The sequence below is a fragment of the Artibeus jamaicensis genome, unplaced genomic scaffold (assembly GCF_021234435.1).
Source record: "Artibeus jamaicensis isolate MK-2021 breed Jamaican fruit bat unplaced genomic scaffold, CSHL_Jam_final scaffold_847, whole genome shotgun sequence".
NCBI lineage: Eukaryota > Metazoa > Chordata > Mammalia > Chiroptera > Phyllostomidae > Artibeus > Artibeus jamaicensis.
This window is the reverse complement of record NW_026522057.1, coordinates 3055044-3115991: the sequence shown is the minus strand read 5'-3', so window position 1 is coordinate 3115991 and position 60948 is coordinate 3055044. Positions and strand designations below refer to the sequence as shown.

At 50.8% G+C, this 60948-nt stretch overlaps 1 long non-coding RNA gene across 2 annotated transcripts; it reads left to right on the top strand.

The window, feature by feature from the left end:
* The first annotated feature begins 378 nt into the window (after nucleotides 1–378).
* On the top strand, nucleotides 379–50811 carry LOC119052475 (uncharacterized). 2 transcript variants are annotated; one of them, XR_008390733.1, is made up of 6 exons: nucleotides 379–623; nucleotides 38594–38671; nucleotides 39382–39580; nucleotides 43696–43953; nucleotides 48027–48223; nucleotides 50323–50811. It is a non-coding gene; the product is annotated as an uncharacterized LOC119052475 (long non-coding RNA). The 2 variants fall into 2 exon arrangements; XR_005083115.2 differs by lacking the exon at nucleotides 43696–43953.
* The last annotated feature ends 10137 nt before the right edge of the window (nucleotides 50812–60948 follow it).

The following is a 60948-nucleotide window of genomic DNA, read 5'->3' as shown; positions in this document are numbered from 1 at the left end:
ACTAGACGTAAAAAAGCCCCGGTATCATAGTTACTAGGGAAACGCAAATTCAAGCCATGAGACGTTACTGCCACAGCTCCATCAGGATGCACAAAATGACGACGAGTTGACCACACCAGGCATTTGGTGAAGATGGTGAGCAGCTGGAACGCTCAGGCTGCCGGTGGGAGGTTTGAATGTATCACCACTTCGGAAGAACAGTCCGGCAGTTTGGTAAAAAGTGAAATGTGACCTGTGTTGTGACCCAGGCATTTCTCTCCTAATTATTTACCCAAGAGAAATGAAAGCATTACAAAAGCTTGTACATGAATATTCATAGCAACTCTATTTGTAATAGCCAAGAATTGGAAATGGTCCAGGTCCTAGGGCCAAGGAAAAAGTACAGGGGCTTGGCCTGAGGATTGCTTAGATGGAGGTTGGAACCAGAGCCATGTGGAGTGTGGAGCTGGGGGATCAGAGGCTCCTAGGTACATATTAGACAATGAGAATGGTCAGCCTGGGCAGAGAGTCCCCTGCACTTCAGTGTCTTCATCTGCAAAAGGCCCAAAGTGCAGTGGGTAAGACCACGGTATCTGGAGCCATGCCTGGTTACTCCCAGCTCTGCCACTGTCAGTGTGACTGAGGTAAGTGAATTTGCCCCTCTGGGCCTCAGTTTCCTCATCTGTCAGATGGACCTGGTAAGGACAGTCCCCACCGCACCAGCTGTTGGGAGGATTCAGGGGCCCAGCAGCCCAGGTGCAGAGGTTTCTTGCAGGCGTGTCACCTAGTCCATCTTTGCTACCATCACCGTCTTCACCCACCTCAGAGGATTCTTGGGAGGCTTCCACAGGCCGCTGGTCAGACTGTCTGGCACAGGCGTTACTGGGTCACGACTGGGCAGAGTGGCAGGTGCTCTGGTAGAGGCAGCAGGAGGAGCAGGGAGACTCACAGGAAAGAGACAAGAGTTCTGCCTGGCTGAGTGGAGGGAGAGTGTGGAGGGCTTCCTGAGGGAAGTGGCTTCTTCTGGGCCTGGAAGGACGTGTGGAAGTTCTCTTGGTAGGGAAGGAGAAGGTAGAGAGATGAACTTGAGTGAAAGAGCCGGAGCGTGTCTGGGGACTGTGGAGCAGTTTCATGAGGCTGCATGTTTGGGGTGAAGGGCGAGGTGCGAGGCTGCACTGGGGCCCTGGTTCCAGATGGCAGAGGGGTCAGAGTGCTTTGCCTGGGGGTTAAACTGGCTCCAGTAGGTAGGTAGTTTCTATGCCTGTCTGCATGGCAGAATCACCCGAGGGACTTTAGAAAACACAGATTCTGTGGCCCCACCAAGCAATATTCTGAGTAGTAGGTCTTAGGTGAGACCCAGGGAATTATGATGTCCACCTAGGTATGGGAACCCCTGTCATGGGGAGAAGGTGTCTCTAAGCAGGGATGGGCCACCCCATTGAAATACCACCCCAGATCTCCAAGATCTGAGCAGGAGCTTGAGAAAGTGGGTAGACATGTGAGAGTCTTCTGATATTGACCCCCAGCCCTCCACGCCTTTTCAGGGGAGTTCCACACTCGAAATGCTACATTTACTGCCCAGAAGTTTCTTGTAACTATCTATATTTACATTACAACTTGCCAATTGAAGATGTAAGTAAAAGCTCATAGCAACTCTATTTGTTCCAACCCAACATTAGACAACCCACATGTTCATGGGTGAGGACATATTCATACAATGGAGTATGACTCAGCAATGAAAAAGAATGAGCTATTGATACATGCAGAATGATTTTAAAAAAGCTGAATGAAAGAAGTACAACCCCCCAAAAAGAGTACATAATGTGTATGATTCCATTTCTATGACATTCTAGGAAATGCAAACTAATCTACAGCGCCCCAAAGCAGAGTAATGGTTACCTGGGACAGGTGTTGGTGCAGAGGTAATAAGGAGAGGTTGGTTACCAAAGGGAATAAGCAACTTTTGGGAGTGAGAGATATGTTTCTTATCTTTCAGTGGTGCTGGTTTCTGGTGTGCACACACATGTCAAAACTCTTCAAATTGTGAGGTTTAATCATGTGCTCTTTATTGTATGTCAGTCATACCTCAATTAAGCTGTTGGAAAAATCTGATGCCAGCTCTGCCTCATCACAGCCAGCCGGGTCCTCCCCTGCATCCTCTTCCTCGTGGCCAGGGCATGGTGGGTGGTCCCCACGCACCAGGTACCGTCTGCTACATACTACATGGAATTCTTCATTCCATCCTCACAATAGCTGAGAGGCGGTGCTATTATTATGAACTCTGTTTTACATATGAGGAAACTGGAGTTCGGAGACCTTGAGTCACTTCACCAAGAAAACGTCACCTGAGTCCCAGCCCCAGTGTTTACTCCAACCGACGGCAGGCTGTTCTGATTTGTTCTCATGATTATACAAGCATTGTGATATTTGGGGGAAACAAATTTCAAATTGCTTTTAATTAATCCCTGTACAACCCAAATACCACATCTAATGATTTTGTATTTTCCATGTTTTTTAATCCTTATGAAGACAGTATGTTTACCACCATAATTCAATAATGTACCTAGAAATTTGTTTTTCTCCCCCACAACCTTGCATCTTTATATGTAATCTTACTGTCTGAGTCATAAGGAAAACTGTAAAGAAAGGCTTTTATATGATTTTCATATGTTCAAAGTCCTCAAAAGTGGCGTGGGGGCAGGGCACACAGTGTTATGTTTTTTCCTTTTTAACCTGATCTAAGGAAAAAAACAAAACCAAACCACAACTCAGCTTCTTCACTGTTTACTGAAAGCTGGCACCTTCCTGGAACTCTCCACTGGACCTTGAAATTCCTGTGGCAGTTCTCATTTCTTACCACCAAGCACCCGTTCTGTGTCTCTAGGAAGTACCTCACTCTCTAACATGAACAGTAGGTTCTGAAGGAAGGAAAAGAGAGAGAGAGAGAATGAAAAGAAGGAAGAAAGAAAAGGTTCTAGAAGGTTTGAAGACAATCCGTATATATCCATGGCCATTGTCTAGGCTTGTCTCTGAATCAAATTAGAGCAGTGTAAAGCAAGGAGACTTTTTCTGGCATTCCTGAGAAAGAGAAGTGGCTGTGTTTTCCATGGCTACTTCGAGGGAGACTCCTTTTTACGTAACAGTCCAGGGATTAGTAGGGAGGCTTTTAGCAGAATGGCCGAGGGTCGTGGGAAGCCTTCCACTGACACCGTCCAGATGGGAGCAGAGAGAGGGCAAGACCCCACCCCCATTCTTGATGATATCATTTGAGTCACCTGAAGCCAATTAACAGCTTCCTTTTATTTAAACCAGTTTTCATTTAGCCCTGACTGGTGTGGCTGAGTTGCTTGGGCTTGGTCCCGAAGAGTGAAAGGTGGCTGGTTCAATCCTTGGTCAGGGCACATGCCTGGGTCTTGGGTTAGATCTCTGGTCGGAGTTGTGGGTTTGGGTTTGGCCCTCAGGTCAGGACTCCTGCCAGAAGCAACCAATCCATGTTCTTCTCTCACACTGATGTTTCTCTCCCTCTCGTTCTCCCTCCCTCCCCCTCTCTCTAAAAATAAATAAAATCTTAAAAAGAAACCCGTTTTCATCTATGTATTTATTTGACCAATATATACTGACAACTTGCTATTTGCTAGACAGTTTTAGGAAACATATGAGTTGGGTTTTCTATTTAATCTTTGCCTAATCCTTAGTCACGAACTTGACTTGTGATGGTTTTTTTCTGTGAAGAGTTTTTAGTGGCAAGAAACAAAGTACAGAGGGCCATTATAAGAACAATAAGATGCACTTAATATGTGTGGAGCACTAAGGGAAATGCCAGGACTATTGCAAAGACCCTGCCTACAGCGGTGGGCCCCAGGAGGTCTAGATGGAAAATATCACTACAGATGAGGAATGAAGTCCATCCCTAATCAGCAGAACTTCACATCAGGTTCTAATGTCAAAAATACCAAGTAACAAAGGCATCCTTAAGTGATGTATTCCCCAGACAAAGTCTGTGACTTCTTTATAGATCTCTAATGAGCAATCTCTGATGGACAAATACTATTGGGTTGGCCAAAAAGTCTGTCATTTTTTCCCCTAAAATAAAATACATTTTAAAATTTTCTCCAATAACTTTATTGATTTGGATATTTTGAGTATGTCAGCTATCTTCAGCTATTGGTTTCCAGTGGAGAGAGCCCAAGGGTGCTGCCGAACATCTTCCCATGCATAAGACGGTCCCACGGCAGAGAATTACTTGGCCAAAATAGCAACAGTACCAGGAAACTTTGTGAACCACCTTTGACGCATTTGAGTAGTCACAGCACCTTCTCCATACACTGCACAAATATTTGTTTTGTATTTCAGTTGTTTTTACCTTTTTTGAAATAATAAAGCATTAAAAACATTAAAAAATGTTGCTTATTTCATTCCATCTTCAATATTGAAATGGCTGCACAAAAGCTCACCAATTTTGATAAGTTTTTTAAATGCACACTGATGTGACAGCTGTCACAATACAATCTAACAAAAGTGTTTTGAATGAAGTTAAAGACAACTAAGCACTACTAGAGCCATTGCAGGGAAAAAACCAAATGAACTTTTTGGCCAATCCAATGTATCACCTACATATTTACTGGACAAAAAGCAGTAAACTCTTTCAAGTGTATGGTATTAAACTCCTTTCAAATAAAAAACCACTGATACTTTAAGTGCTAAATGCGCTCTCTCCTGCCTGGCTCAACTTCTCTGGCTGTCGCTTGTCTCTACTTCGGTGTGATGAGGCCCCTCCGCCTCTGCTGACCACGAGGCCAGTCTTGGGGTGGTCTTAGGTCTTAAAAGAAGCCTGAATTTTGGTTGTTGTTAAATAGGCCTCACTTAGGTACAGTTTACACGCAACAGCATGCACCAGTTTGGGGTGTAAAATGTGACGAGTTTTGCAAATGTGTACAGATGGGTGACCTCCACCAGGCTGAAACACGGAGCATTTCTGTCACCCCCGAAGGTTTCCAAGTCCCTTTGAAGCAAATCCTCCCCCCACCCTCTCAGCCTCCAGCCCCCAACTACCGATCTGCCGCCTGTCACTATGATTTTTAATTTTCCGACATTTTTGGTAAACGAAAGAACACGTAGAGTGTGGGGCTTCCTCCACCCGGCACGCTGATCTTGATGTTCACCCGTGTTTAGTGTGTGACAGCAGTTTGTTTCTTTGTACTGCCGAGGAAGTGCCAGTATGTAGTGGTACCACAGAGTGCTAACCCGCCAGCCAGTGAGTCGGCATTTGGGTCACGTTCAGTCTGGGGCTGTTGTGAGTAAAGTTGCTGTGAACATTCCTTACAAGTCCCTGGGTGAGCACCTCTCCTCGCAGATACATCCTGGGTGCATATCTAGGTGGGACTTCGGAGCTGTCAAGCAGTTCTCTGTTTACCTTTACAAGAAACTGCCAACCTGTTCTGCAATTGTTCTGTGCTGTTTTCCATCCTGGCCAGCAGTGGGGTAAAGTTCCAGCTGTCCCACTTCCTTGCCGATGTCCATACGGTCAGTTTGAAAAGTTGTAGTCATTCTAATGGCCGTGTACTGGCCTTTCATTATGATTTAAGTCTGCGTTTCTCTAAGGACTAATGATATTGAGTATCCTCCTGCGTGCTTATTAGTCAGTCAGTCATGTGTCTTCTCTGGTGACGTGTCTGTTCAAATCTTTTGCCTTCTTACTAAAGGAATTGGTTGTCTTCTTACTTGAAGTTGTAAGAGTTCTTTAAATATTCTGGATAGAAGTCCTTTATGTGATAAATGTTTTGCAAATGCTTTCATCTAGCTGGGCCTTGCATTTTGTTTTTTTTATGGCATGTTTCAAAGAGCAAAATTTGTTCATTTGGATAAAATTTAATTTATCAAAATTTTTTCTTTTATGGTTTCTAACTTTTGTGTCTTTTTTTAAAAAAGATTGTACTTATTTATTCTTAGAGAGGAACGGAGGGAGAAAAACATCAATGTATGGTTGCCTTTTGTGCACCCCCAAATGGGGACCCAGCCTGCAACAGAAGCATGTGCCCCAATTGGTAATTGAACCAGTGACCTCTTGATTCCCAAGCCAGCACTCACTCAACTAGGCCACACCAGCCAGGGCTAACTTTTGTATCTTATCTCCCATCCCAGTACTAGCCAGGCCCAACCCTGCTTAGCTTCTGAGATCAGATGAGACTGGGCGCGTTCAGGGTGGTATGGCGGTAGTCTAACTTTTGTGTCTTACCTAAGAAATCCTTGCTTAGCCCAGGGTCTCTCAATTTCAGTACTATTGTTGCTTTGGGCCAGGTAATTCTTTGCTGTGGGAAGCTGTGCTGTGCATTGTAGAATGTTTAGCAGCATCCTGCAGTGCGCTTTTAATAAACCAATTCTTACTAATTCTAAGTCTGTGAACTTCCCCGTTCAACAGTAGGAACCCTTAGGACCAGCAGTAGCAGGAGCTCATGGACTTTTACTCGTAGAGCTCATGATTGACATAACTTGACAATATTCTGAGTTTGCTTCACTTTGTTCTGCTGACTATGTCAATTTCTCTGTTCAGTCACTTGAACAGGCTCAGATCGCTGGACTCCTTCATACTTTGACCTCTTTGCCTCCATTTTTCTGTCATGTTTTCCCATGTTTCCCTGTTCAAGTTCCTAAGTGTGACCATCTGGTCTGGCCCATTTCATCTTTTCCCTCCAGGGAGCCCTGACTGTGTGGTCAGGTTCCCCCTGATGCCAGTTTGTTCTGTCCACCAAGAACAAGGTCCCATGGTCCAAACGGACCTCCTTGGGCTGTGGGGACTGGGGACAGAGCAGTCTCCCTTGGAAAGAGTATGACAAGGCGGGCACCTCGTCATGCATCCCTCCTGTGATGGACGCCTCTCACGCACACCTCCAGCCCCAGGCCCTACCTTCCTAACACTGCTCCTTATCCAGCCCGAGAGAGAGACCCAAACCTCATTTTTAGGCTTGGCACTGAGTATCTTCCTCTTCTCTTCCAAGCCCTCTCACCCCTTTCTCTGGTCATTTACAGTCAGAACTAAAGGCCTAGAAAAATCATGCACTCCAATCCAGGCGTTGGGCAGGTGAAGAAAACTGTGGCCTGGAGAGTTCAAGTTCATGTAGAGGCAAAATATAAATATGGGTCTCCTGATTTTCCCAAGTTAGTGTTTTCCCCTACTAAGTAGTACTTGGTCCCAGCAGGCATGGCCACCTTCCCTGGGTATCTGATGGGGCCAAGAAACTTACGCTGCAGTCCAGTGGAGGCAGCGAGGCCAAGGAGCAGGTGGCAACTATGGCCCAGCTTAGGCTGTGGTGGCAGGTGTCCCATCCCACCCAGAGTCAGGCTTCGGGGCTTAGGGGTGACAGCCTGGGGGGTCTAAGTCCAGGTTTGGCTAGGAGAGGAGAGGTACAGAGGCAGGGGACTGGCCGAGTTGGAGAAAACTAATCAAGAAACCTAGATGAGTTTCCTGTGGTGGATGTAACAAATCACATCAAACTGGGGAGCTTCACACAACAGGAAATGGTGTTGTCTTGTGGTTTTGGAGGTTGGAATTCTGAAAGCAAGATGTTGGCAGGGCTCCGCTCCCTCCCTAGACTCTGGGGAAGGACCTGTTCCTGGCCTCTTCCTTCTGCTCGTGGCTGCAGGCGTTCCTTGGCTTGTGGCCACGCCCCTCCAACCTCTGTCTCCATCTTCACATCTCCTTCTCCTCTGGGTGCTTGTCTTCTCCTCTGTCTGTCTGTCCCTCTGCCTCTCTCCTGTAAGAACATGTGTGGTGGCAGTTAAGGCCCACCTGGACAATTCAGGACGTGCTCCTCTTCTCAAGATCCTTAATTAACTTAACCATATTTTTTTTTCCATGTAAGGCAACACTCACAGGTTCCAGGGATTTGATATGGATATCTTCTGGGCCATCGCTTTTGGTTTTACCACGGATCTCACCACCCCACACCACTACCCCTCTGTTCAATGGCCTCTGAACTGTGGAGGAAGGGGCTGTAAGCCAGAGTTCCTTCCTTATTCCTCTTGGGAGTAGAGAGGAAACTGGGGGTTGTCAAGAGACAGGACAACTATGGCCCTCCTACTTATTTAGGTACTACGTTAGTTTGGGCTGCCTTAACAAAATAAAGCAGACTGGGGGCTTCACCAACAGAAGTGTCTTTTCTTACCTTTCTGGAGGCTAGAACTCTGAGACTGAATCCTCAGGGTCCTCAGGACTTTGTCTACTTTTAGCTTTAAATCCTACCCAGCCTTTCCCAGGGATAATCAGCCACCCCCAAGGCAGCAGAAGACAGCAGACCAGACCTGACTGATGAGTACGAGGTACAACCCTTACAGGCTAAAGATAACATGTCAATCTGAATTATGTTTCAGCAAATGAATCCTAAAGTGGAATGACCCCCTGGCTACTTTTGTATGAGACCAGTCAGAGGGACACCAGAACAGACCTCTGAACTGTCCTCAAGACTAAAAGAAATGATTTATTATCCTTCTTTTACCTATGACACGACCCAGAACCCCCTAATCCACAGTTTTAGGATTTTTGCCCTAGCTAATCTGTCATTTACATGCCCAGGGAGTTTGGGCTTTTGAGCATTAGCTTCCTGTTCTCCTGGATGGCACCATTCATAATAAAATAGCCAACATTTCTCCACTGTAATTCTCAGTGTTAAGTGTTCAACTCTGCTAATGCCCGGTGGGGTGGATGAATGCCTTCTGTTCAATAACAAGATCAGGGTGCCCATGTAGTTGATTTCCGGTGACAGCTGCTTTCCTGATTTACACATAGCTGCGTTCCTGCTCTGTCTCCCTATGGCCTTTCCTCTGTGTGGATGGGGGGTGGGGAGGGAGGAGGCACCCTCCTGAGCTCTCTGACATCTTTTCTAATGACACTAATCCAATCCAGACCAGCACCCCACCCTCCTGGCCTCATTTAACTTTAATTACTTTCTTTGTGGTCCTGTCTCCAAATACAGTCACACTAGGGGTTAGGGCTCCAAAATATAAATTTAGGGCGGAGGGGGGGGATCTAAACACTCAGTTCATAACAGACTCTTCTGTTTATGTTCTTATTGAATTATTTCTATATCCTCAGGTAAGGATTAGTATTCCTACATTACAGGTGAGAAAACAAGCTCGTAGAAGAAGTAACTGCCCTAGTGATTCACATCAGAGTCAGGATTTAGAGAAAGGTTAGTCTGGCTCCGAAGTCCAAGCTGAGTGCATTGCCCTGGGCTCCACCGGGAGCTCCCCAGCTAAGACTCAGAGCTCTCGCCTGCGCACACTGCCCTCACTGCCGCTGCTCTCCACCAGAAGCACACACTCAGAATGCTCAGCCTCCTGACAGCAGCATCCCATCTTCAGCCCTCGGGAACCCCAGATACATGCCCTGGCCCCGTGGCTCAGCTGGTTAGAGCATCGTCCTAATACTCCAACGTTGCAGCTTCCATCCCTGGTCAGGTCACACACAGGAGTTAACTAGAGAATCGAATGATTAATGGGTGGAGTAACAATCGATGTTGATCTCTCTCTCACAAAAACACAACAAACAAACAAAAGACAACAAGAAAAAAGAACCCAGATACACTCATGGTTGTCATGGCCCGGGTGTCTTGAGTAAGGAAGTGACTGGAGGAGGATGATGGGGGTCTCGTGTTGGGCTTCCCTGTGTCTACTTGGACTTGAGCCATGCACGTGAGGAGGGTGGTCTGATGAGAATGACCTGGGAAGGGGCCATGGAGGAAGCCGTTCTCTGCAGGGAGCTAGGAGGTACTAGTTGAGGTCCAAGCAGGATGACCTCCATGCGTGATCTCTCTCTGGCAGTCTGTTCCACATTCTCAGTTTCCTCATCTGTCAAGGGTGAGGGTTCAGTTCATCTGTAGAATATACTGAAGTCCTGAACTTCTATGATTTAAATTACTGTCATATCCACAAAAGCCCTCACACTTAGGGGCTAAACAAGTATTGATACTTTTCCTCACACCTTCTAAGTTCTGGCTGAACTAATAACTGAATTAATGGAGACGGATTAGCAGGGGAAAATCAAAGTTTAATACATGCGCATGTGGAATTCACATAGACATGATAAATCCATGAAAATTCTAAAGACAGTAAGGGAACATTGGGCATATAAGACATTCTTGGACAAAGGAGAAATGGAGGGGAACAGGGTGTTAGATTTCAGAAAGGAGACTGGGCGTTTACAAGTAGTTGAAGGAGGGCAGAACACCGGTGGCAGGAAAATCCTTGCTAGGCGACTCAGAAACTGGGTGACACAGCAGGTGTCTCGCTAACAGGCACCTGCCTGAAGCCCTCTTGTTTATGATAGATACTTAATCCAAATTAGGCCAAGGCAGCATCCTGAGATCGTCTTCCTGAAGCAGGTTTCTCTGTCTGCTTCTCTTGGGCGGAAAAGGAGGGTGGCTCAAAGTTTCTAAGTCCTCGATTTCTTAATCAACAGCTTAAAATCAATACCCCCCAAAGCAGCCTCAGGGTGGCAGAGTTCTGGTGCCTTCACCTCTCTGCTCAACAAAATGCATTTGCTCATCACTTAGCCATTCAGTGAACGTTTCCTTCCACTGCCCTGTGCTTGACCACGTGTTGGGCAATGGAGAGGCCGGACTGCAAGTGCTGCGGCAAAGGTGGACTTAAAGGGAAGCGTGGACGAGAGTGTGACAGGTGAAGAAAGCTCCCTGGGCTCAGAGAGGGTGGGAGGGGTAGTGATCCCACATTCAGTAAAGCAAATAAGGCATTTTTATCTCCACTTCACACAAGGCAACTTGGGCTGAAAGAGACATGACCACCTAAGGCCACACAACCAGGAAGTGGCCTTCATTCCAGGGCCTTGTCTTTGGCACAGTTTGCCTCCCATTGTAGCAGACACTGGGGTGAAGGGTGGAAGGAACCTGAGCCAGACACAGAAGATGCCAGTGAAGAGTTCTCAGCCTGGTGCAGAAGTGGACGCATCAGTACTCCACTCAGAAGAATGTTCAGTGCGCACAGCCTGGCCCCCTGGTGGATGTCCGCCCTTGGACTAGGGGCTGAATCGAAGGGTTTCCTGGCCCATGGGGAGCTGGAACCTGCTAGGGGGATGAGGATACACACTAGGGTCAGAGCAGTGACAGTTCCCAAGAAGGCCCAGCCTCGGCCTGCAGAGGGTTTACAACCCTCATGAATTCATGGACTTGGACATTTATCCATCCATCCACCCATCCACTCATGTTCTTTCATTCAGTCACCACACAGTACAGAGAGCCATCTGTGTACCCAGCCTTGTGTCTGTTTGGGGAGCCTTCCCTCCCACTCTGAACACCAGTCCTGAGCCCTCCACTCATGGGCGCAGGCCTGTGTCTGCATTTGTGTCTTCACATGACTGTTGCTCAGTGGCCTGGATAGCCCCAGACCAGGGGCCTGGTCTCACTCCTCCCTAGCTGACCTACAGGAGACTGTACTGGGGCATTTGGCGGCTCTGACCTTCTCTTTGCTGCACCCAGCACTCCATCTCTGGGAGTAAGCCAGGTTGCAAGGGCAGTAGGTTTGTGTGAACACAAGGACCCCACGCCCTAGATCCATTGATCAGCTCCAACTCAAAGGGCAGAACTGGAGGGGCCCAGATCACAGGGATCAGCACTATTCCCCACTGCACTGATGAGAAAACTGCCCCCACCCCCAACAACTTAGCTCCTGGCTCTTTCCTGGCCTGCACACCTATCCTGGGTGGTCCTCTGGCCTCTCATTTCAATGCTTTGATGGGGAGATGGGAGGTCTCTCTGTAATGGGCCAGCTGGTGGGTGTTACAGGAGCCAGGCAACCCCTCCCAGTCCAGAGGACATTCCCTTCCAAAGTGCTTTTGATCTCCAGTGAGCATGGCCCAATTATCCTCCCAGTTCTGCCCCAGGATTGCCCTGCATGGGGGACAAAGGGGTGTGCTCGGGGTAGGGGGAGTGAAGAGCTTGGATAATACAAAAGGACCATTCTAGGATTCCATTTCCAGCCCTTCTTGACAGTTGGGATCTCTGGAATGGTTCCTGGGGGTACAGACTGGCCAGTGCAAGTAGAAGACTAGGGTGGACATGGGTCTGGGACTACACACATGTGCACTCATATGCATGGGTTCCCGTGTTTGTGGGATTGTGAGCGCCATGCGGGCGCATCCTGTGGTCAGGGTACAATTAATGGTGCCGCTGGAATGCTCCAGAAGGCTTTGGTCTCCCCCTATGTCAATCAGCACCACCACTCTGCCTTCCTTTGATGTGGACTGAACAATCTTGCGTGAAGAGCCACTTGGAGACCAGTCTGTTCAAGTGGACTCCTCCTAGATAAGACATCCTAGATAAGACATTCCCCAGCGGAGACATGATGTGTATCCGGGAACGTTCTTGCAGATGGAATTTTGATTAGAGGCCTGAGGCAGAGTGTTCATCCTCACTGGGGGGGGGGGGGGGGGGGCGGGGGGGTGAGGTCAGGCACGCCTGAGTACCCCGGGGCCTCTGCCCTGGCCTCTCCTGCAAAATACAGGTCTGTGCATTTCACAGCTCGGTCGCCCCCACCCCCAGCCGTGGGCTCCTCCCGGCGCGACCCTGGGCTAGCCCCTTTCTTTGTCTTGCCACAGACATCCGTCTACCCAACCGGGCTCTGGCAGCCCTCTAGGGCTGTGGGGGCCCTTGAGAGGGAAAGCTTGGACAGAGGAGAGGTTCTGGCCCAGGCAGGGTGTGCCCTAGAGCCCCCGGCCCTCCCCGCTGCCCCCTTACAGTCTGCTGGGGCCCCATAGCCGGCGGGCTGCAGGGCCGAGCGGCGCCTGGCAGGCGACACTGGCCCTTTGTTACCTGCCCGGCGCCTTGCCGACGAGCGCTACGTGCAGCCGGGGCGGGTGGGGCCCGGGGCGCTCGGCTCACCCCTCTGCTTCCCCCTCCTGCACGCCCTGCCCTCCTCCTCCGCCAAGCCTGGGACCTCCCGCGGCACCCTTGTGAAACCCACTCCGGCGCCCCTCTCCGCCCCTCTGGAGACCTTGCCCTCCTACCACCCGTGTGCATGCTGGCCCACCGGTACCGAAGCCAGACTGCCCTTTCCAGTCCTGACTCAGGCCACCTGTCCTTTCCCACCCCCATCACTTGACAAACTTTTACCCCCAGGCCCAGCTCAGAGGCTGCTTCTGGGAAGCTCCCTTCGACTCCCAGTGTTAGTCACTCTTCTCTGGGTGACTTCTGTGTCTGATCACTACCGTCAAGGCTTGTCACCCCTCAAGATCCAGGGCAGGGCCCAGCCCCCTGGGCAGCCAGGCTCACCCTCCAGCAGATATCTTCAGTGGGGGAGTGAATGAGTCAAGTTGGAGACAGGCAGGAAAGAAAACCCGGCTTCCCTGAGCCCAACACGGCCGGTGCACCGCCTGGGCTGCTGTCCGAGCTCATCAGTTCCTGCCACGCAGCCTACAGGCTTCTTTCTGGGGGCCAGGAGACCCTTCATTTGCTTGACCCACTCAGCCAGAACCTCTGGCCTCCCAGCCCTTGCTCAAGCTGTTCCTTCTGACCGATCCACTCTCCAGTCAAGTGCAAACCAGACCCTTCCGAGGCCCATCCCTCCTGGAGAAGGGATCCTTAGAGCTCGGTGGTGAGCTGGGCACCTGACTTATGTGCTTCACACATACTGCTGCGTTTGCCCCTCATCGCAATCCTGCACGATAGTGAGGTGACAGCCTGCAAGTGCTCGACCTTAAAACTCGCTCTTTCTCCCACCTGACATGGTGGTCTTCCTTTCTCAGGCCTCCCCCAGGGCCAACTGTTGCTCTGAACTGCTTCCCATCTTGCCACACCCTCCCCCTTTCAGGCCGCAGCGGGGCAGGGCTGGGATTCTTGCACCGGGGCAGGTCAGTCCGGGGCCCCTGTGGCTTTGCACCTGCTGGAGGAATTTTAGGGGAGATTGTGCAGGGTGTGGTGAGAGCCTGCGATGGGGCCGAAGGAATGTGGGGCTGCAGCACGGAAACCTAGCAAAAGGGGGAGTGTGCTGGGAGAGCCTGTTTCCCAAGCTCTGGGAAGCAGGGACTAGTTTGAATGACAATGGTCCCCTGGGGAGCAGAGCAAGGCTTGTGAGGATGGGAATGTGGGAGGAGGAGGGTCACAAGGGCGGGAAGGAAGCTGCCCCTGGGTTCCCATCTGCAGCGGGCCTTTCAAGTCCTGCTAAACCCGTAACAATGAGAGGAACTGACCTATGGACACTATGGGCAAAGAATGATTAACGTAATTCACTGAGGAAATATAAAAACTTTACGAAAATGTTAGAAATTCCACAGTACAAACGAAAAGGCGATGCCCGCTTTTGTTACCTATAGAATTGGTCAAGATGAAAATAACGAGGCCGCCAGATGTTGGCAAGGAAGACGCGCCTTTTTCTCTGCAGAGATACATTGCACGCGTTTCTGCAGGACCACTTGACAGTGTGTGTGAGCACTTCAGAAAGAGCGATACTGTGATGTAGCAATTCTACTTCCAGGATATGCCTTAAAGTCAAAGCTTATTTATCCCAGCCTGATTTACAAGGGAGGAAAATTGGAAATTCCCTAATGTTCGATGATAGGGAATCGGTAAATAGATTACACCACATTCATAGGTGGAAAGCTGTGCAGAAATGAGATGCTAGGTACTTGGCGGCTGTTAAAGATATGAAGAAACACTCAAGAAATGCTGGGCAGTGAAAGGGGGAAGTGAAAATAGCAAGGCTCCAATTCCAGACGATGTCTGTATAGATAGGCACCATCTCTCCCATTCACAGGGATGGCCTGGTGCTCTTACCCTGTCTCTCATTCAAGCATCACAGCTGCCGTGCAAGGGAGATTCTAGGAACTGAACTGGGGAGAGAGAACCCGTGAGGAAACTCGCCCAGATGTGAAGTGTGAAATGAGAGGGCAGGGGCTGCTCCCCTGACCCTGCTGCCCGAGATTGCCCTTTCAAAGAGGGTATGTGCTTTCAGCTTGCTTCTCTATACGTTCTGACCTTTTCCAAATTTTCTTCAATAAAAGAATATAGTAATACAAACATTAGCAATTTTAAAATCACAAAAGTCAGGTGTTATGTAACAAACATATCTTCAACATCTCTTCTTCTGAGGTCGGAGGTAGTGTTTCCTTTGTATTCACCTACTGGGGCTGCTCTAACAAAGCGCCAGAAACTGGGTGGCTTAAAAAAAGCCCAGAAGTTTATTTTCTTACAGTTCTAGAAGCTGAAAGTCTGAAGTCGAGCTCCTGGCAGGATCTTTCCCTTCTGCGTGTGTGAGGGGAGGATCTGTTCCAGCTCTTTCTCTCACCTTCTGTAGCCTCTGATGTTCCTTGCCCAGTTTCTCCCTACAGGTCTTCACATCACCTTCAAGCCCTAACCCTGAGCCCTTGGAGATGAGTGTGTCAGGGAGGTGGGGGGGGGGGGAAGCCCTCACAGGGGTGAGAGTCCATGTTGGGCTCTCCGATATGGTGGGCCCCTCTGGATTAGCCTCACTGCGTGACCTTAGGACAGGTATTTTGATTCTTTGGGTTTCATTTTCCTCCTTTGCAGACTGGGGATGGAATTCTTTACCTTCCAGGGTTGTGAATGAGGTGAGAGGTGAAAAGTGTCCCTGCTCAGCCCAATGAGGGGCAGATGGGGTGGGGCGGCTGGGAGAACACTGGTTTGGGGATAGTCATTAGTGGCTTGATTCTAGTCCTGTCCATCACTAGCTGCACCCGGTCCCTGTGAACCTCAGTTTCCTTGTTTGTGAGCTGTTGTGTTTACTCTCCCCGGGACTTGGGAGTCTCAGAGCAGGACAGGAAGGAGACTGGTAGAGATAATATTGGAAAAGCCAGCGCAGGCAGGGATGCTGTGGAAGACCCAGGGCAACTGGAAGTGTCAGCTTGTGTCCAATTTAGGTGTCATCTCCTCTAGGAAGTTCTCCTTGAACTCTAAGGCCTGGACGAGACCCCACCTCCACTCCATGCCAGGCTCCCGCAGCCTCCTCTGCTACCCTCTGTCATGGTTTTTTTTTTTTTTTTTAAGATTTTATTTATTTATCTTTAGAGGGGAAGGGAAGGAGAGAGGGAGAGAAACATCAATGTATGGTTGCCTTTCGTGCGTCCCCTGCTGGGAACTGGCCTGCAGGGAACCTGTCTGCAACCCTGGCATGTGCCCTGACTGGGAATCGAACCGCGATTGTCTGGTTCGCAGGCCCGTTGTCATGGTATTTTTAACTCCTTCTCTAGGACTAAATAAAGCCCCTTGAAGGAAGAGACAAACACCTCTGTGTGGATGAAAAGTAGTAAAACTCAGTGCTGGCAGTGTTGCAGGGACACACGCACACGTACTTACAGTCATGTGAATCAAGACAACCTTTCTAAGAACTATTTGGCAATGCCTGTTAAAGCCACACGACTAAGTATAAGCTTTAGCTAAGTAAAACCAGTTTGGACAGTATATTTCAAGTACATAATGGAAAGGGGGAAAAAAGTTACTTGTATGCAGATGTTTTGAGCTGCCCAGGCTGGTGTGGCTCAGTGGATTGAGTGCCAGCCTGCAGGCCAAAAGGTTGCTGGTTTGATTCCTGGTCAGGGCACATGCCTGGGTTGAGAGCCAGGTCCCAGTCTCTGGTTGGAGGCGTGTGAGAGGCAGCCCATCGATCAATGTTTCTCTCTCACATTGATGTTTCTCTCCCTCTCATCCTCCCTCCCCCCTTCTCTAAAAATCAATCAATAATTTTTTAAAAGATGTTTTGAGCCAATTATCATGTCATGGAAAAGAGTGGAAATAACAGAACACTGAGTTAGGAAACTACACTGTGGCAGAGTGGTCCACACTGGGGCAGTTCAGCACAGTCCAGCAAACGCTGAGTGCAGAGTGGGTGCCAGCTCTTAAATTCTACCCTAGGGCCTGGGGATCTCTGCTCCGTCTGACAAGCAGGTAAACAATTGCCACCAACTAAGAGAAGGATGACAAGAGAAGGGAGGGAAGTGCATGTGGAAGGGTTAACTCCACGGGAAGGAAGGTATTGTAGGAGACCTTTTTGTAGGAGAAGATACCTGAGCTGGTTTTAAGCAGACAATGGTGGAAAGGAGAAGGACTTTCCAGGTAGTAGGGACAGCCCAGACAAATTGTAGGCAAGGCCTGGGTGGGTAGGGGATGAATTTGGGGTTACTGAGGCTGAAGACTCTGGAAGGGGCCTGAAAGCCAGTTGGAACTCTACCTCACAGAGGTGGGCAGCCAGCAGAAATCTTTGAATTGGTGAGCAAGAACATCATCTTTGTGATTTAGGAACATCATGGACTAGCTGAGAGGCAGGGAGATCCAGTGAGAGCATCTCTCAAGGTTCAGGTAAGACAGGGTAATGAGGTCTTGGGACGAAGAGGAGGAGCAGGCTCCTGAGGGATTTAGGAGGTGGGAGACACAGTCCTTGGTGACTGACAGGATGATTGGGACAGGCACAGGCAGGTTTGTGGCTGATGGTGCCAATCACCCGGTAGGCAACGTAGGAGGACAAACCAGTTAAGGGGGAAATAAGGTGAATCCATTGGTTTTTAATCTGTAAAGGGCTGGAGGAGGAAGAGGCCCTCTGGGAAGGGTCTTAAGAAAGATCCAAGAGGTGGAACACCAGGTTCATCTCACAGAAGCCCAGGCAGGAGAGTGCATAAAGGGGAATGTGAGCGCCAGCAACCCCAAGGCTTTTTGGGTCTCAGTTCCTTTCTCCACCCAAGGGCTTCATAATTCCACCTGCCCTCCAGCAGCACTGGGAGCTTCGCATGAGAAACTGGAGAAAATGCTTCTTAAATTGCCAGAGATCATCTCCGGCTTAGCCCGTAAGTCTCAGGCCTTTCCTGAGGTTGGTTGGTTCTGTTCTCTCTTGTCTTTGGTGGCTCCTTGGCTCACACTTTCCTTCTCCGATCTTTTCTCTTTCTGTTCTGACTTGTTTTATGGCTGCTAACAGTCTGTAGTCCAGCTCCTGTGCACTGAGTCACCCATTCAGCCCTGATTTACTGAGGGTGGCTGTCCGGGCCCGTTCCTCGCTCCACTGCATCTCTCCTCTCTTTCTTGTATCTTCAAGCTCTTCCTTCTTCTCTATTGTCTTCCCCTCCCTCCAACCTCTAAAAGGCTCAAATAAATGTCTAGCATAGTTTAAACAGGAACAAAATTTCCCCTTTTACCCTTCTCGCTCCCTCTCCATCTGCCTTCCTTCTTAACCAAGTCTCTCAAATAATTATTTACATTTCTCATCTGCCCTCTGTTTCTTAATTGTTTGCAATCTGGCTTTCACTCCTACCTGTCCGATGAAGCTCTCTGTAATGACCATTGCAGGGGGCTGAATGCTGACCTCCACAATGCTATGTCTAAGTCTCAACCCTTGGAATCTGTGAACCTGAACTTATTTAGAAAAGGGGTCTTTGCAGATATAATTAAGTTAAGGATCTCAAGATTAGGTCATCCTAGATTGAGGGTGGGCCCCAGACACAATGGCAAGGTGTCTTTATAAGAGAAAGTCAGAAAGAGATTTGAGTCTGAGACTGAGGAGGAGACAAGGGGAGTGCAAAGGCAGAGACTGCAGTTATCCAGCTACAGACTGAGAAGCGCCAAGGGTCGGCAGTCACCAGAAGCTAGAAGAGAGGCTTGAAGCAACTCTCCCTCAGAGACTCAAAGAGGCCGACCCAGTAGACACCTTATTTCAGGACTTCTGGCCTGAACTGTGAAACAATAGATTTTTGTTGCTTCAAGCCATCCAGTTTGTGGAATATGTTATGGCAGTCCAGGAAACTAACTACTCAGTAATCAGGACAGCAGCCAGCATATATGAGTGTTAGCTTGTGCCTGGCACAGTTCTAAGTGCCTTATTTCATTTAATTCCCTCATGGACCCCATGACGTAGCCACGTAGAAACAAAGGCAACGTCACCACAATCAAGTTATTGAGGGTTTGCTATATCTTTGACATAGAAACCAAGCCTCCACCTGAGCAATATGTCTGGTTATTTTTCTCTTTTCTAGATGAAGAGTTTGAAGACCAAAAACTTATGTAATTTGCTCAAGGTTACGCATTGAGTGTGTAGAGGAGCCAGAGTCCTGACCCTGGCGATTCCTATGGGTGCCCTTTAATACTTTGCACTTCTTCTGAGGCCATGGGTGGGGAGAGCTGAGGAAGCTGATGAGTGAACTGACCCAGAGCTGGGTTTTGTACCATTGGATGAATGGAAGGAGTGACGGGACAGGTGAATTTTGGGGAAAGACCTATGGGGTTGGTAGGGCTGGTCTGACCTAGTGGGCCTGAGAGACAGGGAGGAGGAGATCGGAGATGTTGACAACCTCACAGGGCTCATGTCCCTGGAGGAAGAGCATGAGAGGAAAGTGTCTGTGGAGAGGGGGAGGGGGAACAGAGGTTGCCACCCCCAAATAAACCTCTTTGGATATCGACGATTTTAAGCAGGTTATTTTAAGAAATAGAGGACTCAAGAAAACCTTTGACGATCCCCCTGACAGCCTAAAAAAATTTGGAAAGGACCTGCTGCAGGAAGAAAACTATCATCGTAGATAACTCTAGTTTAACATGAAGTAATGGGTGGCAGACAGGAGGGAACCTAGCAAGGCCCCTTTGATCAGAGTCCTCCAGTGTCCCATTGTTAAAGATGGCCCAGCAAACATCTGTTTAACAAGCGATTGTTCTTCCATCTCCACATAAACTCTCTTCCTTTCCTTTGATGTCCCAAACCACAACCCTGCTTTCTCCATAGCTCACGGTGGTAGATAAGCCTTAATTCTTATGGGACCCCTATATGGACATAAGTAACTAAATTTGGCTATCTTCTCTTGTTAATCTGTCTCACGTCAATTGGATTATTGGACCAGCCAGAAGAACTTTCCCCTCCTGCACAGCTGGCCGGCCAGCCAGGGGACTTACTGGCTGGACACTGTTCACAGTGGGACCGCTGCTGGTAGGGAGACCCTGGGACTTCTCACATGGGCTGGCAGGAGGTGAGAGTTCTTGCCATGTTAGCCTTCCTCCCTTCCCCCAGATCTCTAGAGGCCTGTGGGATCTGGTAGAAGTGAAAGTGGGGAGATTAAACCAATCAGAGAACTAAGAAGAAAGAACTATTTCCTCTCCTCCACAGTGGTGCCACCCTGGAGACAAAGGAGTTTAAGAGTCCAGAGCTGGAGCAGTTCTGGGTGATGAGAAGATCTAGCTCTGGTTCAACCAGAGGAGTGTTGGGAGCAACAGGATATTGTGGGCAGATTCCACTATGTCAAGAAACCTGGGCAAAGTCCTGGCTGGTGTGGCTTCAGTGGAATGAGTGCCGGCCATTGAAGCGAAAGGTCGCTGGTTCAGTTTCTAGTCGGGGCACATGCCTGGGTTTCGGGCCAGGTCCCCAGTTGGGGGCCTGAAAGAGGCAGCCAACTGATGTTTCTCATGCATATTGGTGTTTCTCTCCCTCTCTTTCTCTCTTCCTTCCCCTCTCCCTAAAAATAAATAAATAAACTCTTAAAAAAAAACGGCCCGGACAAAGATCACACTAGGGGAATTCGGTTAGACGGCTCTGGAAGATCAAAGGGTTGAGCAATCATTCTTTGTGCTTATTATGAAATGAATGGAACCTGGGCTGGTTCTTGGAAACAAACAAACACACCAAACAGAGGGATAGATGGGAAAGCAAGAGGGCTTCTAGAAAACAGGCACAGAAAGAACGAAAGTGCAGGAGGGGCATCCAGTTTATAGATTAAGTTGGCTATCGTTAAGGGTGCCTGACAGGGTGTGATGGGATTTGAGCTTTGACAGTATCCTCATTTGGGGACCCTGCAAAACAGATGCTGAATCAAGGACTTGGGTGCAAGTATTTATTTGAGAGGATGTCCCCAGAAAGCAGAGTTGGGGAGAGAGACAGAGAGGAGAAGCAAGCCAATTAAGTTACTTTTCTGGAGAAGGGGTGTGGCAGAGTTTGAATGGACAGGGTTTAGCAACTGACTGGATCAGAGAGGTGCAGGGGAAAGGGAGAAGATATCAGAAGGATGGTGCACCTCAGGCAGGAACTAATAACATCTCCAGGACCCGTCTCGCTCAGGGAACATCAAAAGAGTAACACCATGCACTGAGCAGACCACCAAACCTTTTCTGAGCATCAGTCACCCGGGTTACCCTGCATTTGGTATCCTTAAAAAAATTATTATGAAGTCCATTATTAAAGCACCTACTTTGTACCACGTGCTTTATCTACATTATCACTCTTACAGCCATACAGGCAGGTAGGTACTATTATTAACCAATAAAGTCAATAAGAGAGGAGCAAGTTTCCACTTCGGTGACTGTGGCTTAAAAACAAGGAAACAAGGACTTAAGAGGCTAAGCCACAGGCAAAGTATCCCAGCTAATAAGTGGAGATCAGATCTTCTTGACCAAATCCTTTCTCTGCACTTTATCTCACTGCACGTGTCTTGGGGCCTCAAAAATTAGTAAAATGTGAGCAACGGTTCTGGGTAAATGCTCAGCACTTTAACCGTGTACATCATGCTCATGACTCTGCCAAGCCCTTGAGAGCTCCGAGAGCTGAGACGGACAGCTTTCCCTTTGAGCAACGAGGAGACCGAGATCCAGAGACATGAAGTGGCTTATCCAGGTCCCACAGGTCCCAGGTCTCTGCCTTTGGACCTCAGATTGCATCCTCTGACCGTACCCATCCGGGACACATGTGTGTGTAGGTAGCCTGGAGAGGAGGAGGAGAGCTGATGGAATGTGACCAAGGACAGTGACAAGGAAAAGGAAAGGAGGGTGTAGGGGGAGCTCATCTGGATCCAGGCACTTGAATGCTGTGGCCTTTGTCTCCAAACTTTCACTCAGCTTTCTTCTACACTGGCTTTATTCTATTTTCCTTGTGCTTACAACCCCAGCAGAAAAAGAGCATCTCTTCCCTAGCACCTCCAGCATAAGACCCAAGACAGAGTTTCAGTGACTGCGTTGGGTATGTGCCCATCTTGGGCCGATCCTATGCTCAGGATGATTGAAACTGCTAACTGGCTACTCTGAAGCCAAGGGAAGGGGTCAGCGCACCCAAGCACAAAGGGAAGTCAGGTGCGATCTTTGTCCAGACACTGGGAGGAAAGGAACAACACATCTTTTATACTAAGGACCCCCACTCTCCAGATAAAGCAGCTGAGGCTCAGCCTGCAGAAGTGCCTTGCCCCCGGCCATGCAGCCCATGTCTGGGACGGCGGAATTCGAACCCAGCTGTGTGTATGCAGAACTAGCGCTCCTCCTGGGCAGCACACCAGGTCCTTCTCATTCCTGCATCTACCCCGGCACCGTTTCCCCCAGTCTTATCCTGTAACGGGCTCTCTAGTTCAGCGCTACTCACAGTGTGTTGCACGGACTGCGCTGGTCTGCCACTCTGTTATCAGTCCACAGTGAGATAAGTACCAAAATTCTGAGTGAGCATTTAGAAACGTTTTGCAGCAATTTGACATTGCTTTGACACCCAAATGCAGTAATAGAAAAATCTGGATCTGAGATGTGTTGTAAATAACTCGAGAAACATTGCTCAATGCGTTTATCTCTTCTAGAAAGGCGTGAGCAAAGGGAACCACGATGGCACTATGGATCCTCTCCACAGAGGTCCAGTTGGTGGCTCTGTCACTCGGCCAACCAAGGGAAGCTTTGCTAGGGACTCCACCCTTAGCACAGGCCTCTGTGGCTGACTTGCCTCTCCCTTTACCAGAAGGTCAGGCAGGCAGGCTCAGGCCCAAGCAGCTCCAGTGCCCAAGGGCTCTTGGTTGTAGTCCATCTGGAAACTGGCTGGTTCTGCCCAGAGCCTGTGGGCACCTAGCACTGTGAACCAGAGCTCCACCCACCCTGTGCTTCCACACTGTGCCCTGGAGGGAGGGTGACGGCTAACACAAGCTGTCCTTGAAAAACCACTCTAAGAAGAGACAGTTTCTTTTCAAGCTGAGGTAAAAGGTCAGCTCAAGATCCAGCTGCCTCCTTCTATCTTGACACCAGGGATGGGGCATGGCTCCTACCTTTGCTTCCCCCTTGGTTGGAAAGTCTCTGATGCCAGAGTCTTGGGCCAACAAGACCCAGCAGTTCCCAGCACAAGGATTTCTCAAAGCCCAGATGACACAGGTTGGCAAGTGTGAGCCGGAGAGGAGGCCCAGAGGCCAGTTCAGCCCTTTGAAGGGGGCTAGAGATCTTTCATCCTGGTGAGGCTTTTGTTTACCTGTTCTAGCATGCTCAGTGCCGTGAAAAGAGCCTGCCACTCTGGCTTAGAAACCCATCTGCTGTTTTGCTGAGTAATTGGGGCCGTTTGCATAATCTTTTTGTATCTCAATTGCTACATTTGGAAAAGGATAGAACACCCAAAGCACAGATGGATTCTGAGAGTAAACTGAGGTAACCCACAGGGCATCCGGTATGAACAGGCCCTCCAAGTACCAGTATGGGAGTGAACGTGAGAATGTTTTCTCCCACTTCCAGGCTGCTGGAGAGAGTGGCAGGAACTCTGCTGTAGAGTCCCATGGACCTGGTTCTTGCTCAGGCTCAGTTACCTTCAGCTGTGTGGCCATGGGTACGTTTCTTAGCTTCTCTGAGCCTCGATGACTTTGTCTAGAAAGAGCAAAATATCCACCTGCCAAGGTTGCTGTGAAGGTTAAAAGCAACCAAATACACGGAAGAGCATGACACACAGTAGTTGCTCACTATGCACTCATTAATTTAACACGCATTTATTACTAACGCCAGGGACTAGGTCCGCTAGCCCAGGCACTGAGGATACCATGGTGAGCAAATGCAGATCCAGTCCCTTGCCCAGGAATTTAGAAAGGGAAATGATACTGTAAGAGGAACATTAGGACACACAGATAATCGAGTCCCAACTGTGGCACACACTGCAGAGTGAGATTCAGGCTGCTAAATAAGATGAGACGGGGCAATGCAATCAGCTAAGGAAAGTCAGGGAGGGCTTCCCTGAGGAAGTGATAATGAAGCCAAGGTCTGAAGCATGAGTGGGAAGAACATTCTGGACAAGAAACAACACGTGTAAAGCCCTGTGATGGGGGGAGCCCAGTAAGTTAAAGGTACTAATAGGAGGTGGTGAGAGCCCAGGAACCAAGGGGGTGTGGGGTAAGCTGGGGCTGGAGAGGAGAGGAGGCCAGACCTTGCAGGCCTTGCAGACTGTGTTATGGATGTTAGACTTTGTCTATATTTTAAATGGGGGCAGAGGTGACATAATCATACTTGCTTTCAGAAGAGATCCCGCGGGCTGCAGCTTAGAGGTGAAGTACGTACCCCAGCAGGGAGTTGGGAGACTGTTGCTGTGGCGTGGGTGACTGTGAAGGAGTTCTGAGCTAAGGTGGTGATGGTAGAGATGGAGAGGAAGAGACAGAGAGAATCAAGGAGGTGGAGTTGATGGTATTTGGTACAGCATTTCCTGTGTGTCGAGAGCAACGTCTAGGCTCCTGGACTGCACTGGGACCTGAATGGGGATAGTACGGGAAGAGGAGCAGGTTTGGGGGATAAGCCCGTGAGTATGATTGTGAATGGGTATCGCTGATGTGTGAGAGGCAGTTAGACACTTTCCATCAGACTGAGTGAGACGCAGCTCTCCAGCATTTTTATCAGGTGCGTTTTCAGTGAGAAATGGAGGACGAAGCTTATAAAGGGGCACAAAGAGACCTGCGGTGTGATGGAGATGTTCATCGCTGTCATCATGGTGCATGTGTATGGGGAAATTCACCGACTGTACACATGCAACGTGTGCTGTTTACTGCGTGTCAGTTACGCCGCACTGAAACCGTCAGAAAAGGGGCGTGGGTGACGAGGACCAGAGACGGGGCAGAGAGCCCCTCTCAGAATGCAGTGGAGGCGAGAAAGGCAGAGAGCGGCTGCTGGAGGGAGGGGAGAGTGAGGGAGTTGGCTTTTGCGTTTTGTCTAGCAAGGTGATTTGACTGTATTGAAAGCCAAACAGGCCCTGACTGGTGTGGCTCAGTTGGTTGGGTGTCATCCTGCAAACTGAAGGGCTGCCAGTTTGGTTCCCAGTCAGGGCACATGCCTGGTTGCAGGCCAGGTACCCAGTTGGGCAGCGTGTGAGAGGCAAGAGGCAACCAATCCATGTTTCTCCCTTTCTCTTTCTCCCTTCCTTCCCCTCTCTCTAAAAATAAATTAATTAAATTGAAAAAAATAAAGGCTACCAGGAAGGGGTCTGATGGAGAAGTGGAGATAGAAAATATAAGAGAAAGAAAGCATAATAAGAAATACACCGTTCTGGAGAAAGGGAGAAGAGAGGTGCCAAGTCCAGGTGGAGAATGGGCCCTTGATAAAGATGTCAGCTCCCACGTTGAAACAGAAGGGAAAAGTGGAGGATCAGTGGAGAGGTGTGTGTGTGTGCGCGCATGTATGTGTGGTTGTGTCTGTACGGAGAATATAAGCATGGCATCCTTTTTCTCTGTCAGCACTGAGAATAAGGGCAGAGGAGGCAGAGTTTGTAAAATATGTATTTATGTAATTTAATTTTTAGAGAGAGGGAAGGGAGGGAGAAAGAGAGAGAGAGAGAGAAACGTCGATCAGTTGCCTCTCCTTTGTGCCCCGACTGGGGACCAAACCTGCAATCCAGGCATGTGCCCTGACTGGGAATCAAACCAGCAGACTTTTGCTTTGTGGACAAAACTCCAACCAACTGAGCCACATTGATCAGGGGAGGAAGCAGGTCTGAGGAACGTGGTGAAGGTGTGAAGTAGCCATTGGTAAGTGGTTGGTATGGACAGTGTCCAAGGCTCATTCGAGGTGAGTTGCGGGGAAGACCCCGCCTCTGTGGTGTGCCCATCTCCACAGTGTGGCTGCTGGGCACGGGCACGAAGAAGGCAGATCGGGAGGGGTTTGCTCCCCCAGTGAGATCTAAACACAGAGGGTCCAGGGAATTCATAGCATTGGTAAGACCGTTATTGAAATATCGGACCTTGTCTCTGAGCTGCAGTGAAGAAGAACACGGCTCACACCTGTTAGAACAGCTATCATCAGAAAGAAGAAAGTAACAAGTAGGACGAGGGTGTGGAGGAAGGGGAACCCCTGTTCACTGCTGGTGAGAATGTAAGTTAGAGTAGGCACTATGGAAAACAGCACGGAGGTTCCTCACCAAATTGAGAATAGAGCTGCCGCATGAGGCAGTAATCCCACTTCTGGGTGTTTACCCAAAAGAAATGAAAGCAGGGCCTTGAAGAGATATCTGCACCCCCGTGTTTACTGCAACCTTATTCACAATAGCCAAGAAGACATCAAACGACATAAGTGTCTGTCACTGGACGAATGGATAAAGAGGATGTGGTATAGATACAACGGAATATTAGTCAGCCCCGAAAAGGAAGGAAACCTGGCCATTGGTGACAACATGAATAGACTTTGAAGACATTATGCTAAGTGAGATAAGTCAGAGAGAGACAAATTCTGCATGGTATCTCTTTCATGTGGAATCTAAAAACAACAGAAAATAAACAGACAAACAAACAGACAAAAAAGCCAAACTCATATAAGCAGAGAGTGAAAAAGTGGTTGCTGGGGCTCGGGAGAAAAGAGAACATGAGATGGAAAAGGGGCGATGGACCAGAAGAACAGAGAGGGTCAAGCGGCTAGAGATGCCGTGTGAGGAAGAACAGTTGCAAAGGACTTGCGTGGAAGAGTGGAGGTCTCGGTCAGATGGTGGGCCGTCTGAGCTGTGGTTTCTGAGCTGTAGCCATTATGGTTGTCAGTGGGGTCTAAGGTGAAGCTGGGGGAGATGGCGAAGGACCAAGTGGCTGCACGAGTGAATATATTTATGTGGTAACCTGAGACTTTTTGTGTGTAGTAGCCCAACAGCTGATCTTCCTTCCTTCCTTCCTTCCTTCCTTCCTTCCTTCCTTCCTTCCTTCCTTCCTTCCTTCCTTCCTTCCTTCCTTCCTCCCTCCCTTCCTCCCTCCCTTCCCATTGTTTAGTTCACAACAACCTTGTCCCAAACCCCTAGACTTTTCTTTCATGTTTCATCTCAAAAGGTCCCTTCCACCAGGAAGCCTTCCATGACTCCTACTCCAGGAAGGGTCCTTGTAAGAATTCAACACCCTCTGAGGAACAGACCCCCACAGCATGAACACGCACCACCGCTCTTCCTACCCTGTCTTCTCCTCATCTGTGTTCTCTGTTCCCCACTCCGGCTGAAACCCCATGGCAGGCACTTCTTATAATTATATTCACCATCATAAATGACATCAAGGCCCTGGCTGGTGTGGCTCAGTGGATTGAGTGTGAACCTGTGAACCAAAGGGTCACTAGTTTAATTCCCAGTCAGGGCACATGCCTGGGTTGCAGGCCAGGTCCCTGGTGGGGGGCACACGAGAGGAAACCACCCACTGATATTTCTCTCCCACTGCTTCTCACTCACCTCCCCTCTTTCTAAAAGTAAATAAATAAATTTTAAAAAATAAACGACGACTCATATACCACTGAATGCTTATCACGTGTCAGGCTCTGTGCTGAGTGTTAACATACATTTGCCCATTTTACAATAATTTTATGAGTGGGAGGTATATCACAACCTCTTTTTCAGGTGAAGACTGAAAGAAGGCAAGTGACATGCCCAAGGTTATATAACCAAGTACTGTTTTTGCTCACCTTTGCATCTCTGCTCCCAGAGCAGAGAGGAGTGATGGGTGAACCATTGGGAGTTCTCTCTGGTTTTCAGCTCCTCACCCGGCTCAAGTTCAAGCAACAGAGTCATTCCTGACCCTCAGCACAAGGTCCACATGGTTCTCAACTTCCACAGAAGCGCAGAATCAGGCTTTCTACGGTGAGCTAAGCCAGCTGCCCTGTTCTCGCTGAGACCTTGTTATGAACTGAAAGTGCATCCCCTTCCCCAAACTCATGCCTTCAGGCGCTGACCCTCCAATGTGTTGCTGCTGGGAGATGGGGCCTTTGGGCGACAGTTAGAGCTAGATGATGTCATGAAGGTGGGGACCTAAGGAGAGACACCAGAGCTCTCTGTCTCTGTACCTCCTCACATGCACCGAGGAAAGGCCATAGGAAAACACGGTGTGAAGATGACCACTGGCAAGTCAAGGAGAGAGTGCTCGCCAGAAACCAGGTTGGCCAGCACTTGATCTTGGACTTCCCAAACTTTGGAACTATGAGAAATACATAATAGCTATTTACACCTTCCAGGCAGTGGCATTTACTTAGGGCAACCTGAGCACATGAAGATAAGCCTCTCTTCCATATTCTCTCAAAATGCTTGTACCTTCTTTCCCCTTGTGGCAGCCCATCTATCTTGGAAACACTCTGTCTTTGGTAAGATCTTCTCTCCTTCAGGGAGGAAATCTGCCCACTGAGGCTTCCACACGATTCCAGCTCTGTCTTCCGGACCCGCACAGAGTGAGGCCGGCCGCTCTTCCTTGGCACTCACTCCTTCAGGTGTTTGCAGGCAGAGCCCGCGGCCCCCCCCACCTGTTTTCAGTTCCGCGGGGGCTATGCCTGTCCTGTTTGTGTCCATGTTGCCAGCGCCTTGCACAATGCTCACCTCGGGAGAGAAGTTTTATTCATATTTGCTAGTTGAATGACTAAAACTACTTTTCTCCAGGGTGAGCACTTCCAGTTCCTTTCACTGTACCTCCAAGAATGTGATTGCAAGCCTTTTCTTCATTTTCTTTCCCTACCGTGTTCTTATACTAATTTTTCAGAACCTAATTTTTGTTCCTGTAAAAGAATGAAGTTTTGCCCAGGCTGGTGTGTCTAGGTGGATTGAATGCTGGCCTGTGAACCGAAAGGTTGCCGGTTTGATTCCTCCTACCCAGGGCACATGCTTGAGTTGTGGGCCAGGTCCCCAGTTAGGAGCGTGCAAGAGGCAACTGATTGATCTCTCACACGTTGGTGTCTCTCTCTCTTTCTTCCTCCCTCCCCCCCTCTAAAAAAAAAGTAAATAATAAAATCTCTGAAAAAAATGAAGTTTTGATTCTTACAGCTTGGTAAATTGTCGAACATTCTTCCTCCATTTTCCCTTTCCTGCACCCCTCTGCCTTCTTTATCTTTCTACATGACATGGACCCCCTGCTGGAGGACAATGAATGTTGTGAAAAACAAGAAAAGACATAAGGAAAGCAGACCCTTGCGTTCACTAATGCTGCCCCCAAGTGCACCCCGTTGTGCAGAGTCTAACCAGAGGGGAGGTGGGGAGGCAGGGCGGTACATGCGTTTGGGACCAGAGTTCTGGAACCCAATAGCACAGACCGCAAGTCTCGGCTCCACCACCCCAGAACTGTGTGAACAGGGGGCCGGCGGTGGCAACCCAAGACTCTGTCTCCTCATCAGTAAACCACAACTTTCGCCCTCCACCGCGCGTGAAGAATAAATGAGACTATAAATACCAGGGACAATGCCATTAGCAGGGGCCCAGCACAGGGTGCTCAGAACGTTGATGATGGGAAGGAGACAGAGGGAGGCAATAGGTCCTATGGTAGGAGGGTGATGGTGTCTCAGTCAGAGGGAGCTGGGTTCAAATCCCAGCCCACTCCATGACTAGCTGGGTCACCTTGGACAGGCAGTTGTATTTCTCTGAACCTCAGTGCCCTCATCTGCAAAAACAGAGGTGCCAGGTGGTTGGGAGGACTCACTGGGCAGGTAGCATTCGGTGAGTGACATCCTCCACAGATGTTTGCTCTCGGTCCTTTCCCAGGTGGCCTGAGCTCCCGGGTCTCCCTGCCAACCAGTCGTGCGGGAGGGAAGGTTGGTTCCCCTGAACGGACACATGCCTGCATCACAGCGGGCCCCGAACTGCTCCACGAGTCTGTCACTCACGCAAGTCTCAGAGGTGAAGTGGAGCGGGGTACCCGGGGCGTCTGTGCACTGTCTACTCCGACAGACTACCTGCCTGGCCTTGTGGAATTTCCCAGGAACGTGGGGCTGGAAGCGGCCTGTGCGGGCATGAGCTGTTTGAGGAAGGCAACCAGGACAGTAACATCCTGACTGTCAAAGATAACACTCGGTGCCAGAAGGCCGAGGAGGTGAAATGCAGACCAGCAGTGTCGGTCTGCAACGTCCCCCGACTGCCCCTTCCGCTCCTTTCCGGGCAGGGAGGGTTGTTGCTGTTTGCTCAGGGAAGCAGCGCCACACTATGCCCCGGCCCCTCCTTTTCCCTCTCCTCCCAATAGTGAGAGTAGGAATAATAATGATTACCATGCTATTACTTATTAAATGTGTACTGTTGTGTGGAAGAACTTGCCACACAATACCCTCTCTCCCCCTAGTTAATCTTCACAACAGCCTGTGAGCTTGGTGGCTGTCGCCATTCCTGTTGGACCCAGGAGGAAACTGAGGCTTAGAATGGGTGCCTAGTTCGCTTAAGGTCCCGCAGCCTGACCTGACTGCAGAGACTCCAGTGTCAGTCCCCATTCCGGACTCCAGAGTGAATGTCGGTGCGGGGCCCACCATGGCGGGGGACCCGGCAGGCCGCAGCTCCCTGGGTGTAGCTGGAGGGACACGCGAGTGTGGAAGTAGCACCTGAGGTGTCATTCTGAGTCATGGCTTCCTCCTGGTTTCCTGTCTGACCTTGGACAGATGACTCAGACTCTCCGTACCTAGAGAGACCTCCATAGAAAAGGGGTGAGGCTAAGAGGCCTCACTGCTAACTCTGGGTTGTGTGGGGACGGCAGGACAGGGAACAGGGCAGAGTGTCTCAGAGTGCCCAGCAAGTGACAGGGCCTACCCTGGCCCCACTGTGGCCTCCACTCCCTGTTAAAAGAGGATTTATCTAGATGAAGTTCACCCCTACCCAAAGTTAAGTTACAAGGAAAACTATGCTGCAGGGAAAAGTATGTATAAACTATTCTTTAAAAAAGAGCATTGAACTTCGGGTCAGAAGGTCTGTATTTCGGTCTGGTACCATTACCCAAGGTTAAGAGGGATGCGAAGTCTTCCCCCAGCTCGAGCTGGGCCCAGGGTCCAGCTCCCTCTGTTCCCTGGCCTCAGTCCCACCCTCTGTGGACCGAGGGCATCTTTGACATAGTCCCTCTGACATGAGGGCCCTGGCATGCCCCTGTGAGTCTGCTCTTACCATCTAGGCAGGTAAGAGGCCTTGGCCACTCTGTCCCGGACTCAGCAAGGACACAGGCGATAAGGGCTCAGGTAGGCAGAGGGCAGGAAAGGAGACTAGTTCCTCGGGGTAGGCTTCTGCTGGCTTGGCCCTGCATCCCTCCCTCCCCCCAGTGGCATGGGGGCCTGGCCTGAGATCAGAGGTCCATCCACGTCAGCCTCGACCCTGCCCTCAAGTCAGGAGGCGCCTTCTCAGGGCAGAACAATGCGGGCTCTTTGAAGGGCCGGGCAGCAGGGGATGGGTGTTTCTCCAAACACAGGACCTCCTTTGCAAAACAGGCTTTGATTCCCAGACCTGGAGGCCTCAGGTGCCTGTTGGGCGGCGGGCGGGGCTGGAGGCTTTGTTTGTCAGGAAAAGGGTTCTTGGAAACTCAGGAACAAAGCTGGGACAGAGCTGGCCACGGCTGCGGGTGGTCTCGGCAAGCGAGCCAGGGCTCAGATGTCCAGGCAGTGGCCTGAATGTCGGGCCAGCCCCTCCTCAGCCTGGCGGGCCTGGGGATTCCTGGCCTCCTCTCCTGGTGGGTCACGGCTCTCTCGTGTATGTGGCAAGTGCTGTTGGGTCTCCAGGCCATCACGGTGGCCCACTGGTTCCCTAAATCCCTGCTGGGGAATGAAAGGGGTAAAACCGGAGTCCAGGACACAGAATCCAAGGGGAGGGGAGGGAAGAGCACCAGCCCAGTGTCCACTGGCCAGTGTCCAAGGATTTAGGTCACCAGGAAGGATGATGGCTTCTGCCAGACGCTACGCTGGGCACTTGACAGTGGCCCTGTGAACGCATCTCCGGCCACTCTCCTCCCCACTCACTCTGTTCCAGGGACACTGTCCTCCTTTCAGTTCCCGACCACGACAAACTCGCTCCTGCCTTGATGTCCCCTCACTGGCTGCTCCTCTGCCCAGCTCGCTCTGGCACGGCAGCCGCCTGCCTCCCTCAGGCCACAGCTCAGCTCCTGCCCTCTCAGGGGGCCCGCCCCAGCCCCGCTCCGCTGGAGCACCTCCCAGCCCCGGACTTGCTCATCCCCGTAGCCCACCTTCTCCCCCTTACAGTGATTTCTACCTGCTAACATAGCATACAGCCACTTATGCATTATACTGGTCATTGTCTCTCTCTCAACTAAAATGTGAGCTCCAACAGGTCAGGTGCCTTGAGTAACTTGATGCACTGGTACTCTAAGCACCTAGAACAGTGCCTAGTACCTAGCAGGCACTTGCAAGTTGAATTTTATGGCAACTTGGCTAGGCCATGGCACCTAGCTGTTTGCTTAAACACTGGTCCAGATGTTGCTGCAGAAGTATTTGTAGATACGATTCATAGTTAGAATCAGCTGGCTCTGAGCAAGAGGATCAGCCTCCCTTCGGCGTGGGTGAGCCTCACCCAGTCCGTTGGAGGCCTGAAGAACCAAGACCGAGGCTTCCCGAGGAAGGGACTCTCCTCGAGGCTGCGGCAGAGAAACTCGGCTGGGTTCCCACCTGTCGGCTCACGAAGTTTGGACTCACGCCTGCAAGGCCAGTTCTTACCTGAATTTCCAGCCCGTCAGCCTGCGCATAGGTTTCGGGTCTGGTAGCCCCTTAAAATAAGGGGGATTTGCCAATTCTTTCAAATAAATATGTCTGTCTGTCTATCTACTTACTGGTTTTGGAGAACCCTAACTAACTCAGCACTCACAAGATACTAGAGTTGGACCGTACTGTTTTTGTGAGTGGAAAAAAAAGGTTAAATATCAGTAATTTCATCTGATTCAACCTAATATTTGTTGAGTGAATAAACGAATGACTCACAAAATAACAAGATAGGTGTTATCTTACTGATAAGGACACTGAGACTTACGTAAAGCTGTTTGCTAAGAAAGGCACAGCGAGTAAGTTTCAGGGGTGGGATTTAAACCTCCAGCGGATGGAGTCCAAGGCTGGTGCTCCTACCCAGCCAACCACGAGAACCCCCAGCAGGGCGCGTCACCCTTGTGGGCCAGAGCCTGAGAGGTCAGCGAGAGAGGGGGCTGGGAGTCCGGCTGAGCTCCAAGGCTGCTGTCAGTGGCTGTGCCAGCCTTGGCCCCCTCCCTCTCAGCCATGGCTCAGGGCTGCGGGTGGTTGTCCTTGTCCCAGGGTCTTTCCACAGCTGCCGGTGGTGCACTGGGACCCCCATCTCTACCAGAGTCTGTGGGAGACTGATGAAAGGACATTATTCCTTGTCTCCCAAAAGATATAGGCCCCCAGGGAGAAAGGCAGCACAGTGGGCTGGAGGCGGGAGTGAAGGTGGCCATGGGCCAGAGAGCCTGGCTTTGAACCTTGGCTTTGCCGCTTAGCAGCCAGGTGACCTTGGTCAACAACTTACAACGTCTTCAGGTCTGAGGCTCCCCATGTGTAAAGTTGGATAATACCTCTGGTGTTATTTCAAAGACTATATGAGCCCGGCCTGGTAGAGCTCAGTGGATTGAGTGCCAGCTTTCGAACCAGAGTTGCCTGTTCAGTTCCCAGTCAGGGCACATGCCTCGGTTGCTGGCTAGGTCCCTTGGGGTGTGAGGGACAACCACACGTTGATGTTTCTCTTCCTCTCTTTCTCCCTTTCCCCTGTCTAAAAATAGATAAATAAAACCTTTTTTTTTTTTTTTTACAAAACACTATATGAGATAATACATGTAAAGTGCTTGGACTCCTGAGTGCCCAGTAAATAGTAGTAGTGACTATTATGACTTTTAGCAAATAATATAACTACAACCTTTTGGGGGATATTGCTGTAAGCAAAGAAGTCAACAACATTTATTTTGGAGTCCTGATCACATCCCTCGGTCCGCTCCAGGCTCCCCTACCCCTCAACAGCATGTACCCTTGGAAGAGGATCTGACTGTGATAATTTAGTGTAGCTTTGTGTGGGTGAGGATATGTCAATACCTTCCCATGTTACCCGGTGAGGAACATTCCTTTTTCAGACCTGAGCTTTCATTTTAGCCCCCAAAGCTTTGTGTGCTTTCAAAAACAAACAAACAAACAAACAAACAAACAAACAAACAAACAATCCCTGTTTGGGTTGCTCAGCTGGCTGTGCGGCCTGTACACCAAAAGGTTTCATGTTCAGTCCTCAGTTGAGGCTCAAAATGGAGACACCCATTCAGTGTCATTCCTCTCTAACATGATGTTTCGTCTCTCCTCTCTGTCCAGAACCAATAAACATGTGCTTGGGTGAGGATTAAAACAGAACAAAAACAAAAAAGCGTCACCATTTCAGGCTCCTGGAAATGACACCCTACAGCAGATAATTATGGTGCTTGGCACTTTTCACATACGCTGGCGCTCAGGTTGAGCTTGAAGGAAGGAGTGAGGCGGCAGGTACTGTAATCCTGATTTTGAAGGGGTGCAGGAACTCAGGCCCAGGGAGGGAAACGGCTTGTCCGAAGTCCTCAGGGGCTGGGCCAGGCTGCAAGCTCCCAGTGCTCTCCCCTCTGTCCTGTGCTGTGAAGATGGACTCGCTCCGGGCACTGTGGCCTCCAAAGTGAGGGCACGTGACAGTTCTCTGGGCTGCGGGAAGAACTTCTCTTCATATGCATTTTTATAACAAAAAAAGTCACTAAACTGTATTCCTATTTACTATTGAGAGAAGCAAACATAATATTTAGAAATGAAATATTTGAAACAGCGTGTTTGGATTATTTTTAACCAACAACGGTATGAGATCAAAGAGGTCTGAAGACCATGGCTCTAGGGAACCACCCTGAACTTAGGCTTCCAGGATGACTTCCTTCCTGCTTTGAAGCTCAATTCAGGCTGGGTCACTGCAGGGGACCAAGAGGGACCAACAGCATCCTCTTGCAGACACTGGTGGATCCTGAGTCTGATCAGAGTTGCCCGCTCTCCCCAGTTCCGGCATTGTCTGGCCCACAATGGTCAGGGAGGTGGTCCGTGCTGGAGTCTCCAATGGCCTTTCCTGTTTTTGCAGCCCCAGTGTCGAAGAGGGACTCTGGACCTCCTGCCCCTTCCCATCCTGCTGAGTTATGGTCTGTCCTTGGAGTGAGGGTAAACAGACGAGGTGACAGTGTCAATAAATGCCTCCCATGTGGCCTTGGCTAGCACACATATGGTTCTACTCAGGGACACAGGTGGATTCGTGCTCGTGGTCCTTCCTATGATACACACACACAACAAGTATTAAGAAGACAGGAAATACTAATGAAAGCAAAGAATAGAACAAAAAGGAAACGAATGTGCCTTTATGGACTCTGAAAGAGATTTTGTATGTGAGTTGTCCTTGACTGGTTTTAGTATCAGGATAATGTTGGCCTCGTGAAATGAGTTAGAAAGTATTTCCTCTTCTTCAATTTTTTGGGAAGAGTTTGAAAAGAATTAGTATTTAATCTTCTTTGAATGGTTGGCAAAATTCACCAGTGAAGCCATTCAGTCCTGGACTTTGTTTTGCAGGGAAGGTTTTGATTACTGTTTCAATTTCCTTTCTAGTGATAGGTCTATTTAGGTTTTCCATGTCTTCATGACTCAGACCAGGAAAGTAGTATTCTTCTAAGAATTTGTCCATTTCTTCTAGGTTATTGACTTTGGTGGCATATAGCCTGAAAGAGATCTTTTAAAAATTAGTTCTGAGTAATGTTAAGTCATATCTCTTGAACCTTGTCATATTTCATGTGATAGGTCAGAGCCAAAGGCACCCAAAAATATAAATTTCCTAGTCACTTATAATAAATATGTGTCAGTTAGTCATTAATTAATGAGGGAACCAGCAAGACGGCACAACTTGCGCAAAGGTGAATTAAAAGACCCTCATATACAGGCCATAAGAATGCCGATACACTTGAAAATGTTTCCAAAATTGCTCTTTCCACAGGCAATAATCAATTGCTTTCCACTGGATGTGCTTCATTTGTGTTTCTGCGGAAAGAATAATTTGCATTATTATCAATTTTCCATAACTTAGAGAGTTCCTAAATATCTCAAGGGTAAAATAACATGTGAAGATAACCTTTTGTTTTGCCCATGTCAAAGTCTTTCTCACAATTTTCCCCGATACCAGAAATATAAGGTTAGAAATATATCCAAAGAATCTCATGAAACTTGATTCTATTTGAATCAAAGTGAAAGATAATTGTTGCTGAGCTTCATCACTTTCTCCATATGGGTGATTTGAGAAAGAGCAGTGTGCTGTCAAGCTAGAAAGCAGATCTGGATCAGGTCCAACCTTATCGCTCTGCAGTGGGGTGGCCTTGGGCCACTCCTTTCTCTCTGAGCCCTTGACATTTGACTTACAAATATTGGACCTATAACAATGAGATTACAGAAGGGAAAGGAGTCCTACCATGCCCTGTACAGGGTGGGAACTCAGGACACAGGGGCTTCCTTCTCCTCTTCTTGAACTGTCCCCAAAGCTTCCTCAAGGTCTGTCAAGTCTTTTCCAGTTGCAGAGGCTGCTCGTTTCATCTGCCTGGCACTTCCAGCCTCTGAGACCTCAAGTGGATGGAGTTGTGTGTGTGTAGCACCCCAGAGGCACTGGGCATGCCTGTGGGAAGGGTGGACAAAGTCTTCTTTGGAAAAAAAATAGAAACTGGCAGGAAAGGGAAGGTCTCTGGAGCTGCAGGGAGGGGAGGAAGTCAGGGAGCCCAGTGCACAGCACGGCCAAGAAGGGATGCTGGTTGAGAGGAAGGTTTGGAATAAGCCGAGGATTCCTACCTTTGGAAGGGTACATCTTTGAAAATCTGATGAAAACATTACCCCTCTCCCCAGGAACATGTATGTGAGGTAACTGGCAGCGGCCGTAGCAGGGCCTTCCTTGGAGGCACCAGGCCTGGCCTTGGGCACTCTTTGTAGCCCCCTTCCCTCCCCTCAGTGAATGTCTCAGCTTCAGAGTGACTGAGAGCCAACCTCACAGGGGAAGGAAGCCCCAAGTGAGAGGTGTCTGATTGAGCTCCTTCCCTGTCACCCAGATGATGGGGTGCTGTGGCCTAGACATTGGCTCGGGCCCCTGAGAGCCTGGCCTCTCCTATCCAGAGGGGCTGCCCTATGCATCCATCACCTCAGTCTTTGAGTCTGCACAGCAGAGGATCAGCATGGAGGGAAGGTGGTAGAGGGGACTTCCAAATGAAAGGCATGGGGCCTTGACCACCTCCCTCCCAAGTTCATGGGTCCCTGAGGGAGGTAAAGAATGTGAACTTTGGAGCCAGTTTGGAATTTGTGTCAACCATGGAGGTGCATCCCTTAGCTCTCCTTTCAAACAAAAATTTTATTTAGCTGGGTATCTGTGTCTGAGGTATTAGAGTGCTGCAGACTGGGTGGCTTAATAACAGAAATTAATTTTCTCACAGTTCTGGAGAACAGAAGCCTAAAATCAAGAGGTCAGCATGGTCATGCTTCCTCTGAAGGTGCCAGGGAAGGACCTGGTCCAGGCCTGTCTCCTAGCTCTGGCAGCTGAGGCATTCCTGGACTTACAAATGCCTCAGGAACTCTGATGTTCCTCTGCACGTGGCCCTTCTCCCTATAATGACGCTAGTCATGCTGGATTAGGTACAGTCATACTCTATTCCAATGTGACCTTATCTTAACCGATTACACCTGCAACCATCCTATTTCCAGAAAGGTCACATTCGGAGGTACTGGGGGTTAGGATTGCAATATACCTTTTTGGGGGGACTTGGGGTGGGGTAGACAAATCCAGCCCAGGACGAGCTGCCAGGAGTGCAATTAGTGGGTCTCCTCTTGCTGTAGCACCTTTGGGTAGCCGCGCTTTCCACAGGCATCTCTCAACCAGTGGGACAGAGGCTTTATCAAGTCAGCCTCACAACCAGAAGGTCTAATCCCGTCCCTCTCTTTCCATCTTTCACTGACATTATCTTCTAATAGGCATTTTGTATTTCCAACTCCATCACAGTGTCTGCTTCCTGAAGGAAGCACAGGAGGGAAGATGAATTTACTAGTTAGAGCACTTGCTGCTCAGCTGTCAATGAAGACCCCCATCCCCAGGGGTATGTGAGGCGTGATATTCCCTGGCACAAGGAGGTGGCTCAGTTGCAAATACTTTCATTGGGAGGGACCATGCTGGCCATGCAATGATTCAGGTGTTTGAAAAACACAGGGGCAATGCATAAAGGACAATGGAATTAACTGGGTGTGTTAACTCACATAAGTTACATGGAACCTACAGAGAAAAAAATGAAAAGCTGAGGGCACTTGAAAACAAAAACTTCGATGTGAAGGTGCTTTGGGTAGTTCACAAATAAGCTTTTATTTCCTGCAAAGGGAGCTCAGAAAAGCTTATGATCAAAATCAGAATTTAAGAATATGGAAAGATGACAGAAGGCTTTAACTGAGGCAAGTCTGCTATGCTTAAGCCAGGGCCCTGGGTAGGAAAACCGGGGCCCAAAAGCAGGGTTCAGGGAAACCTGTATATTTCGCCTGCCCCCCAGACACCACACTACCAGAGCATGCAGAGGTGGTCCATCTCCCTCTAACGAGACAGGGAGAAAGTTTAAGCAGGGGGTTTAGGGTGGTCACACCAACAAAATGTCACAATGTCAAGGCCAATTCTTGGACCTCATCCAGTTTTTACATTTTTGTAGAAGGGAAAACCCATTGGTGGGAGAGGTGGCTGGGTCTCCAGGAGAAGGGACTGTGCTACACCGCAGCAAGCATATACTGTAAGTATCTTCCCAGTCCTTCCCTGAAGAGACTGATGGCCATTTACTCAGAGTCTGTTTCCTGGGGAAATGGGGTACCCAGATGTTGTTAGGTCTATTGGACCCAGGGTTTATGTTGACATCGATACCCAGAGACCTGAAGTGTCATGAACCTACATATGAGGGTCAATTAATAGCCACTGGAGTCCTGTCTGAAATTCAGCCTACAGTGGACCCAGATGAGATGTGAAACCACTCAGTACTCATTTCTCCGATCTCTGATGTATAACTGGTGTTGACATACTTGGCAGATAGAGTGACCCGTACTTAGGGTAAGGCCCTCTTACCTTTGGGGTCATAGCTACCATAGTGGAGAAGGCCAAGCAGAAGCCTCTGAATCTGTTCTCCTCTCCTTCCTCCCCACTCCACTCCAGTCTCTACACTCCTACTCCCCACCATGATAGTAAACCAAAACCAGTATTGTATCCTAGGAGGGTGGTAGGTATTATTGCTATCATAAGGATGTTAAGACGCAGGAGTGATGGTCCCTATCATATCTCTGCTTAATTTATCAGTCTTGTCCTTGCAGAAAACAGATAGATCTTGGAGTGTGACGGTAGACCACTGAGACCTCTAAAAAATAGTAGCCCCAAATGCAGCTGCCATGCTAATCTAGGTGCATGGTATGCTGCTACTGTCTTGACAGATGTGATATTTTCTGTCCCAATCAGGAAAGAAGATCAGAAACAGTTCACATTCACGTGGAATGGACAACAATATACAATCATAGTTTTATCCCAGGGCTGTGTGGATCCTCTTCTCCTTGTCATAATAGTCCAAAAGAGATGTAGACCATGTGGACATCCTGCTGAACATCACATTGATCCATGGCATCCATGACGTCACACTGACCAGGAGGCGGAGCAAGAGGTGACCAGAATACTGGAGGCTTTGATACGACACGTGCACTCCAGAAGGCGGGAAATAAGTCTTACAAAGATTTACAAGTCTGCCACACCAGGAGAGACTTTAGGGGTCTAGGAGTCAGAGCGTGCCGGGACAGCCCATTTAAAGCGAAAGGCAAATGGAAGCATTTTGGTTCTGTTGCCATATAGAAGGAAGCATAGGGTCAGTTAGGACCTTTGGGATTCTGGTGTTACATATGCTATATCTAGGGACACTGCTTCCCTTCATATACAGGGTGACATGAAAGTCTCCCAGCTTCGGGTGAGGCCTGAACCGGAGGGGGCTCTGCAGCAAGTCCAGGCTACAGGATAAACAGCCTAGCCACGTGGGCCATACAATCCGGCAGATCTCGTTGTTGGAGATACCAGTATAGAAAAAGATGTGGTATGACGTTTGTGGCAAATTCCAGGAAAAGAGAATCACATACAGGCCCTAGGATGAGGAATGAGGGCTGGGGTCACCTCACCTGACCTGCCATGGAGGTAGCTGAGGCAGGTGGGGTTGAGACAAATTTAAAATAGAGAGTGGAGGATATGAGGTGATGAGCCCCAGCTGAAGCTCCAAGATGAGCTCCAGCGCCTGGAGTTACACTTTGCCGCACTAACCCCCCTCTTTTAAGTCTTTTCCCTCCAGAAAGAGAGGTTCCCCAGAAGCCTGGAAAAGGGCATCCCTGCTAGGTGTACTGGGGGGACTGTGAAAGTGCATGACTTGAATCTTCCATGGAGAACTTCTGTTTAGTTTAAAGGGGCAAAGTAGGGTGACAGTTTCCATCTGCAGAGCTTTCTGGCTGAGGTGGTGCTCTCTGGGCAGCTCAAAGCGGCATGTAGGTCCTAGGATCTGGCCCTTTCTGCCCAATGTGGGGACCCTTCTAATGGGCAGTCTTTGCTCAGGGGCTCCCCTTCGAGTTGGCTGGACTTTGTCAGTTTTGTATCATAGTCTGAGAGCAGTTTGAGCAACTCTTGGGATCTGAAATCAAGGTAACATCTGATGGAGCTGCAAAGTGAGAGGCTCCATTGGAAAGCCAAGCCTCCCCCTAGACAACTTCTGGAAGTTCAGAGAGTACAGGGTTTGGGGCAGACATGCCCGGGTTCCATCTCAGTTTCTCCACTGACCAGTCATGGAGCTTTGGTCTCTGTGCTTCCCAAAGAGGCCTCATCTTTTCAACTCACTGATTCTTCTCTCTTTCTGCCTTTCCCTTCACACCACATGCTCAGCCAGAATCCCATGGGGGCAGATTCTCTGCCAGGAGCTGCCAAAGGAAAAGTCTGTATTTCTAAGACAACCCACCCTCTCCCTGGTCCCTTTTTCCCTCCCCAGGATACCTGCCTCCTTTCATTGTCAAAGGAAGCCAGGCACTTAGGAGCCGAATTAAAGTTTAATAAACTTTCTTGAGTTCCTACTTTGTACCAGATCTCAACGAGGCAGGCTCTGTTATTACACCTATTTGACAAGTGAGCAAACCGAGGCTCAGCAGAGTCAGGAGATGAAATTGAGATGGGATCCCATCCCATCATCCTCCAGGTCCAATGCTCCTTCTCTCGTGCCAGCGCAGCTGGGTGGGGTCACTGCCCATATCTGTGGGGATGGAGATCTGAGAAGCCTGACTGATAACTAGATAACTGGGAGCCCGGGCAACAGTGAATGCAGCCTGCCCAGGCCTGTGGTGTCTGTGTGCTGGAGGAGGCGTCTGGAGGAGCTCCTGGGACCAGGGAAGCCCTGGGCAGGCCCTGAATGTTCCCTGGAATGTTTGGGACGATCAGAGCTCTTGGATAACAGCGAAGTCATGCTAACAACATCAACTCTGGTTTCTTAAATTCTTACTATATGCCAGCCACTGAAGGCTAACAAACATAATCTCATTTAATCCTCCAGAAACTCTGAGACGGGGGATTTGTTATCCAGAGTTCTCCATCCAGGCCTGTGTGACTCCAAAGCCTGCTTATGTACCTCGATACAGATCTGCATCTGCTGCAGTAATGACCAATGACCCTTGCCCCAGCAGACCGTGCCTTGGCCCTTGCTCTGGCCACCGTTCCTCTCTTCCTGGGGCTTCTCAGAGCAAGGCGGAGGTTTTGGGCTTAGATCGCTGAAAGGATAAGGCCTTGCTAAGTGTGGTTGAGGCCCTCCTCCCTGAAATACTAAGACTTACAGAAGATGAAAGAGACATTCCGAACCCCATTCAGAGCAAGAGGAAAAGTGAGGGGCAGACTTAATGCTCATAGAACAGAACAGAATGCCCCCGTCCCCCACCCTGCAATCCTGTCTTTTCTATCAAGAAGAAAGCTCTCAAACCAGAGAAGAAGAGCAATTTGGCCGAAGAGCAATTTGGCCAAATACCAGGCTGGGCTCGAACCTGGTGGCCCCCAATTGCCTTTGCTCTGCTTGAGGCCCCTCCAGACAGAGATAGGTCATTCCGGGACCCTTATAGGGAGGGGAGAGATGCCAGGAAAAAAGCCAAAAATAATACTTCCTCAATTTGAGCAAGGGAAAAATACAGTGCATTGAGTTATGATAATCCAGGCAAAATTCCAGAAGTTCCTTTTCTAAGCAGGGATTATAGGGAGCCGAGACAGGTTCACTTAGGTCAGTGCACGTCTGACTCTTCAGATTTGCCCTGTAGGAGGGCGATCGGAGCGTGTTGTGGGAAAAGAACCACAAATTTGGAATTTAAAAATAAGACTTTGTTGTTCTAAGAACTGCACGGAGGAAGAAAGGAGAGAGTTCATCCATCAGGTTCTGGAATCTACCACACCCCAGCTCCTTACATATTAAAATTATAGGCTTCCTTTTATAGCAGAGTAAACTCAAGAGCGCTGCCAAATTTTGCCTGGTGGTCAGCAAGGGAGGAGGAGCCTGGGGAGCTCCAGTGAGGCAGATGACACCTCCTGAGGCAATGGCTTTTGGTAACTTGCTTTAGAGAGAGGGGGTTAGTGTTCGTCCAAAAAGGCACTCGGGATCTAGGATGTTTAGAGTTTATCCAGGAGAAATAAAAACATCAGAAATATGAATACAATTCTCTCAGAATACATGGCCTGGATTGAGGAGGGGCTGCTTTTCTTGGCAGGTACCTCTAGCACTGAGGTCAACCTTGCAGTTGAGGCTTTTGAAATGTCTCTCGCGTTGTGAATGTTAATGCAGAAATATGGACCAAATCTTAGGGTAGCTCAGCCTTCTACACATGGCTGGTTGAACCCCTCTGCCCAGGATTGGAGGAATTAATTGATTCTGTTACATAGGACTTCGCTGCCTTGATGACTCAGAGCATCAACAGTGTGGTCCTTCCACTAACGCTCACAGGTATCTGCTCTGGGTGTGCCCTGTGTGGGGAGCAGGTGTAGAAGAAAGGAATGTGTGAATGGAAAACCCTGCCGGATGCCCCCTGGCCCGGAGACTGGTCTTGCACTGTGCTCCATCTGCCTGCATGGCCTGGCTGTTCCTATTGTGGAGGCCATGAAGTGGAGACGGCCAAAGCTAACGGTCTGGAGTTAGACTGACTCTCACCCCCACCCCAGACCATTCAGTCCCAGCTCTGCCTTTACCAGTTGTGCCGTAGGCAAGTTAATAATTTACCTATGCCTCACTTCTTCATCCGAAAATGTGACTAAGAGTGGTATCTGGCAAATAGGGTTAAAGTCCTGACTGGATTTCACTTTTTGACTTGTGACCCACAGTAAAGAACACATCTTTACATCCAGACCCAGGAAACATTTCCGGTGTGTGTATAACTGGAAAAAAGTTTCCAACGTCATGGCTGGTGATGAACTGTGATATTTTCCATTCTATTCAATTCTTTCATTAAGTAAATTGATGGTTAGCAGCCATTAAATGGACTTTTACTACGCACATTGGCCCACAGTGTGGAAAGCACTTGTTTAAGGTCATTTTGGAGTGTTGTATTTAGCTCCCAAAACTGTAGTTTTCTTACACATGTCATTATTTAAGAGAATAATGTTCAAGCTAAAAGGTGTCTGGAAGAGAATTACCAGAGTATTCCATTCTGTTATTCTTTCTCTTTCTTCTTCTTCTTCTCTCTCTCTCTCTCTTTTTTTTGTTTTGCCTCTGCTCCACTCATTTGATAGATTCTTCCTGCAGTCATTTATTTACCACTTATCACAGGTTTACGTGCCTGTCTCACCTGGAAAAAAGACTCCAGGGAAAGACCTGTTACGAAGTCACGTGAAGGAGAAACTAGACCTGTTCCTTACAGTCCCCTAAGCAGAACCGGGGCTTCTGGGTAAAAGTGATGGGAAGCCAATACCAGTCATCACATAGAAGGTGTTTTCTGGTCCCGATACTTCTAGGCCATGGGTCCGGCTGCCTGTGAGACCTCTTCGGAAGTGAGTAATCAAGGTGGGAGAAAGGACGTTATTAAGAGGCTCCCAGTACTGAGTAGAGGCTGGGCTGAGGTTGGCTGTTCACCCCGCGCTCCGCCCAGCTTTGGGGTCTGCTCCAGGCACTGCGAAGGCCGCTGTGGGAATGAAGAGGAAACCGACTAGTTGGGGTTCTGTGCCCTGACCTGGCAACCGCCCACGCTGCTGCATTTCTCTGTTACACAATAGGCTTCTCCGTGTGGTGTATTTTAGGGGGAAGGACATAGAGACACTGATGCCGACCAAAAAAACTTTAATCTCTCAACTGGGAGCTCATTCAATCCCTTAAGTTTTAGAAGCGATCATTTCTAGGATTCAGACTCATTTTTTCTCCTATAAAATCAAGTCCATTATAATTACAGAATATGCTTTTGTTTTGCCCTCTTAAATCCAGATATAATTGAGAGCAAGAGTTAAAGAATCACAAGTATGGCAAGACCCAGGACTGAGATGTCATTCTGTGTCAGTGGTTTTTCTGCTCCCCGAGTGCCCTCCTCCCCGTCCGGCCTATCCCTGTCCCAGGAGGAGTGAGGAGAGCCCTGCCTTTGTGCTCAGCCCCTCAGGGGGTGTGGGTGAAGCAGGCTGAAATCAGAAGTCTCCAGCAGACAACTGGTCTTTCAGGCTTTTGTTGATTAAGCCTGAGGGGACTGTGCTGAAAGAAAGGGAAGAAGGAACCAGAGGGAGGTGGGTGGGTAGGTCCTGCAGGGACCTGGCGGAATCCCAGGAGGTAGTGGTTGGGAGGTCCTCGGAAGGAACTGGGACCCCAGGCACCCATGCACCTTTGATCCCCTAAAGCCACAGGGCTGTCAGCCTCCTGGAGGATTCGGGGTTAGTCTCATAGGGCTTCTCAAACATGAATGTGCCTATGAGTCATCTGGGACTCTTGATCAAATGCAGATTCTGATTCAGTAGGCCTGTGGGGGGGCGGGGGATTCCTGAGAAGCTGAGTTTCTAAGGAACCGTAATCAGGGACCCTGATATTGCTGGTGTTAAGGCAATACTTCGAGTAGCAAGGAGTTCAAAGAGTCCTTCCCTTGTTTTCTGGGGACACATAAACCTTCCAGACTCTTGGGCACCCTTAGAACAGGGAAGACCCTCCCAGTGATAAGGGAACTGAATGTCCCATCAGTGCGGGGTCACAGGAAGCGCCATCATTTTGAATTTGATTTGAAAGAGCTTTCACACTTGTGCTGGTGGTTGCAAACTCACAGCCAAGGCCCAGGTGAAGCAGCCCCTCCAGGGGATTCAAGGGTCATTAACCCCTCTTGCTGCAGGCTTGGATGAATCAAGTGCGATTCACTTGCTCTCCCTTCCCAGGGCAAGAAAATCTCTGGCCCTGTGTCCTTTGTTTCAGTTTTCCCAGAAGCACTTGAGCCTCGGGACATCTTCTCCTCCCCCTCTTCTCCACTCTAGGGGGTTAAATCCATAAAATAGCTCCTTATCTTAATGTTTTTGGGTGGAATTTTATCTGTCCCCTATCTTGTCCTCACCCAGAAGCTCAGAATCCATCTGTTTGCGCCCCCTCCCCCAGCCTGAGATAACAATTAAACCCAGGAACCAGAAAAGAATGGACTGGGACACAGCAAGTTCCCTTCCCATTTTGAAGGTCCCCCTCTGAGTCCCTCCCTATTTTGAAGGTCTCTCTTCGGGAAGCGGCGTTAGTGTCAACCCTGTTTATTTGTTCATCTTCACTTCCTTTGCGTACTTGTCCTTCCCGGGCGTATACATTATTTTGTAAAGAATAGAAAAAAAGCCAACCCTTCATGGCCTAGCCCTCCCCCTAGTTACTGCCGACCTCAGGGAAGTATTCTTAAAAGGGACTTCGCCTTCTTTCTTCAGTGTATTTGTAAAAGGAACACTTGGTAAATACTCCTTGCCTTGAAAATAACAGTGTCTTGTATTTGCATAGTACTTTAAACTTTTCAAAGGGATGTAGCATTAATGGGGCGTCAGCTTGTGCTGGGGGCAGCATCTCATTTAATCTGCCCAGCAACTCCTAAGAGCGGTGTTCATAATAGCCCCTCTCCGCTGGTTCATCCACAAGTATTTAAGTGAAGGTACCTTCCTGGTTGAACCAAAAGCAGAAATGTCCATTTAAAAAATGAAGTTTAAAGGGATAGAAAGCTGGAGCTCTGCTTCCTTGGCCCATAGGGATGCCCCAGAAGGTTATTTCACACCCCAATCCCTAAAAGTGATTGAGGGAAAGTGCCGAGGTGGAGATGGTAAGGAGGGGCCTTCTGATCTCTTGAGCCAAACAAAGCCACTGAGCGATTTCTTTCTTCGGGCTGTCGTCAGTGAGCCCAGTGAGCCGGGGAGGTGGGAAAAGGGAGCCCTGATGTGCAATTGTACTGGGTTTTGTATCAGAGGAGTGAGAGATTTAGCACCAGGCTGTGCCCACGCTTGGGAACTAGGTGCCACCTAGCAGCTGTGACATCGGGATGCCTAGAATCTAGCTCAGCAATTCCACTGGCCAACCAGGGGCCTCTGGCCTGGACGGGCGAGGCTCTAAGCCTTTTAGGAAAATGGAGTGGTTGGACAGGCTGCTCTCCAAGGTCTGCAATACTCCGATCTTGTAGCTTGAGAAGGGAAGTGCCTCCTTTGCTTGAGAAGTTGTGACCTGTTTTCTTTATGAGGGGTGAGAGGAGCACACACACACACACACACACACACACACACACACACACGGGTGCCATCCTGGGGTTTGTGCTGGGGCTGCAGTAATGACCAAGACAGACACAGTTCTTAATCTTTCTTCTTGTGGAGCAGACGGAGTGTCAGGAAAGGCAGACACCGAACAAGTGATTAAACAGTTACTGCTTCACTGAGGTTAGAACAGAGACCGAAGTGATGAGAAGGAGCATGAGTGAAGTGAAGGGAACGAGGGAGTTCCAGGCAGAGGGAACAGCAGGTGCAAAGGCATAGGCAGGTGCGAGGCTGCCATCCGGGTGGGACAGAAGGAAGCCTGAGTGTCACAGGGGGAGGGGAGGCAGATGAAAAGGCAATGACACCTCTTTCGTAGTCTGGCTCAGGCTACAGAGTCCACTGTGGAGGCGAGGGACTGGACTCGGGGTGCTTCTCGGTTCCTTCTCCCCACCCCACCCCATCACACTCAGAGACACACAGACACACACAGCAGCCTCGGGGAGCCTTGGAAACAGCTGAGCAGGGGCTTTGTGGTAGATCATTCAAGGCAGGAAAAACTCTGTTCTTCTCCCCCCAGTCCCACTGGTGGGGGGACCTTGGGGTTTCGCCCAAGGAAAGGAAGCACAGCTTCCTGGTTTATGTTGAAGTGGGAAAGACTTGCCCAAGAACAATGGCATTTTTGTAAGACACAGCTTTGTTCTGGTGAGACCAGGAGGGGGTTTCCTTTGGGACCTTGCTGGTCCCATCGCCCCCATCTGCCAACCACAACAGCCGCATGGCGTTCTCCCGGACCAGCCTTTCATCTTAAGACACTTGCTCACCCCTAGCCCTGGCCAGCTTAACCCTTCAGACACCACCCTTCCCAGCATCCAGGCCTCGAGGAGGTCCCTGGAGATCACAGGACAAGCTGGCCAGGAGAGACTTTTGGGAGAACCAATAGATGACTTGACCATCTCTGTTCTCCCGTCTGAAGGGACCTCCTGGAAAAGGAGTTCAAATCTGTCCTGGGAGTGTCTCTGCTCAAAAGAATCTTTAAAACATGAGTCAGAAGATCGTTCTTTTTACAAGTGAGGAAACTGAGGCAGAGAAAAGCAAGCGAGTTTGCTAAGACCATACAGGGAGTTGGGGGTGGAGTCCAGGCTGAGTCCAGAGCTCTGACTCTCAGACCGGCTCCCCTCCCATGTACTGTCCCGCTGTAAATCGGCAGCACAAACATTTGGGTAGGTGACAGAGGAAAGTCCCCTTTGGAGAGACCTACGGACCTGCAGGGGCCCCCGAGTGTCTCGGTGGCGGGGGTTGTGGAGGGAGCAGGCTGTGTGAGGAGGGGAGTTGGTCTTTCTGACGTCACAGCAGCGGTGGGGGGGGATGACTGCTGGAACTGTTTCTGTGTTTTCCAGGCACGCATGGCCGGTCCTCTGTGAATTGCCAAATGGACACATTTAGGGAAACAATCAAGTCTGCTCAGATGAGGACGTTAACAAGAAGACGGGGGGCATGTACTCAGGTGGTCAGAACAATGAGTTGGAAGGGCTTCGCTTTTGCTCTCCTCCAGCTTGTTCGGTGTGCATTCTGCCTGCCACAGAAAAGGGCTCAGGTAAACACCAGAGGTCTCTCACTCCAATAAAGAGGCCCAGTGGGGGTGGTGGCGGCAGTGTTGGGGTGACGAGAGACACTGGTGACAACCCCGCAGTGGTTACAGTGACGGAATAGACGTCAGTAGTAGTGAACACCGTAGCTGTGGTTCTAGTAACATGGCATTGGTGTGGCGGCGGTGGTGGTGGCAGCCAGTTTGGTGGGGTTATGACAGTCACGGTAACGACAGACAGTGACGGTGGGAGGGTGAGGTGACAATGGTGCAGATTGTGTGCTAGGGAGCAGTGATGGCTCGATGATGGCGGTAAAGGTGATGGGGGGTTGGTGTTGCAAAGGATGGCCATAGTTTTGGTGGTAAAATGACAGTTGTCTTGGACGGTGGTGACAGTGATGGTTGAGGTTGTTTTAAGGATAGCAGGGGTCGTTGGTCAAAATGATTTTTTTAACAATGCTTTGTGTTGCTGGTGGTGATGGTAGCGGTGAGGGTGTTAGTGCCCACGACGGCGCTCTGTCTGCTGGTGTTGATGACATCTGCCCGTCCTCATGGAAGCACAGTGACATGGTGCTTGCAGTGACAGTGACGGGACAGTGGAGGGACACAGCGATAGGGAGGGCGGTGGTAGAGACAAGGACGAAGACCGAGATGGCGGTGACGCCATGGCGAGTCATACCATCTCTGCAGAGACCCCTGGATTCCACGAGCTGGACCAGGTCTCTGCTGGCTGTGCTGGGTCGGGGGAAGGGGTCACACATTCCTCCAGAGCCCTCCTCCCGCAGCTGCATTCATTCCTGATGCAGCTCAGTTCTCTGTGCAGGAGATGGCTATCTTTGGGGGTCGGTGGGGACGGCGCTGAGAAACAGGTCTGTGGCTAGGAACGTAAACAGAGAGGCTCTGTGAGGCAGGTCACCAGGACACAGGTATGCGAGGCATGCCCACGGCAGGGGCCCCGCTGGGGGCAGGGAGGCAGCCGCGGTGGCCGTGCAGGGGCTCACGTAGCTGGCAGAACGAGGGCTGTATTTTGGCTGACTCAGCAGAGCAGGCTGGGACTGATTCCCTTGGACTAATAATGTGTCTTCTCCCTGGGATTAGCTCACTCAGTCCCGGCTGGGAAAAGGGGAGGGGGCAGCCTCTCCCGTCTCCCCAGGATTTACGGGCCTCGCAGGAGGCTGGGAGCAAAGTACAGGCCCTAGCAGGACCAGTGACTGAACCCGTGTGTTGTGGCCTTTACCTCATTTCCAGGGGGCACCCATTTGGCTGGCAGGGAGCCAGGCTCCCCAGGTGTCAAGAAATCCGACCTGCCCTACCCCCACCCTCTCACTCCCAACCCCACTCCAAGCGGTCAAATCCCCCGCTCGGCTCCGGCTCCGCAGAAGGCAGCACACACAGCCTGGGCGTGAGGAGCATAGGCGCGGGGCGGCTCGCCTGTCTTCCCAGGTCTCCCACACACTACCTGCGTGGCACTAGGATGGTCGCCGTACCTCTGGGCGTTTGGGCTCTTTGTTTGAGATGGGGGCACTGACTGCTGCTCGTAGGCTGCCCTGAGACCACAACGTGCTCGACGTGTCGGCACCGACGGTCATGCAGAAGCATTTGCCGTTTATTAGCACTCCTGATTGTAGAGTAACTTTAAGGGATTCAAGCTCCCTGCACCTCAGTTTTCCCATTAGGAAAATGGGGATAATTCTCAGTGTGCGTAGTTGACGTGGAAATTGAAGGGGACTAGAGGAGGGGAAAGAGCCTGTACAAAGTGGCCCATTAGTTGTTACCGGACAGTTCGTATCCCTCCTGGAGCAGGGGGCTCACGTGGTGCAAAATCTGGGGTCCCTGGAACACTGCCATCCTGTGGGCCCAGGATCTCGTGCCAGGCCTGCTGCCTCTGACACAGAAGCAAATCCCCCTCCAGCAGGGTTTTCGCAGGTCAGCAGCCACTTCCTAGTCCTTTGCCCTCTCCCCTCCCCCAGCCCCGACTGACCCCCTGGGGCGGGAGGGGTGAAAGGAAGACAGGGTTCTGGGGGAGCCCTCTTGAACCCTGCCTTCCTCTTTTTCTTCTTTTCCTTCTTCACTCCCCCACTCACTCACATTCACTTATTCGTGGACAGGACAGAGAAGTCATGGGATCTGCCCTCGTCTCCAAAGACTCGAGTTTGGATCCAATAAGAGAAAGAGAGGGGGAGGGAGAGGGTGAGAACGTCAAGTGAGAATCAAACTCTGCTTTGCATTGAGGAAAATGACCAACAGTGATGCTGTCTAGTTACTATAAAACAAACATTTAAATAACAGAATGACTGTATAACTAGTTTGTTTTCTCAACTGTAAGAGTTGATGATACGCCCTCATGGATTTGGTATTTTTTCCTGTTCGCTTGGACTTCGAGTGCAAAGACTCGAGTTGGTCACACTCCTCCCTGCTGATTTCCCCTTCCTCCCAGATGCTCATCCCATCCCTGACTGCCCTCCTCAGCCCAGGAATCCATGCCAATGCATTTTCTAATATCCTTGAAATGTGCTTGTCTTTATAAAGTGTGCATTTGGGGGAATTAGTTTACAAAAATGGCATGATGCTGCGAATCTTCCTGGTCTCTCCTTTTCTTACTCGACACCGTTACTCTGAGGCCCACGTGTGCTCCTGCGCGCAGAGCGATCACTGCTGCCGTGTTCCACAGTGAGCATCACGCACACTTCGCTCACTCATTTCCCCAAATGATAGACCCGCCACCACCCCGGCCTCACCGCCGTGCCGAAAGCATCAATAGCAAGCCCTTCGTGCCAAGCCTGCCCACAGTTCCTGTTCAGTGAAGTCAGCCCTGGTTACTGGTACGCTATCGTTGTTTACATCAGTACTTCAGGCTACACGGTTTCCATAACATTAACAGTCAGTTGCACAAGTGCTTCTTGTTTACACCTTGTTTTGACGGAGTGCTGTTTACTCCCTCACATACCACTGTTAGGGTCCGCGTCCAGTGAGGACGTCAGTTTCACAAGGGCCCCACAGTCTGGAGGAGCACACAGTCCAGGAAAGGGACAGTTCGGGGCTGGGGTGGGACACAGAACGGGCAGAACCCCCAAAGTAGCATTTTAAAGGACGGTAGGAGCACCCGGGGCCGATGGGGGAGGCGGGGGGAGAAGTGGGGAAGAGGTGTCCCAAATAGAGGAACACTGTGTGTGAGCGGCCAGGAGCCTGTAGCTGGTGGGCATGTTTAAGAAACTTAATGACTCTGTGATGGCTGAGGCCAGGGGCATGAAGGGGAGGGGGCAGAGACAGCAGCCAATGCTGGTTCGGCTCTTAAATGCACCAGGCACTGTTCTAAGTGAGTAAGTACAGAACACGTTTTTTTAAAGTTCAGTGACTTACCACATAGTGAACATCTTGCAATCCTGATCTAAGAAGAAACAGGAAACTGTCAGGATGGAACCTTCCTGAAGCCACACAAGAGCCCTAGGAGGCCGCTCTCATCCCTCCCATTCTACAGGACCGGAAACGGAGGCTCAGAGGGGCTTATTAATGGGACACCCAAGAGCTGACAGGCTGCCTGGGCTTATACCCACAATGCTCTGACCTCTGAAAAACAAGGAAAGCCCTGACCGGTACGGCTCAGTGGGTTGGGCATTGTCCTGCAAAGCAGAAGTTCACCTGTTTGACTCCCATTCAGGGCACACGCCTGGGCTGCAGGTTTGGTCCCTGGTCCCAGCTGGGGTGTGTCTGAGAGGCAACCAATTGACGTTTCTCTCTCATGTTGATGTTTCTCTCTCTGTGTTCTTCCCTTCCCCTCTCTCTAAAAATAAAGAAATAAAATCTTTAATAAAAAAGACAAGGAAGGGGAGGTGGGGCGAGATTGCAAAAGACCTCACAGGCCAGCCGAGGGGAAAAGAAGGTTCAGGAGGGCCCAGGGGCCGTGGACGTGGGTGTTGGAGATCACAAGAGTGGGGTGAGGGTGTCTGTGCTGCAGGTGTTATACATGAATGTGAATGAATGTGTGTGTGCGTGAGTGTGCGTGCACTGGTGTGCCTGGGTACATGTGAGTGTGCCAGGGCTCGTGTGTCTGGGAGACAGTGCAGGTCCCACTGGGCAGGGGAGTGTGTGTGGGCGTGTGTGTGAGAGCACTGTGTGTAAGTGTGGGAGCCTCTGGCTGTTCACAGCGCCTGAGCGTGTGTCCTGTTGGCCCCGGTGTCCCTGCCTCCGTGGGGCCCCAGGGAAGCTGTCAGAGCCCATTAGCCCTGCCTGGTGCGAGGGGCCTGGTCTTGGCTGCAGAAGCTAGATGGGTGCGCATCAAAGGCAGCCCGAGCCTGGGGCCAGTGGGTGGAATAATTTAATGAGGGTCCAGGAGAGAGGCGCTGGCTGCTGGGGGGTGGGAGGGGTGCCGGTTTGTGCCCAAGCCAGCTCCCAGGCTCCACGGCTGAGCCTCTTGTGTCTGCCTGTGTGGCGGGAGAGGGCAGGCTGTGCTGGGTGCCCGGCCGTGCTCCTCTCCTTCCCTGTGCAATGGGAGAACTGCATCTGGCCCCCAGGGGTTCCCTGCTCCTGCCTGGACACCAGTCTAGCCCCCAGGTGTCCCAGGGAAGTTCAGAGGAACCAAGGCACAAGGTCGGACGCTTTCACCTCTGAGACTGCTGACATCAGCATGAGATGGACAAGGGAGAGCCATTCCCAGATCAACCAGACCAAGCCCCTCACCTGACAGAGAAGTGTGTGTGTTGGGTGTTCTTTCGTGGGCGCCTTGGATCAAATAGAGAAATATGGGGGACTCAATCTAGTCCATTTTATTAGGGCTAGAAAAAGGAGGGTTTTGGGTCAGGGGTAGGAGAAGGGGGTGAGGACAGAGTGGCCCTTGCCAGGAAACAGTTATGATGGGACGAAGCAGAATGCTGTCTTTGTCCTTAGGGTCCTGGACACACACACAGCCCTGTGTTGTCCAAAGGGCACAGTGTGAGAACTTTGTCCTGGAGGCTTCTGTGACAAGTGTCCTTTCATGGCAAGAACCTCCCGTGGGTTCAGCTGTAGGGTCGGGCCCAGACTCCTGCTCCACAGAGAAGGCTTCCTCCAACTTCTATGGCCTGCGCTCTGGAAACTCGAACCGAGAGCTGCAGATGCGGGGTCCGTCGTCTGAGCCCAGCCCACAAGTCAGTTTTTTTTTTTTGGCTGCCACAGGACTGACATGTATTCTTGGACATAAATGCTTGAGACAGGGCCTGATCTCTCTGTTTACACACCAGCCCCACCACTCCCTGCTGCTCACACCCGCCCATTGCGCTCAGTTACATCACCTGCGTGCCACCTGAAAGTACTTGAATTTGGGATCCTGGAGCCGGAGCTCTTTGAGAGACGGGTTTGTGTATTTTCGGTGGCATAATCCAGCACAAAGTCGGTACCTGAGAAAGGTCCGCTGACTCCCGTTGGCCCCAGTTCCTGTACCTTCAGCGCCCCCTTCCTTTCACTGCTCCTCTGCAGCCCGCACTTAGGCTGGTCTCCGTTCCCTGAAACACCGGTTTCCCTCTGGAAAGCTTCCCGGAGAACCCCTGCTCAGCACCGAAGACCCAGGATGCGCAGCCCCACCTCCCGCCAGAGGGGCGGCTCCCGTGTTCCTGCCACGCTCCATCTACCGCGGAGTTACAGCCCCCAAACCCTGCACTGTAATGACTTGTTCCTGGGTCGGTCTGTCCAGCTTGGAGCATCTGCTAGAGAACTCTGACAGCTGTTTTTAGACTAGTTTGTATTTGATGTGCACATAACATGTCACTCGCTGAGAATGACTTCAGTGGCTTAATCGGCCCATCTCCAAGTGTCCTTAGGAAGCCTGAGTTAGGTAGCTCACTCGCCCATTTCGGTAAATCCCACACAACTCTGGTTGCTTTGCTCCCAGAGCCTGGTGCCTTCACCCTCCTCTTCAGTGCCTGTGGGAAGAGGCCTCATGACTCAGGGTCTGGCCCTTGAGGGAGGACAGTCAAAGAGCCCACAAGCCAGGACCAGTCCTGTCACCAGGCTGGCCTGGGCCACTCCTGGCTCATGAGTCAGCACTTTCTGGGGATACCTGTTATGTTCGGCCAAGGCGAGTTGCCTGAGCCTGCGGGGAACCGCGGGCAGAGCGCACTTCCCAGGAATGCCCAGGGCAATGCCAGGACTCGCCCGTGTAACGCCAGGCTCCGTGTGCAGCTCCCGCCCCGGGGTCCAGCCTGAGCTCTGCAGGGTCTCATCAGGGTCAGCTCCTCTCTCCGGCCTCAGGAGGGTGGGCACGTGTGTGTGCGGGAGTGAGAGAACATGTGTGTGTGAATAGACATGTGAGTGTGAGGGCTGCGTGTGAATGAGTGTACATGAAGGTGTACTGTGTGCAACCACAGAGGAGCACGTGTGTCTGTGTGTGATGAGTAGGTGTGTGCCATGGCGTGTGCGCAGGCATACACAGCGAGTGAGGATGTGTGTGAGGTGTGAGTGACGGTCTGCGGGTGCATTCACGGGAGCTGTGTGGCATGTGGGTGTGTATACACGTGACTCTCCGTGGCAACAAATGTGAATTTCAGTCCTGATACTGCCACTCCCTAAATGTCTTGAAAACGAAAATCCCTTCCCCTCTCTCTTTCTGTGAAATGGAGTGGCAAAGACAAGGTGCTCTCTTAAGGGCCCTTCTAGCTCTGACAGTCGACAGCCCTGTGCAGAGGTTAAGCGCAAGCGTATGAAAGTTGTGTGCACTCAAGTGTGTATGTGTGTGTGACTGTGTGTATGAATGTGTGTGTGCAAAGGGCGTGACTTTGAATGCCGATTCCACACTTAGTAGCTGTGTGTATGAGATTTCAGCCCCGCCTCTCTCTGAGCCTCAGTTTCCTCATCTTCGGACAGGGCTAGTGATTCCTGCAAGGCTGCCGTGAGGACTAGGAAATGTTTGCAAAGTGCCCAGCCCAGGACCTGTCCCAGTTTGCTGTCCACAGGAAGTGCACACACGTGTTTGCGTGTGTGCATGCACACAGAGACACTCACGCTGACGTGCTTGGCTGTGCGGGTTGGTCCAGAGGACAGAGTGACCGCTTGAACTCGCTCCTGCCCTCGGAGGTTCTGATTTCTCTTGCTGGGGACGCAGCCACCCAGGAGAGGTGGAATTGGGAAGTCAGCGTCTGGCTACTCGCCTAGAACCACGTGGTCCCGAGAGCTCCCTGGCGCCCCAGGCTGGCTGTCACATGAGTGCAGTGGCCTGGAAAGGAGGGTTGGTGTGGGCAGGAGATGGGCTTCCAAATCCGCTTAGAGCCCACACCACCATCCGATTTATTAGAGACTAAAGACATTCTTCTTCTTCTTAAGGGGTCAACCCCAGCCTGGGTGGTGGCTGCAGTGAGCACGAGGCCCTGAGCCCCACGCCCACCGAGAGCAAGGCTTCAGAGCGGGGCAGACTCAATAAGGCCCTGCCCTCAGGGTGCCGCCAGCAGGGTGCAGAGAGCCAGCTGGCCTGCGGCTGCCTGGGGTCTCCTCTTAGGGCAAGAACGGCTCATACCCTGGGAAAAGGATGGGGAGGGGAGGGAAAGGAAGTTTTCTAGAAGAAGGGGGCTTGAGGGACTGGTTGAAGCTGGAGAAGAAAAGGAGAGGGAAAGGCATTCTAGGCCAGAAGATCAGAGTGGGCAAAATTCAAGAGGTGAGAATGAGCACCCTGCGTGTGTGTGTGTAGGTAAGGACCAGGGAGAGGGTGTAATAGGGGCCTTGGAAAATCTCAGGCCCAATTCTTTCATTTTCTTGGTGAGGGAACTGAAGCTGGAGAAGGGAAGGGACAGGCTTCTGGGCAGAGTGACATCCTGACGGGCTCCCAGCTTGGGTCTGGTATCTGCCTTCACTTCCTGGGTCCCGAAGAGGGCGGCGTCAAGCTGAGCTGCCATGGCCCTGCCTTCGCAAGTCCAGCAAGGGTCTTAGTGAGCTGGGATGGGGACTTAGCAGTGAACCGTGCCTTCAGGCCAGTGGGAGGGTCTGGGTCCCCCGACAAGCCCCCAAGCAACCACTAACACCTGGACATGAGCCACCAGACCCTGGACAACCAGGCCCTGGGCACCCATATAAGATCCCCCAAACTGGGTCACGTACACCAGATGGGTTTCCAACCACCATGCCAGAGGAAGCCCCAACAGTGTGACCTGGACAAGGCCACGCCTGGACGCTGAGCCCTGAGAAAAGGCCCCAACACCTGGGCCGCATTCATCTGGATAGGTCTCCCTTGCAAACCTGGAACAGTCCGAGAGGGTCCCCACAAGTCCATCTAGAAACTCGGTGAAGGTACCAACACATAGGTGAAAACACACAGACGGGTGCCAACACCCCACTGAACACTGAGAGAAGGTTCCAGCGCCTAGACCGCATGACACCGGGACCAGGTAACACCTGGGTTGGCTTCCAACTCGGACCAGGAACACCCTGACCGGGCCCCCCAAACCTGACCCAGAACACCCAGAGCCGCTCCCCACAGGAAACGCACTCCCCCTCCACCCTCCGTGGAACTCATCCTGAGAGCTCCCCTGAGTGCCAAGGCCTTTTCAGGGGAAATCTGAGGTCATCGGCCACGATGTCCAAGGATGAGCACAGGGGGCAAGAGGCCAGGCCTTTGCCTTTTGCGGGGAGGGGCGGGGGCCCAGCCAATGGGGTGGACTTGTCTCCTGTCCCGTGGTGGGTGGGGCGGGAGCAGGCCGGTGGGGAGCTGGGCAGAAATTTTGCACTCTGCAGCTTTCCACCTCGTGGCCCCAGACAGCAGGCTTGGGGGAGGGGGATGCTGGGCGTGGGGCCAAGAGATCAGGCGCCAGCCCTTGAAGCCTGCCGGGGTCAGGTGGGGGCAGTGTGGCCACTGGCACTGCGGCCTCGGGTCCCCAGAGAGACAACGCAGCCGCTGTGCGGACGCAGCGGATCAGGAGGCTCTCGGGCTGTAAATCCCTTCCGGCTGACGGCCTGCGCTGCCAGGGCCCGGCAGCGTGGGATTGGGATCTGCGAGGTGGGCTCTAAGGACCGGAGGCCGTTGGCCGGACACCCCTCCCCCAGGCCATCCACCTGCTCCTCGCAGGGTGTTTTACCACCCCAAGGTAGCGAGGGTTGTTACATTCCCCAGAGAGGGAAACTGAGGCTGAGAGAGGCTGAGTCACTAAGCCAAAGTTGTGCAGCCTATTTCATGGTCAAAACCAGGTTCTTAATCAGGCCCTTTGATAAACTACAGAATTGTTGAGAGCTAGGTGGCATCATTATTCACATTTAACAAAAGAGGGAACTGAGGTGCCAGAAGTTGAGGCCAGCTGTCCAAGGTCCCAAGACACCTAGGGGGCGAGGCTGGGACTGGAGCCCTTGTCTGCCAACACAGCAGATGTGCCTGCAGTCACCCCTTGGACCCGCCCACCACCAGGTAGTCATGGCACATCCAGCCAGAGGGGACAGGCACAGGTATAAGTCACAGGGTCCCCCTGGTGGACAAGCTGCGTTTCTGGTTATTGAGTGTGGTGGACCCAGTGAAGGTGTGCAGTTCATCTCTCGGAGGACAGGTGGGTTGAAGTTGGGAAGTAAAGTGAGGGAGACAGGTGCAAGGGTGGAGGAGTCAGGTAGGGTGGAGGGCAGGCACAGGTGGGAGTGAAGAGGAAATTGGAGGGGGAATGAACTGCTAGACCCCCTCAACCTGCTCCTAACAGCTGGGGATCCCAGGGGCTGGAGGAAGGGTCCTGGAGGGGGCGGTGCTCCAGAACCAGCCTTACTCGGGTCTCTGGGAACAGGTGGGGAGGGTCCGATGAATTCTTTGGAATCAGAAAGTGGCACCTTCTCAGTGCAGAGAGAGCCTGGCTACCCTGGGGTTTTGTTGAGCTCCTGGCCTGAGGCAGGTTAGGAATTTTCTCCCTTTCCTGGAACAACGTTTTACCTAAACGGCAGTGTGGGAGATCAGGGGTGGGAGTGGGTTGATGGAAGGGTGTCTGCTGAGTGTGCACGTGAGCCTCCAGGTGCGAATGTGCCTGTGTGTGTCTGTGCAGGGGCTGAGTACCTCCGTGTGACAGTCTCACTTGCATGTGACTCTGAGACAGGTGTGCATGCCTGGCAAGGCAGGTGTGTTACGCTTGCATGCATTGCTGGTGTCTGGGCCTCTTTGCCTCCTCTGGATCCGAGTTACCTCTGTGGGGCTGTGCGATTGCGGCCGTACCGTATCTGAGAGTCTTCCCTGTGCCTGGGGCTCTGCCTCCCTCCTGCCCCACCCCAACGGGGCTGTGAATGCCACTTTGCTGCCTGAGTGTGCAGAGGAATGTGGGGGGCAAGGAGAGAAGGGAGCCCATGTCCTGGGCTGCAGGCCTGCTGGTTATGGAAAACTACTGAGGCCTCCCGGAGCTGGCAGGCCAGGCCAGCCCACGGCCAGGCTCTGCACATTTGCCCTCCCAGGCTTCCCCCACCCCCTTCTTGGGGGGCTGAGGACCTGCTGAGATGGGTCCTCCACTGAGCAGTCAGCGCAGCCTCCCCCACCACCTCTCCCCAGATGGCCAGGCCCCTCCCTGAGCCTCAGCCTCTCTGGGGGGAAAGTGAGGGGGTGAGATTAACATTTTCTCTGAAGTCCTTCCCAGTCCTAACATTCTCTCCATTCTGTGAATGTTAAAGGGATTCAAGAGGGCAAGTTCACCTCAATTTCAGGGACTGTGAAAGCATAATGTCCTAGACTGTTAGAGCGAGAGAGGCTCCTGAAGTTGATCTACCCCGGTCCCTCCACCTGTGGACGGGAGAACAGCGGCCTGGAGTGAGGGCTCCAGACCCCCCCCACACCTACCTTCTGGAAGGGCAAGGACCCTGTGCTTGGGTCTCCTATCCCCCATCATGCTGCTTTTCAGCACGGCCTGTTTGGCGTGGACGGAGAGGCAGTCGAGATGGCCTTGGGGGATGGGAGGGCTAGACACGCGGAGACGCAGCTGAGCCTGTCGGGCACCTGATGGCCAGAGGACATGAGTGAACTGTGGAAGTGGACAGGGGGGAGGTGCAGTCAGGATGGGGGCCGGGAAGGCAGCAACTGAGCACAGTGGGCCAGTGGGACTGGAAAAGTGTGTCCGAGCTGTAAAGCTCAGACCTGCGTCTGGCAGGTCCTCGGAGGCCAGGGGGAAGAGTGTGGACATTATCCAACAAAGGCAAATCAGCAGTGGAGCGAAATGGTTAGGGCAGGTGCTCTGCAGCCAGATCAGACCACCTGCGTCCAAATCTTAGTTCCAAGACTTCAGTAACTGTGTAATTACCCTTCTAACTATGAGCGGGGCACTTAAATTCTTTTTTTTTTTTAAGATTTTATTTATTCCTTAGAGTGAGAGGAAAGGAGGGATAAAAAGAGGGAGAGAAACACTGATGTGCTAGAGAAACATTGTTGCCTCTCACAAGCCACCAACCGAGGACCTGGCCAGCCCCCCAGGCATGTGTCCTGACCAGGAATCTGATTGGCGACCTTTCCGTTCCCAGTCCAGTGCTTACTCACTGAGCCACACCAGCCCAGCTTGCACTCACTTTTCTTCTGTCTTTGAAATGAAAATAAGACTAGTACTACCCTCACACGGTTGTTGCGGGGAAGAAATGATACATGAGGATCCAGATAAAGCCCTCAATGCCTGATGCATATATACATAGCAGGGCTCAGTGATGGTTACAATGACACTGCTGAAGTAAGCTGTGCTGTCCACTCACGGCTGGAGGGCAAGGGAGTGAAAGCAGGGAGCCCGGTGGGGAGCCCACGCGCGAGAGGTGTGGAGGTCCAGGATGGGGTTCCTGAATGAAGAAGCAGCAGACTAGGCCGAGGCTCAGAAGGCCTGGTGTGGTGCTGGGCCGTGGGCGGAACTCGCCCACTGAGTGGCTGTGGACAGTGAACCAGCCGTTGAGAAGGGCTCCCCCAGTCATGAGGGAGGTGGTGGGCCTTCACTGGGGTTTGCAGAGAAGGGTCGGTTAGAGAAATACTTGAGAAATGAGTTAACCACCTGGGGACAGCTCCATGGCGCAGAGGAGGGCTGAGGAAACCGAGGCGAGTCGTGGTCGGAGAGGGCGAAGGAAGATGGGCGTCAAGGAGGAGGGTGCAGCCATGACAGCCCGTTGCTGGGATTTGGAGAAAGAGAGACAGGTTGAGAGAGACATTTCGGGGGCAACGGTTTGGGCCATGAGAGGCTGCCAGCGACTCCTGTAGATTCCACTCTGGAAAGCAGGGCCAAACCTGGAGCCGCAGCCTCGAGGGATTGGGAAATGGAACGAGGAGAGTGGGGACAGGCAGGGGTCTCATCCAACTGCCTACAACTTGGCTGAGAAGAGGGAGCTGCCCGAGGCAGCCCCCCAGGAGGGTTCTGAGGCTCGGAGTGGGGGGGACACCAGGGCACCCTCCCTGTACTGCAGGTGGAGAACCAGGCATCAGAAGGGCGGGAGGCCGTGCAAAGCTGTAATAAATAATGAGGAGGACAGACAGCTCCTCAAGATCCCTGACTTTCAATTTTAAGTTGAAAATTAAGTTTTAATTTTTAAGTGGACAGTTGAAATAGTATAACACACATGTACATGGATATGTTAGGATCATAGAAGTAAAACATGTTTATTGGACAAATCTGGAAACCCACAAAAGTGCAAGGAAAAGTCCAAAAAAATCGTAAAAACCATGTGTCATTCCACCACCCAGAGGTAAGTATTTTTACCTTGGTGCGTTAAGACCGCCTGCTTCTTTGCTCTGCTCTTGCACATAAATGCACCCTGGGATCATGTGCCCACTGTTCTGTGGATCTGTTGTTTCAACTAGCAAC